This window comes from Stenella coeruleoalba (assembly GCF_951394435.1).
Source record: "Stenella coeruleoalba genome assembly, chromosome: X".
Taxonomy (NCBI): Eukaryota; Metazoa; Chordata; class Mammalia; order Artiodactyla; family Delphinidae; genus Stenella; species Stenella coeruleoalba.
In genome coordinates, this window is record NC_137152.1 from 12,014,039 (window position 1) to 12,069,013 (window position 54,975).

At 42.1% G+C, this 54,975-nt stretch overlaps 2 protein-coding genes across 2 annotated transcripts; both read left to right on the forward strand.

The window, feature by feature from the left end:
- Positions 1-278: 278 nt before the first annotated feature.
- On the forward strand, positions 279-20,761 carry CA5B (carbonic anhydrase 5B; the record flags this gene model as incomplete). Its single annotated transcript, XM_079910326.1, is given in 7 exon segments — positions 279-435; positions 8,251-8,448; positions 11,643-11,707; positions 11,709-11,750; positions 14,184-14,243; positions 15,306-15,461; positions 20,567-20,761. Coding segments are annotated over 7 exon segments (858 nt in total). The 5' UTR covers positions 279-293.
- A 6,971-nt stretch (positions 20,762-27,732) lies between these two features.
- On the forward strand, positions 27,733-54,534 carry ZRSR2 (zinc finger CCCH-type, RNA binding motif and serine/arginine rich 2). Its single transcript, XM_079910890.1, has 11 exons — positions 27,733-27,787; positions 28,189-28,268; positions 31,708-31,798; positions 35,842-35,950; positions 36,144-36,230; positions 39,053-39,091; positions 39,699-39,817; positions 46,156-46,369; positions 50,073-50,128; positions 50,906-51,015; positions 53,094-54,534. The coding sequence occupies exons 1-11, from the start codon at positions 27,747-27,749 to the stop codon at positions 53,540-53,542; spliced, it is 1,395 nt and encodes a 464-aa protein (XP_079767016.1). The 5' UTR covers positions 27,733-27,746; the 3' UTR covers positions 53,543-54,534.
- The last annotated feature ends 441 nt before the right edge of the window (positions 54,535-54,975 follow it).

A 54,975-nucleotide genomic window follows, 5' to 3' on the forward strand; every position in this document is an offset into this window, starting at 1 on the left:
AATGCCGAAGCTGAGAAACCCTGAGTTAGAGAAAGAGCCTTTACAATGGCCTACATGTCTCCTTGATATGGCATCCACTACCTCTGGACCTCACCTCCTACCACCCTCTGCCTGGTTCACTCCACTCCTGCTGTATTTACCTCCCCCTCCCGCATACTAATAATCTGAATGATGTTTTCCACGTGATCGGCCACCTCTGTTGTTTGCGACTTTTCTTCCTCTGTCCTCCTTTTGCTCTGGGTTATTAGGTTCCTTCAAGTTACTTGGGAGCTGATCAAGACTTCAAGCTAAAGATGGTGATGATGAGTCGCCTGAGGGTCATTCTTCAAGCCTCTCCATGCAATGCACAGTGGAGAAGGTTCCAGATTCCGAGGTCCATGCTAGCAAGGCCCTGCAGCCTCTACACCTGTACTTACAAAACCCGGAACCAAGCCTGTGAGTACATGGCTGCCTGGAGAGAGCAGAAGCCTGGTTGTTCCCTAACAGTCACATGTGTTGAGTGTCTGCAGCTCTGATGTCAGTAGCATTCCAGACTGGGATTAGATGCCTTGAGAACTGAGAGTCAGAACCCATTATTTCTCTGTTTGTTCAAATATGGAAAGCCTTTTTCTCCCCTAGCTTTATTGAGATATAACTGACCTAAGTCTAAGGTATACATCATGATGATTTGATACACGTACATACTGTGAAATGATTACCCCGGTGCCGTGTGGAAAGGTGTTTTCTTCACCAATTTTAACTTGTTAAAATGATGTCATGCAGAAATAGGTCAAAGAAGTCCTAAGTTTCAAATACTTTGAACCTGTTCTTTATTGTTTTTTGTTAGCAACCGTCTTTTTACTAAAATTGATCCACGGACTGCGAATTATTTCTGTGAGTCTGAACATTCTGGAATTTGCATATTCATGTTTGCAAGCAGTTCAGTAGCTTCATACTCTGGAATATTCCGTCCCTCGTTACAAATTGCAGAAGAGGTGCTTCTAGGTGACCAGCTCGCCAGTGTGAGCTCCGCTGTGAACCCAGCAGATCAAGTGAGGCAGCAGATGGTCCTCCCTGACACCACGGCGCTACTGCCATGGGCGTGGGTCGTCCTGTGCTGTCGGGGTGGACTGCACTGCAGATGCTGCATGGCATCCCTAAGTGTCCCCTGGGGGGCCAAGTAACCCTGGTACAGAACCCCTGAGATGATCGGAGAGGATAATGTGTGTGTTAGTGGAGACATAAGTTTAATGAAATGGTTAAGCATATATGCTAAGTAGTTACATATTCTCCACCATTCACAGTGAATTCACACAGAGTTTTCCAGTGTTGGTTTGCTTCCAGATTCTAGCTTTCTCAACTTTTCCTCCTTGGGTTTACTCTCTTTGACCCTGTTTTGCACATTACAAAAGGGATTTATTAGTAATGCTAATCTAGCTAAATCTATTGCCTTGAAACTGCTTCATAAATATATTTTTACTGTAAGTTTGTTTCCTCCCATGTTGACTGTGTTCTCATTAAACTGAGCTGGTCTGAGTCATAATAAATTTCTGGTTGCTGGGTGCGGCTTCCTACCATCAGGCCCCCATCCTACACGGACTGGCTTATTCTCAACACTGGCACTTTGCGGTCTAAGGCTTAAAATGGAAAAAAGTAGTCATATTTATCTAGTTACTAAATTTTGTGTGAGTGCTTTCCTTATTTTCTTGTTTGTTTATATATACAGAAAGTATTTGTTTTTATTTACAGAAAGATGGAAGTAAATCCAATATGCTCGTGTCTTTAGGATAGTTTGCTCCTTTTAGTGCTGACAGAACCCAGAAAGTATTGGCTTAGGGAGGTAGGGGCTTCTCTTGATTAATTTCCCACATCAGATGAAATGTTCTTGTTTGTAACTTACTAGAAGAAACAGGTCACAGTCACCGTTTGATTTTGGTTTTCGAATATTACTCTGTCCCTCCTTGTTTCCCCCAGGAGAATATTTGGTCTTTGCTGCCCTGGGCCACTGCGCATGTCCTATTTGTATATCCTGGTCCCTCATCTGTGTAGTTGTAAAGACGATACTCATTGATTCTGGAAGCTCAGTACCCCAGCGGAAGGCCCAATACACTTGTGACCCAGAGTGACGCAAGACCACTGAGGGTTAGTTAATGTGGAAAGTCCTTAGCTAGCGCCTGCCACACACTGAGAACTCGGCCTTGGCAGCGACCTCTAGTACCACAGTCGTTATCATCATCACCACCTTCATCACTGTCATATGCTCAGCACCTCCCTCAGATGTCTGACCATTGTTAGGATCCGGGAGCCGAGTAGGGAGTGACTGAAGGAGGAGGCTGCGGCGAATTTAGAAACAGCATTTCACTGGGGCCTGTGCCCTGTGCTCTGCCTTCACTCCGCACCATCCCTCTTCCCGAGGAATCACTGGCATCAACTCAAACTGCTGTTGGCTGTGATCTCAAGTGGCAGACAGTAAATGTTGACAGCCCTAACCCTGCAGACTGGTGATATGATAAAATAAAGATGAAAGCCTGCATCTATTACCCACGATGAAAATAAAATCACTTTCATTTCTTGTATCATCTAGTGAAATTTAGCCTAAATTTCTGTCACATAAAAAAGATTTAGGGTTTCCGGGCGGCGGGGACGGAGGTGGGCTTGGCGGGCCGCACGGCCTCGGGGCCGGAGCTCGGGTCCCCCGCCCGCCCGAGCGCCCGCCGCAGGCCGAGCCCCGCGCCCCGCGCCTCCATCCTGGGTCGCGGTGGTCGGAGGTGCGCCCGGGTCCGCGGGACAAGCGGGCGCAGAGGTCGTTTGTGTTTGAGGGGGCGGGGCTGCGGCGAGGTTCCGGCGCCTCCGCGGAGCACCTCGGGTCTGGGGCTGGGGGCGCCCGCGGCTTGCTATGCTCTCCGCACCCTCCCGGCTCTGCAGCCTCGAGAACACGGCTAGGCAGCAGTAGTTTAATGGGGAGTTGGCCTGCTGGGAACTAGGGGCCTGCTGGGGTCTCAGTTCTTGGCTGGCCCCGGAACACGAGGTTGCCAGGCGTGTGACGGCAACAGGTAGCAGTGAGCCGCTGGTGCGGTGATGAGCAGGAAAGGAAGGACACTGGCTCTTGGCCTGTGAACCTAGGCAAGAACGACCAGCCAACACAATCCAGACCAAGGTCCGTGGGCCCAGCTCGGTCCTGTGCGGCTGGTCAGTGGAACAGACCTGCAGGTGTGGCTCTTGTCACTCTAGGACTGGCTTCGGGACAGATCCTGCTGATGAGCCCAGGGCACCGCCCTCAGCTCTCCAAGAGAGTGCGCCTGAGTGGAGCCAGGGCGGTGTGCACCACTCAGCACGGCCGCCCTGCGTGTCCAGTCTGCTGGCAAGGGCAGTGGGGAGCCGGGGGAAGTCATGGCCTTGCGAATGTCCTCTGATGAAAAAGAACCTGCAGGCTTATAGAATAACTTTTGTGTGGAACGTTGGTGTGCTGAAAAGCAGTTCTGTGTGCCTTTCCCCCTTGGTGTGGATCAGCAGTGCTGAGGCAGCAGGCGTGATGCAGAAGTGTGAGCAGAGACCGTCTAGAATCCCCAAACTCCAGGGAAACTAGAGGTGACAGCCAGCCTAGTGAAGAGGCAGGAGGCGGGGGCGGGGGCGGCAGCCCAGCAGGCGCCCCTCGTCTCAGGGCCCTAATCCTGGCTCCAGCCGGGTGGTCAGGGGAGCTGCAAGGTCTTCTGGACGAGCAGAGCCCACAGTCCTGAGCTGTTCTTCTCTGTGTTTGGGTCATCTCCCCCCATCCAAGGGGAGAAATCTAGATGAGGTTTAAGAACTAGTGCTTTAAGAATGTGGATCTCATAGTTGAAACCTCAGAACACATGTCTTCAGCACAAGGTGTTAAAGTGAACGGAAGGATTCAACGCCTTTTTGAGGAGGGTGTCTCCATGTGGGCAGAACTAGAGAATAAATGGGTCTTGAATAAAAAAAAAACAACAAAAAAAGATTTAGGCATGAGATCTTAGACCATAGGGAAATAAGTTTAATAATATTAATTTTTAATTTAATGAAATATAAAGAATGTCATCTAGAATGGAAATGGTACAGATTTGTTATTATTCTATTGATTCTTAACGTTCATGATCTCCCTAGTTTTAGAAGTAAGAGGAACATTTATTTTTAGGACAAATCTCAGTAGAATAGCACTGTATAAAATGTAGCTACTAGCCCCATGTGTGTATTTACATGTAAATATATTCAAATTGTATGGCCACCTGTGGCTACCACTTACTATATTAGAAATTTCCATCATCAGAGAAACTTCTATTTGACAGGACAAGTCTATATTATAACTTAACTGTGTTAGAAAACTGTTCTATTATTTCTCCAATTCATTTTGAAGGACACTAATAAAGCCTGGAGAACGAGAGTATTCAAAAGCTTGTTTTGCAACGTCTTCACAGAGAATTCCGTTAATCCCCAGATAATATAGGCTGGGATACCCAGACTGTGTTGTCTTCCATTAATTTTCAAATAATCTTGAGAAACAGTGGACCTATTAGCCCTGTGGAATTACAGTAACGGCCTCAGGGGTATCTGCAGCTACAGTGAACTAACAGCCCTGAACTGACCACCAGGAAATGTGGGCCTTAGTCTCCTGCACTGGTAACTGCATGTGATGCTGTGGTTACCTGGGCTCAGCATGAAAGTGCCTTTTACAACCCTGATGCTCTAACAAGGCACTCTGTGATTATCCCCAACAAAGTCACATGGAGGGTCCCTGTGTATCCCATCACTGCAATAAGCCCTAGGCCTGCTAGGATGGTGTTCAATTTGACGAGGAAATAGCCCATCTCAAGAAAAAGGACAGTACAGGGCAAGGCACTGGAGAGAAAGCTAGTGATGGTATAGAGCAATAATGTCCAAAAGATACATAATGTGAGCCACATAGACACTCCTAAATTTTCTAACAGTCACACTAAGAAAGGGATAAAGAAACAGGTGAAATTAAGTTTAGTTATATACTTTAACTCACTATATCCAAAATATTATCACTGTAACATGTAATCAATATAAAGATTATTAGTGAGGTAGTTTACAGGATTTTCTCCTAAGTCTTCAAAGCCCAGTGAGGTATCCTACAGTTTCAGCACATCTCACTGACTGACCAAGGGGAGTAGCCTGGCAAGGTTCTGGAATAGCGTGGCAAGAGCAGAGCTTGGGAAGAATGAGGAGAAATAAAATTAGATGGGCGAGATGGGTTCCTACTAGGAAAACCTCGATGCTTGGATGCAGAAGCTTGGACTTCACATAGTCTTTAACATGGGAACAACATGATGAAGGTGGTAATTTAGGAAAACTGATGGATGGCAAAACACAGTAGAGGGGAGTAAGAGAGGAGGAAAAGTGAGCAAGAGGACCTTTCCTTGAGGAAAAGTCTGTGGTACAGGGGCCTGAATGAGGCTGGTGGTCATGGGCTGGACAAAGAAGAGATAAACCTCAAAGATCCTTAAGGAGAAAACAATGTGGCGCTCAGTAGAGTAAAAGGAAATAAAGATAAAACGGGAATGACCCCTTCCCAGTAATGCTCTTTATCTTATACATTCAATCCACAAGCAGGGACTGAAAGCCAGCTCAGTTCTTCATGGGGCTTGCAGAGCCGTGAGGGTGCAGAAAACTAAGCATATATGCATATACTTATCATCATACCCATGTAATAAACGATTTGAAGGAAAAGATCAGAATGCTATGATTAATAAAAAACAAGAGGGGATCGCATAAGAGGATAGGGAGGTACGGAGGCGACACTTTTGCTGAAGACGTGACAAGCCAAGAAGAGGAGCCAGCCCTGAGCTGAATGAGGGGAGATTGATTTCTGAGAAGGAGCAGGAACTGAGGGGCTGAGACAGGAATGATCCCGAAAGACGGACACCCCCGAGGCTGGAGCTGAAGGTGGTACAAGCACAAAGTAAATCGAAGACAGGACCAGTCATGTAAACAGGAACTAAAGCTGAGCACATCCTCACTGTGGAATCTAAAGGGATTGTGTTGCTCTCAGTGTTACATTAGTGACACCTTCCTAACGACAGTGTGACGTCGTGCCCTTAAACCATGGCTGACAGAATCACTCTCTCTGTTTATTTCATTCTCCCCACATGAGAAGAAGCTGGAAACGCAGGCTCCGTTAGTCAGAACACGTAATCACCTTCCGACTTTGAGGGGAAGTCTGAGTAACCACCAAGAAATCATTTTAATCTGTATTTTGTTAAAATGCAGGAAGAGGAAGGGAGGAGAGAACAAAAATGTGAATTTATCATTAGCAAAATGAGCCCTGGGCAAAAGCTGGCTTCACGAAGGGGACAGTGACCAAGGGCTCCCTGGTGGGGGGATACTCTGGGTTCCTAAAGGAGGAGGTGGGGGGGGGAAAGAAAACCTGGAAGCTGAACTTGTGAATAGAGGGGCATACAAATTGACGGGAGCGTTATGACCATACAAGAGCAGCTGAAGGAACAGGCCCAGTTTCCTTGGGCTGGTGTTTGTGTGGGTGAGAGAGTAGACTCTAGGCCATTTCCTGAATGAAGTGGGGGACGATTTGGGTGGAAGAGGGCATCGTCTTAGGGATCTGCTCTGTATTCCCTTCTCCCCTAGTCTCCTTACGAGACCCACACGAGCTGGTTTTGAAGGGCGTGAATGCTCAAACCCTCAGCCTCAGTCTGAGCATCTCAGAGCGGACAGTGTTGTCAGGTTTCTTTGTGCCGGCGGGCAGCTTTAAGACTGAATCATGGCTGTTCTCGGGGTTTCTGGAAGTTTTAAAATATCAAATTAAAAATTAATCAGTATGGCTGATTCATTTTGTTGTGCAGTGGAGGCTAACACAACATTGTAAAGCAACCATACGCCAATAAAAATTAATAAAAAAACAATTAAAAAATTAATCAAATACAGCTTTTTATCCCAACAATAGCATTTGGATAATCAATACTCAAAGGGCATATACCCAGTAGGGCGCTACAGGGCACGGAAAAAAGGGAGGGAGGTATGGCTCCTCCCTGCAAGGAACTTGCATTCTAATCTGATACCAATATGACTATTGTACCAATTCATATGCATTTTTCATTTTAGATTTCTGAAACAGAAAGTCCTCCTTCTCTAAAGTAAGTTCTTGTTGTTCAGAAGTTATTTTACACTAAGGGAGAAAACCCAAAACGTTGGGTTCAGACCTCTCTAGAGACGAGATTACCGCATTATATGAAAAAATTGAGCGGGGGGTGGGGAAAGGGAATGCCCTGAGTTTGCCTATTGCTTTCTGCTCTAGACCAAGATTTCTCAACCTTGGCATTAATGATATTTGGGGCCACGTAATTCTTTCCTGTGAAAGCCCAGCCTATATACGTAGGATGTTTAGCTGCATCCCCAGCCTCTACCCACTAGATGTCAGTAGCACCCTCCTCCAGTTTTGACCACCGATAGAGTGTCTCCAGACATTGTCCAATGTCCCCCGGGGTCAGAATCGCTCCCTCCTTTGAGAACCACTGGTCCAGAAACTGCCTTGGAGCGCTCTGTGTCTATGCCGCTGGGGCACTTGTACCAAAAAATCGAAGGTTAAGATCCTGCTTTGGGCAGCTATCTCAGGAAGAGAACCGTCTCCTCTGTAAGAGGAAACCAGAGGCAAGCTTGTTTTTTACAAGTGGAGTGCCAGTGACCCTGCCATGCACAGGGGGGTTTGACTGGGCAGCAGCTGCCTTGTCACTTTCACCAATCCTCAGACTCATTCTCATTGGTGGGGTGAGGTGCAGAGGGTCGTTGGTAATGATTTATCTTGATTCGTATTTTGTCCAGCTTTCCTGTTGGTCTCGGTTCTGCCCATCCGTGCTGATTCTAAAGGGCAGAGAGCTGGACCACCCGAATTATACATGTGGGTTCTATCCATCATGTGTGGATAGCTCTTTCTTTGTTGTAAGAAGTTTCCTGAGATTTATCAGGGACTTGCCACAAAGACCTGGCGCTCGACTCTTTGGTAGAAAAATCACCGTCAGTGATGTCATCAGCACCCGTGTGGGACAGAGTGTGCGTGTACACCTTAATATATACAGTGTCACAGCTATTCATGTGGCAGGACTCCAGGGACCTTAGCAATGCTAACATTCTATCCAGGCTTTGCAGGATGGCTGCCTAATCCTCACAGCTGGCTCACATAAGAGCTGAACCCAGCATACACGCTTACATGGGACCATATCATCCCCCCAGTGGGATTCCAGCTAGTGTCATCTCGAGGACAGCCCCCGATGTGCTTTCTCCTAGTGCACCCTCTCTGGGAGAGCGTGGACCTGGTCCCGGGGGGTGAGCGCCAGTCGCCCATCAACGTCCGGTGGAGGGACAGTGTCTACGATCCTGGCTTAGAACTGCTCACCATCTCTTACGACCCGACCACCTGCCTCCGCGTCTGGAATAACGGGTACTTTTTCCTCGTGGAACTTGAAGACTCTGCAGATAACTCAGGTGAGAGCCAGACCTGTCTGTGGTCTCATCTGGAGTTAAAGGGACAGTTTCATGTCAGCACAGGCCACATCGCAAGGCCTCCATGGGAGCGGGGACCTCTTTTGTTAGCAGTGGCACGGGACCCACCGGACTCTTTTTTTCGTTGTGTGATACACATAACATGAAATGTACTCTCTAAGCCTTTTTTTAAGTATATGGTTCAGTAGTATTAACTACATTCACACTGTTGTGCAACTGTCACCACCATCCATCCTCAGAACTCTGTACCCATTAAATAATAACTCCTTATTTTTCCCCACCCTCCAGCCCCTGGCAATGAACATTTTCCTTTTGTTTCTATGAATTTGACTTTTGGGTGCCTCACTTAAGTGGAATTATACAGTATTTGTCTTTTTATGACTGGATGATTTCACTGAGCATAATGTTTCCGGGTTCATCCGTATTGTAACATGTGTCAGAATTTCCTTCTTTTTGAAGGCAGAATAATATTCCATTGTATGTACAGTTAATCCGTAGACAACACAGAGGTCAGGGGCACCAACCCTCCACAAAGTTGAGAATCTGAGTATACCTCATAGCCAGCCCTCCATATCTGCATTCCTCCATATTCTCGGATTCATCCAGCTGGGGATCATGTAGTACTGGAATATTTACTTTAGAAAAAAATCCACGTATTAGTGGACCCACGCAGTTCAAACCCGTGTCGTTCAAGGGTCAGCTGTATATACCACATTTTGTTTATCCCTTCATCTGTTCGTGGACACTCGAGTGGCAGCCGCCGTTTGGCTATTGTGAATAATGCTGCTGTGAACATGGGTGTACGAATATCTTTTCAAGATGCTGTTTTCAATTCTTTTGGGTATATACCCAGAAGTGGGATTGCTGGATCCTCCTTGGACTTTTTTGAGTGTATGAAAAATGTCTCTTTTCATTTTTATGCACATTTCCATCTACTAGTATAAACAGTATTTCCTGTTAATACATATATCTCTGTGTATAGATTCTATAACTGATGTAGAAGATAGGGCGTGAAGTTAAAACTTTGCTAGAAATTTATTTTCTGTGTGTGTTGAATATGTGGTAATGTTCCTCTACTTGCTGACTTTACAAATAACTTTTATATTAAATAGCAATATTTAGTCAGATTTTAAATGATAAAATTGCAATACAGTTGAGCCTTGAACAACACAGGTTTGAACTGTTTAGGTCTATTTATACATGGGTTTTTAAAAAATAACTACATACTACAGTACTACACCATCCGCTGTTGCTCGAATCTACAGATGCGGAACCGAGGATAAGGAGAGCCAACTGTAAAGTTAAATATGCTGATTTTCAACTGCGAGGTGGTTGGCACCCCTAGCCCCTGCGTTGTTCAAGGGTCAACTGTACTGGGCAAAAGGCTAGTCGGGCAAGAAAAAGGCCTTTTATATTTGTGGTTACCCAATAACATGTATGTATTTTGTCATTCATTGATTTACTTATTCATTCAACATTTACTAAGTGCCAACCATGTGTCAGACATTGCACTGAGTGCTAGGAATAACAACTCGATTCTTGACCTCCCAGAGTTCAAAGTCTAGTGACAGAAGCACACATTAAATTAAAATGATAAAGCAAGTGTGATTTGAAGAAGGGTTTCTAAAAGTGCTGTGGGACCACAGAGGAGGGTGTGATGTAGACTGCTCAGAGGAGTCTACGATGATTCCACTAAGGAGGGGACATTTGTGTTGGGTATTGAAAGATGAAAAGGAGTTTGCCAAGAGGATTAGAAGGGCATCCAGACTGAAGGAAAACCATGTGCAGAAGCAGATGTTCAGAAAGTGGTCAAAACCCAAAGTGGCCAGAATGAGAATGTGTGTTGTGGGAAGAAGCGGGAAGATTGGTGATCATTGAAGATTAAGAGGGTAGGTGGAGGGCTTCCCTGGTGGCGCAGTGGTTAAGAATCCACCTGCCATTGCAGGGGACACGGGTTCGAGCCCTGGTCCGGGAAGATCCCACGTGCCATGAAGCAACTAAGCCTGTGCACCACAACTACGGAGCCTGTGCTCTAGAGCCGGTGAGCCACAACTACTGAGCCTGTGTGCCACAACTACTGAAGCCCACGCGCCTAGAGCCTGTGCTCCTCAACAAGAGAAGCCACCGCAGTGAGAAGCCCGCGCGCCACAATGAAGAGTGGCCCCCACTCACCTCAACTTGAGAAAGCCCGCGCGCAGCAACGAAGACCCAACACAGCCAAAAATAAATAAATAAAATAAAATTTAAAAAAATATATAGTTTTTAAAAAAGAGGGTAGGTGGAAGGCAGGCTTATGAGACACTGGTTATTTTTAAACAGAGTGGCATAGCATGATATCATCTAAATAATTGGTCAATTGCTTTATTTTTTGAGATTGACCCAGGCAACCGTGCAGGACAGCTTAATGCACATGGGAGACGGTGGGAGCCTAAATGAAGGCTGTGGCAGTCGAAAGAGAGAGAGCAAGTTTTAACAAGCATTTTTAAAATAAAATCAACAGAACTGGGAGACGAGAAGGCTTCAAAGTGAGGAGAAGGCAAAGTTAACCATGACCTTGAGGTGTCTCACTTGGGAGGCTCTGGGGATGGCAATGCCAGAAAGTTCATGAATGATGGACAAGGATAATTTGTAGGGAAGCATAGGGAGCATATAAGGAAATAAAATTTCTTCTTACAACTTTTCCCCTAATTTAATTTTAAATGTTACGTTACAAATAGAAAGAAACACATTTTAAGTGGTTACCCCTCAAAAAAGAAATGTGTCTTCAACTCCTGTCCAATTCCCATAAGGAGAATCTATTTCTCTCAAGATAAGCATCTTCTCTCCTTTTGATGCAAATGGGTTTTGGATTTTAGTATCTCCTGCAAATCAAGATGGGAATGAACAAATGTTGATCCCTCACTGAAATGTTACTCACTTTACTATATAATTAAAAAAATTTTTCTCCCCAAATAAATCCCTTTATTCCAAAGTAATATTAATCCACATGGAATTAATTGCTGCTCCTGCATAAGTTTCTTCCTGTTCTTTATTTCTATCTCATTTTGCATCAGATTGTCATGTCTTTCCCAGTGGCTTTATTTTAGGTAGGGAAACATGTTTAAATAGTGTATGCTGAATAAGGCTGCTGAATTATTTTGGAGCAATCCTATATGGTCAGGCAGTACTTCTTTTAGTGGTGTTTCAACTGTACTTGGTACATCAGAATGCAATCCAATTTGAAAGCTTTGAGGATGCAGCAACTGGAGGAAGATGGTTTGGCTATGGTAGGAATATTTTTTAAACTATTTTTAAAAACCTTACCAAGTTTAAATGATGTGTTGTATTCTAGAATGAAAAGATAGAACATTAGAATATTGTTATTTACTTTAAGAATATGGGGATCAATACATTGGTAAGATAAACAATGCTTAAAATACAGGACTGTTAAGAATATATTTCAAATGGTATGAAACTGGGCTGTCCAATATGGTAGCCACAAGTCATGTGTGGCTGTTGAGCACCTGAAATGTGGCTACTGTACGTGAGGAAACGAATTTCAAATTTTGCTTCAGTTGATTGTCATTTAAATTTAGGAACTGACAATTCAGTTACTGGAAAACTTAAAAATGTTTGGGACAGCTTGGGTATGTTATCTACATTTTCAAGTGTAAAATATACAAATCAAGTATTTCTGATGAAAAGTTAGCATCCAAATTGATATGTGCTGTATGTATTAAATACACAACGTATTTTCAAGACTTAGTAACTTTTCACATTGATTATATGTTGAAATGACAATATTTTGAATATATTTGGTAAAATAAAATGTTTTCAAAATTAAGTTCACCTGTGTGTTTTTTGTTTTTTAACTTCTTCAATGGAGCTCCTAGAAGCTTTAAAATTACCTCTGTGGTTTGCATTACATTTCTGTTTTTAGGCACTGGTATAAAAGGATAAAAGCAAATAATACTAAATATCAGTTAAAATGTGAGATTTGATAAGAATGTATTTTAAATGGAGTAAAAAGATAAAGGCAAACAACTAAGGGAAATTCAGGAAAGGAACTAAACATTTAAGAGTGTGATGTGACTATACATTTGCTGAGTGCTTCATTTATCTCCCATAGAAGTCTCTGTGGTGGACCCTCATCTCCGTTTTTAGATGGAGAAAGTAAAGGTCAGTGAGGTTAAGTGCTTTCCTGCCAGGTCACTCAGCTAGCACCTGGAGAACTGGACTGGAGATCTGTGGACCATACTCTGCACAGCACCTCTGAGCTCCTGCAGGTTCCATAGGTACAGGCCTCCTGCAGGCTCCCTGCCTTAGTCCACTCTGGATGCTGAGTGTTTTAAGGATACCCAGGTTTTAGTCTAGTCAAGTATGGTAGGACACACAGACGTGGAAATGGCTATCATGAAGGAAGAATTTTATTATACTCACAAATACCTAAAAAGAGGAGACATGGCATGCCATGCATGGCCACATGGGGAAGTACCAGGGGTGGTCAGGAGGCAGAGAGGGCAGGGGAAGACATGGACAGAACCTTTGTTGTGGTTTCCATGGGAAGGAATGGGTGAGACAACATAAGCAGGCTTAGGATTGGCCACTTTGGATAATTTCAGCAGGCTCTGGGCATAGAGGCTTCCCCCAGTTGTCTGGTACGTGGCCCTGGGGTGACTAGGGCAGAGGAATAGTAGCTCAGAGTATCAAGAATCCCAAAAAGGAAGTCGTTGGGGTCTGAGCTCTGGATTGGTTGGTTTGTACATGAAAGGCATGCTCCCTGTTGTTTGTTCTCTCTAGCAATTGACTAACCTCGGGAGAGGTGATCCCTCTAGCATCAGCAAGGCCTCAGATATCAAAGCATCAAATATAGAAACTGGAAAACATAGCTATTGCACTGAAGCTCCTCAGGACTCAGGGGCCTGAACTGAAAGCTGGGCCTTACTACGCGCTGGCTTGCCCTGACAGCTTCAGCCTCCAGAGCCTCTGTGCGCCAAGCACCAGTGAGACCCAGAGGGGGAAGCTGATGGAGTAAGGGACACCTTTTCCTGCAGACTGTGGGTTCCAGCCTATCAGCAAACAGCCTGCTCATTTGTTTTGTATCTACTTTCACTCAGTGATGTTTATAACATTCTAAATTGTCAATTTAAGTGCAGTTCCAGTACTGTGGACTGTTTTTAGGTAATCACCAGGTATCTGACTTTATCTTATTTTTTAATAATATGTTTTATTTATTTATTTTCTAATTCATTTTTGGCTGAGTTGGGTCTTCGTCGCTGCGCGCAGGCTTTCTCTAGTTGCGGCGAGCGGGGGCTACTCTTCCTTGCAGTGCATGGGCTTCTCATTGCGGTGGCTTCGCTTGTTGCGGAGCACGGGCTCTAGGCGCGCAGGCTTCAGTAGTTGTGACACGTGGGCCCTAGAGCGTGTGGACTTCAATAGTTGTGGGGCATGGGCTCAGTAGTTGCATGTGGGCTCTAGGGCGCGTGGGCTTCAATAGTTGTGGCTCACGGGCTCTAGCGTGCAGGCTCAGTAGTCATGGCGCATGGGCTTAGTTGCTTCATGGCAGGTGGGATCTTCCCGGACCAGGGATCGAACCCATGTCCCCTGCATTGGCAGGCGGATTCCTAACCACTGCACCACCAGGGAAGTCCAGGTGTCTGATTTTAATTCACGTTCTATTACAATTCTAGAGTGAGATGTCAATTGTTTTTAATATTTTCTCATCTATTGTTCTTTAGCTAGGCAAATATCATAAAGAGCAACAGAAACTGGTGGATACTACGGCTTCAATTACGCATTAGGTAATTTTTCCCCCTAAATCACTTGAAATATATTTTATGTTTTAATCTCAGAGTGGAGACGCTAACATGGCACTTTGAAAGGGAAAATGTTAATTCACCTCAGTGTAATTCAGGCTCTCTTTGAAAGCTGCCCCTTAAGACAACTTGCCATTTATGATGCTTGTGTTGAGAGAGCCCCTGGCCCTGGGACACTTTGCAGAGGAGAGACATGATTCTGTTGGTGGGCACAGACGGCGGCTCTGGTTTGGCTGCCATGCCAATGAGCACTCAGAAACTCAGGAACATGAGTCCCCTCCTCTGCTCCCGACTGCTGCTCCTTCACAGTCCTGTGCAAACACTCAGGGAAGCCTTCTGGGCTCTAGCTACCCTCCCATAGGCAGGGGGCACAGAAAAGTCTGACAGAAACTTGGCTTGTCCAGCTTTACAGAACAATTACCCACATCCTTCAGGGTGGATACCTCTGTCCAGCCGTCAAGGTTAATTGTTCAATATTCAGAATCCCAGAGGGGCTGCTCTCTGCAAGTCTGTCTTCCCTCCCCTCCCTGCCTCTGTCTCCACCCTGCCCTCCCTCTCCATCTCCCTCCTTTTCCTCCTCCCTCCCCCACCCCCACTCCACCCCCATCTACTTTCCTCTCTCTCCCTCCCTGTTCCCCTCTGTCCCTCTCTCTGTCCAGTATCCTGTCTCCTCGTAATTTGCACTGCATTTTAGAAAGGTGAATTCTATTAATCTCTCTTGAAAAGGAAAAGCCTCCTTGTTTATGCACCAGCTACCACCTAATGCCTCCCAAAGAGTTCAGAGGACAGCACCTGCTACAAGCTCACTAGAACGAAGGGAGAAAATGGTTTTTGCTGTGTTCCCACTGAGGACTATCAGAAATACATGGTTAATTGCAGGAACAAAGCATGGGTATGATTCTGTCCTAAGGTGCCCAGAGGTACCTGGAGCTCATCTGGACCACTGCTGGTCCTCAGACTCCCCTAGAATCATCACCACATCATCTGATTCCTGAGTGGTTTTCAGCATAAAATGATAACTCGATGACCCCTTCTCTTGGCCAGGACATGCTTGTGGAATTTGGGTCATTCGACCCTTCCTGTCTGATGCCTACCTGCCCAGATTACTGGACCTACTCAGGGTCCCTGACTATCCCGCCACTCTCTGAGTCTGTCACTTGGATCATTAAGAAGCAGCCCATAGAGGTTGATCGTGATCAGGTACGTTCTTTCCACATTTCTATGTAAGGAAATTCTAGTCTGCCCCTTTAAAACAAGGCTGGGCTCAAACTTTGGCATCAGTTTTTAACATCTTGTAATGCTCATACATTTTTATTAAAATGCGCTAACATCTTGTGTTAATTTGGATATGAATTAGGAAATGCTTCAAATTAACTAGAGAGAAGAGGTAAAACTTAGGAAACATAAGCTTTTTACTTCCATATTTGACAATGACATATGTTTTATGCATTGTATATTTTATATATAAATACGAATCTCTGCATAAACAAGACCCTTTTAAAAGGAAGAATGAAGGCTGAAAATGGATGTGCTCAAATCCTGTAAAATCTTTAAGGGAATTTTGCTATGGAACCTCAGGATAAAAGCAGAACCCAACAATGTCTGTCCAGAAATTTTAAGTCAGTTGTTTTGACCCTGGAGTCTATTTTTTCCTTAGCAACTAAGTGGTGATTACTATGTTAATACACATATTCTATTTAATTCATAACATAACTGAACTGCAATAATATTTGCTTATGCTTGCTTTATGGGATTTTAATTAATCACAAAGCATTTTCACAAGAACAAAAGGTTCCAGAACCTTTTTTATGAAGCCAGGATAACTGACACCAACACCCACCAAAGATCAGACCAAAAAAAAAAAAAAAATGTACAGACTGGTATGTCTGAAGGATATGTTTTTTAAAAAGCTAAAAAGCTAAAATAGGGACTTCCCTGGCCGTCCAGTGGTTAAGACTCCACGCTCCCAATGCAGGGGCCATGGATTCGAGCCCTGGTTGGGGATCTAAGATCCCGAATGCTGCATGGCATGGCCAAAAAAAAAAGCTAAAATAATATTTTATAAACAGAAGCCAGCAGTACCTTAAAAGAAATATATACTTTGTGAGAACCTATTGTATAGCATAGGGAACTCTACTTAGTGCTCTGTGGTGACCTAACTGGGAAGGAAATCCAAAAAAGAGGGGATATATGTACACATATGGCTGATTCACGTTGCTGTAAAGCAGAAACTGACACAGCAGTGTAAGGCAACTATACTCCAATTAAAAAAAAAAAAAAAAGGGACTTCCCTGGTGGTCCAGTGGTAAGAATCCACACTCCTAATGCAGGGGGCCCGGGTTCAATCCCTGGTCAGGGAACTAGATTCTGCATGCATGTGTTAACTAAGAGTTCAGATGCTACAACTAAGAGTCCACATTCCGCAACTGAAAAAAATGATCCCGCATGCCACAACTAAGACCCAGCACAGCCAAAAATAAATAATAAATTAAAAAAAAAAGAAATATATATTTTGTCCAAGTAGTAGTTATTCCAGTAATGCAAGGATGGTTCAATATTACGAATGATATTAATTCATCATATCAGTGAATCTAAATATATTTTAAAAATAATCATTTCCATAGATTCTTAAGAAGCAGTAGCAAAATTCAACATTCAGTTTTTTAAAAAATTTTCAATAAAATAGGAATGTATGGAGACTTCCCTAACTTGATAAAAGAGATTGATCTCAGTTCTAAAGTATATAGTATGCTTAATACGGAAAAGAGAATTACTATGTTAAATTTTAACTGAGTTATATTTTGGAAGTAGTCAATATAATTGGACCAGAAAAGAAAAAATAAATTAGAAAAACAACAAAAAGAACTACTGCAAAGATAACTGAGTAATTAGTGGAGTACAATATTAATTTCTAGAAATCAGTACACTGGACATGTATACATCACAATCAGTTAAAAGATATAATGGAGGGCTTCCCTGGTGGCTCAGTGGTTAAGAATCCGCCTGCTAATGCAGGGGACACGGGTTCAAGCCCTGGTCCGGGAAGATCCCACATGCCGCGGAGCAACTAAGCCCGAGCGCCACAACTACTGAGCCTGCGCTCTAGAGCCTGCGAGCCACAGCTACTGAAGACCGCACACCTAGAGCCCGTGCTCCACAACAAGAGAAGCCACTGCAATGAGAAGTCTGCGCACTGCAACAAGGAGTAGCCCCCGCTCGCCGCAGCCACAGAAAGCCCACGCGCAGCAACAAAGACCCAATGCAGCCAAAAATAATAAGTAAATAAAATAAATGAATTTTTAAAAAAGATATAATGGAAGAAAGAATGCTATTTATAATGGAAAAAAATACAAAATACCTTGGAATCAGCTTAACAAGAAAACTTAAAACATTTCTAAAGGACACAAAAGACTTGAGTTGATAAAATTCATTCCATGTTATTGAATAGGAAGACATCATAGACACCTTTGATGTCAATTCTCCTTAAGTTGTTATTGGCCATGAATTGTTTATTCTTCATAAATTTGATGTAATCCCGATAAATATACCAATAGGATTTTTTAATATAAATTTATTAAAAAAATTTTTTTTTTATTTTTGGCTACATTGGGTCTTCGTTGCTGCGCGCAGGCTTTCTCTAGTTGTGGCGAGCGGTGGCTACTCCTTGTTGCAGTGCGCAGGCTTCTCATTGCAGTGGCTTCTCTTGTTGCAGAGCATGGGCTCTAGGTACGTTGGCTTCAATAGTTGTGCCACGCGGGCTCAGTAGTTGTGGCTTGTGGGCTCTAGAGCACAGGCTCAGTAGTTGTGGCACACGGGCTTAGTTGCTCCGTGGCATGTGGGATCTTCCCAGACCAGGGCTTGAACCTGTGTCCCCTGCATTGGCAGGTGGATTCTAAACCACTGCACCACCAGGGAAGCCCATACGAATAGGATTTTAAAATAGGTATGCTACTTCTAACCTCATGTGGAAAAAGAAAAGTATAAATAAAGAGCCAGGGAAAATTGTGAAAGAGAAAATGAAAGATGATTAAATCAACCAAGTTATAAAGCCTCAATAGTTAAATAGTGCTGTACTGGTACACACATAAAGAGATCAATCATAGGATGAAAACTGTAGATTCAGAAATATGTCCAAGTACATATGAGAATTTAGTTTATGATAAAGGTTGCATCTCAGCCCAGTGAAAGGGAAAGATGAGATTATTCAGTAAGAGCGATGGGGACAATCGAGCAGACATTTGGGGGTGAAAAGTTGGATTGACCATTCAAACCTTACACAAGAATATATTCCAGACATATTAAATGTTAAAAATACTGCCATAAAAGTACTAGGATAGGCATAGGAAAATCTTTTCGTACATCCAAATGGAGGAGGCTTTTCTAACCATATATCAAAACCAGAAGTCACAGAGATAGCAACTGGTAAGATAGACTACATAATTTAAAAAAAAAAATTCTGTGTCAGGCTTCCCTGGTGGCGCAGTGGTTGAGAGTCCGCCTGCCAGTGCAGGGGACACGGGTTCGTGCCCCAGTCCGGGAAGATCCCACGTGCCGTGGAGCGGCTGGGCCCGTGAGCCATGGCCGCTGAGCCTGCGCGTCCGGAGCCTGTGCTCCGCAGCGGGAGAGGCCACAGCACTGAGAGGCCCGAGTACCGCAAAAAAAAAAAAAAAAAAAAAAAAAATCTGTGTCATGAAAACCACCATAAACAAATGACAGAATACAGAGTTTGCTCATAAGCCTGGGCTTGGTGGCCTATACATTTATTCCACTACTATCCTTCATATTTAAAAATTGACATAACACTGAAAAATAAATAAATTAAATAAATAAATCAGAGGGTCAGTGGCCCATGTGAGGACTTTTCAAATGAAATTTCAACATAGAAAATTCAGTAAGAAAAAAATGTTAGCTGTCATCAATAATCCTAGTTGCCTACAATCTTACCACTAAGTGTTAATCATTGTTTGGATAAATCCTTCTGGTCTTTTACTTATACAGATACACATAAATCCTTCTGTTCTTTCATCTATATAAATATATACAATTTTTTGAACAAAATGGAATCATTCTGTACATGCCATTTTGTTGCTCTTTTCACTCGATGATGTGTGGAACATTTTATAGATAATAAACATTACCTTCAATATCATTTTTAATGGCTATATACTAGCCCATTTTATAGCTCTAATGAAATATATTATTGATACTTGGGCTATTTCTAATCTTTTGCAATTAGCCAAATAAAAATAAACCTGAACTACTCAGACACGTTCCTAATTAATGAGGGTATATGTGTGATTTGCAAGTACCGTCACTGTGTTGGGTGCTTGTCCCTGGCCTACTTGGCCTGAAGTCTTTAATCCAGACAAATCTTCCCATGCTTGCCTGCTGTGCCCTAGGCTGTCCTCTCTGTAGCTACAGTGTGCCTGATTGAGTGAGGAAAAATGCTACAAAGAGCTTTTCCAGCTGGCTTGAAGTCAAGTGTTCTATAACATGGTTGCTCAGAAAGCCAAGGGGCTACTGATTGATGCTACTGCCACACTGGAAAACAAGCCTTTGATTTGGGATCACTCCTTTTATACTGAGCTGCACTGTTCAGTACCTTAGCCACAAGACACGTGTGGGCATTTAAATTTAAGTATAAATACATTTAAATTGAAACTAAATCAAAAATTTAGTTCTTGGTCACAATGGCCACATTTCAAGTGCTCAGCAGCCAGCCATTTGTGGCCTGTGGCTGCTGTAATTAGGACCTTTCCTTCACCACGGAGAGTTCTATTGGACAGTGCTGGCAGGAGGCACCCTACTGCCTGTTAAGACCTCCACCTGCATAAGACCTCCATCGCAATGCCCAGGTGCGGTAAGCAATCAAGACTACGTTATGTTAAGGATTCAGTTAAATTTTGAAAAAACAAAACATTTTTGGCACTGTTACTATATGCATCAAGCCTTTTATTTATTATCCTGTAGCCTGGCTATTTTTGCCCATTTAAAGATGAGGTTTCTGAGAACCAAAGATGAAGTAACTTGGACTTGGCACATGGCTAATACGTGGGGGACAGGGCCTTTGATCGCCAGTCTTTGAATCCCAAGTGCCCCACTGGCTTCACCACGTCCTGCTACTCTCCTCACACAACATTTTATTCCCTGTCCAGCAGTGAAGGGATTCCTGCCCAGAAGTAAATTCTCCTTCTGTATCCAATTTTAGACAAATGTTTCAGGGTAGTAAAAATGAAAGTAATTTATTCATGAAGTAAAGCTGTTTTTCTATTGAAATTATTTATGCTTCCTGTTTCTGTTTCTAGCTTGAGCAATTTCGGACCCTGCTCTTCACTTCTGAGGGGGAGAAAGAGAAAAGAATGGTGGACAACTTCCGCCCCCTTCAGCCCCTAATGAACTGCACTGTCCGCTCATCCTTCCCTCACGACTATGTGCTGAACATACAAGCAAAACCCAAGTCGTCTACCAGCCAAGTGACCCCCTTAGACGCCATTATCTAGGTGGTATCTTGCTTAAATATATACTAGTTCTTTAAAAATTGCTAACTAGACTCTTCTAAATGCCTGCATTTAATAATTATGGATGTGCCTTTCTTGGTATGGCAGCGCTCCTTAGTCTTTGAGGGAAGCTCTTTGGTAAACAAATTCTTACTTTTATTGATAATGATGTTTATCATTAAGTACCAGCAAGAGACACAGATTTCTCTTATAGCAACCTGCTGGTAATTGTAATGTCTTTTTATGTGTGACATTTTTGAGCTGTCTTTTTACTGATATGTTTATCAATTGGTGGTTCTACAGAGTTATAAGTAGGGATGATAATCAAAATATTTAACAACTGGTAAGGCACAGACACTGAGCATCCAGAATGCAGGCTTTTCAGAAACAGCCACAGGACCCAGATTGGTACTTCTTGGCTGAACATTGGCTATGGTTTTAGGTATATTTTATTTTAAAACATGAATGAGTATTCTTTTATAAGGCCTTCTCAATGGGTATATTTGCCTCGATTTTCACTTGTCATTACTAGTACAGGACATGATTACTTACTATCAATTTATAATATAGAAAAAATATTTTGTGAGCTTCCTTGGCGGCGGAGTGGTTAAGAATCTACCTGCCAAGTCAGGGGACACGGGTTCGAGCCCTGGTCTGGGAAGATCCCACATGCTGAGGAGCAACAAAGCCCATGCGCCACAACTACTGAGCCTGCGCTCTAGAGCCCGTGAGCCACAGCTACCGAGCCCGCATGCCACAACTACTGAAGCCCGCCCGCCTAGAACCCGTGCTCCGCAACAAGAGAAGACACCGCAATAAGAAGCCCGTGCACCGCAACGAAGAGTGGCCCCCGCTTGCCACAACTAGAGAAAACCCGTGCGCAGCAACAAAGACCCAACGCAGCCAAAACTAAATAAAAATAAAATAAATTTATTTAAAAAAAAAGAAAAAATATTTTGTAATCCTAAAAACACAAGGGTTTACTTATATCTGGAAATCCTTTTGCATTTCTGAAAGTCAGATGTTTTACTTAAAGGCTTGATCATATAGAAAGCATATGCAGAATATTTTAAAGAAAAAGCTTTAAGTGCCTAGAACTTAAAATTCTTTCATGATCCATTTACAGAAATACTTTTCAAAAGGCTAGTAATATAATAGTCTATGGTTTATAATATTATTTTGAATTGTTTGTACATTGTTTCATAGAATACAATATTTTCCACAATGACAGAACTATCTTGACTTCCCTTTAAAACTATCTGAACTTTATTTCATTAGTTGAGGTTCTGTGCAAGGCAGGTGATCAACATAAATCTCCTAATTTATACAGTGGTTTAGAAGACTTTTGCAGGGACTTCCCTCGTGGCCCAGTGGGTAAGACTCCACGCTCCCAATGCAGGGCACCCGGGTTTGATCCCTGCTCAGGGAACTAGAACCCACATGCATGCCGCAACTAAGAGTTCGCGTGCCGCAACTAAGAAGCTGCATGCCACAACTAAGACCTGGTGCAGCCAAAATAAAATAAATAAATAATAAAATAAATAAACATTTAGAAGAGTTTTGCTATAATAATAGGGAAAGAAACCTGTCAAATAGGCTAAAACCTAGATAATTCTACATATTCTGAGGAATCCATGCCACTGTTGCCCTTGCTTGTAAATATGTGGAATGTTTTTAATTGCCTATGCCTGTGTTCAAATTCAATACTGCATTTACTAGTATATTTCTTTCATTAGTATGCTAGTCATCCGATCTGCAAGATAAGGTTGGATGAATATACTTAACACTACTGAACTATACACTGAAAAAGGTTAAGATGGCAAATTTTATTTTAATGTGTATTTTACCACCATTAAAAATAACTAATAAATTCAGTAGGGAAAAAAATAGGGTTGGAGTTGTATGTGTAAGTTTGGGGGCATATCTCTGCTCTCAAAAAAGGAAGGGGGTAAAGGCATTGCTTCTAGAGTTCATGCCTTCTCTGGAAAAGGGAAGCATATATGCTCTAGGAAATGAATAAAATCCTTTAAAAGATTAATATGGGGGAAAAGTTATGTTAACTTTATATATTTTTTCTGTTTTAAACCATAGTTATTTTTAAAAGGTAAACACACAAGATATGCATTTTTCAGGGCACACAGGCTTCCCTCCTAGGTCTCTTGCAAATTCTTAATGCAAAATTCAATTGCAGTGAGTCTTCCAAATTGACTCACAGAATGCCTGACTTGCCCTTCTATCTCAGAGATACAAAGGACGTATTCATAGGGTGTGTCCCTGCTGGCCACCCCTGATCAACTTACATCTGGTGTTCTGGTATAGTTATTAACAGCACCCTCTTTCACTCTCAACCATGTCCTGCTTTGCATGACAAATTCTTGGTCACCTTCTCTGCAGAGGTTATGGAAACTGCCTTGGGGATGTGGTTTCTTCCATGCATTAGTCAGATGACCCCCAAGGGGGTGATGTAAATTCCCTGGCTACTGATACACCCTCAGGGGAAACTTTTCAAGTCTTTTCTGCCTCCAAAAAGTGTTTTACTTGTGCCTTCCTAGACATGAAGGGGGAAAGTGGGCTTGAGGGCTGTCAAAGGGCTTGAGAAAGAATTCTGTACTAAAATTGCTGCTTATCTTCATTAAATAATATAATAAAACCCTTTCTTTACACTACTAATATTTGTTTAATGACTTTTTCTTCCTATTAGTTTTTTTGAGCATGTAAGGTATCTATACAATTAGCGAGACAACGTGAGATCAGAGAGTGACTGGAAAACTCATGAGGGATTTACTAGAGAGGCAGGAATGGAAAGATCCACCCGCTGCTCCTCAGCTCACTATGGAACCAGTGCACAATCTGCTGACATCAGGGCAAGCTTCTAGCCCCTTTCTCCTTTCCCAGGGCTACATGGGTTAGGGTGAGGTTGGCTATTCTAAAACCAGGCATCCACCTCAAAAAAGTTTAGGAAGATGTCTTTCCCTTGCTCACTTTGGGGACACATTCTTTTGGCACAGTATTAGCAAAACTACAGTATTGTAATCACTTTAGGTATTTTTCTGTTCACTAGAAGACTCAACTTTTGATACCTATTCTACTTAATGTTTTATTGTGTTTTTAATTCAACTTTAAGTTCTTTCATGCAAAATTTTATTGATCAAAATGGTTACAGTTCAATTAAGCAAATAAGCTCAATTTGACCATGTAATTAGTACATATTAACAATACTGGCTACTTTGCATGTAAATAGTAATGCATTCTTGTTGTTAGGAACTGAATGTTTGTATCCCCTCAAAGTTCCTGTATTGAAATGTAACCCCCAATGTGATGCTAGTAGAAGGTGGGGCCTTTGGGAGGTGACTAGGTCATGAGGTTGGAGCCCTCATGATGGGGTTAGTGCCTTTATAAAAGAGACCACCCAGAGCTCTCTCAGCCCTTCCACCATGTGAGGATACAGAGAGATGGGCATCTATGAATCAGTAAGGAAGTACTCACCAGACACTGAATCTGCCATCTGCCAGCACCTTGATCGTGGACTTCCCAGCCTCTAGAACTGTGAGAAATAAATTCCTGTTATTTATAAGCCATCCAGTCTTTGGTATATTGTTATGGCAGCCCGAACAGACTAAGACACTTGTCCCTGTGTACATTTTGATCCCTGCTTATCAAATTCAATCTACTCTTCGAAAATGGTACTTTGGTTTCAGTTCTAGGTGGGGATATCAACTCTGCCACCATTCCAGGAGTTGTGTTGCTTTGAGCTTATCACTGGACAAAAGAATCAATAAGAATATTAACTGAATGAAGAATAACTTTATTCACTAATAACTGAATAAGAATTGATTGAATAAAGAATAACTACCACTGGATAGTTCCCTGCTCCAAAGAAAACTTTTAATCAGTTGCACAAATATAGATTTGCATGCATTTTCATATTAATATGCATTTATAAGTATCTTATCTTGCTATTTTAAGTGATAACTGTAATCTAGAAAATATATAAAGCCTTTGGCATAGCAATGAGTGTCGGATAGGACTTGAGACCCCACTGTATGTCCTTGAATAAATCTGGTGATTAATACTGAAATTAATGGTAGGTGAGAAATGAAATGTTCTTTCCTGAGAATTTCTGCATTGACCTTTCAGTGAGTCCTAGTACCATTGTCCTACTAGAGCAAGAAAAAAAACAAATTAATTTAAAGAGTTCCAACCTGGCATTCAGAAAGTAGACATTTCTTGCTCTCCCTTTATGCTTGCAATAAATGAAAAATACATTTATGGATCATTCTTTGGTCACTTTATAATAACTAAGACTCATATTTAGGGACTTCCCTGGTGGTCCAGTGGTTAAGACTCCGCACTCCCACTGCAGGGGACACGGGTTTGATCCCTGGTCCGAGAAAAAAACAAAACAAAACCCTCATATTTAGTAATAGCAGTATCTATTACATCATTTATATGAGTAAAATATTTTCTTTAACTTTTTAAGAACAATCAGCTATTTTCTACTGACAAAATAAGACAAAAGTTTAGGCCTTTTCCCATAGAGAGGGGATAAACCAAAACATATATATTTGAGAATAAGTAGATGTTGTATTTCAGGCACCAAGAAAAATAGAAAATACATGTTACATTGCAGAACAAAGATAAATTTGTTCTATTTATCAGAATATCATAGTAGAATGTATCTTTGCATTACATTTTTACATACCTTATTTTATCTTATGATTTATCGAATTCAAATGATGGTAACTGTAGTTTGGAAATGGAATTGGCTTTTAGAGTAACTTCTGTAATGAAATTAACTTGAGCAATTTAAGCTTATTCATGAAAATGAACGCAGCCGTTAACTGTTGAAGATAAACCTCTAACTTCTATAAAAGGAGATTTGCATTCATTTCTAAATCATAATAGAATAAAATCGAAATCTGTATCCCTTTTTAATTAGAAGTATCTTCCTAGAAGACATTCTTAGTTATTCTGACATGAAAGTCTGGTCTGATTCATAAGAAATGTTACAGCAACCCAAACACTGATGCTTTCAGAATGGCAGCAATTCTCAGCATAAGCCCTGGTCACAGGAACCAGCAAAACTGGAGATTTGCACAGCTATATTTTGTGCCACCCAGGGCATTCTCTAGTTAGAGGCCGTAACTGCCAAGTCTTCACCTTCAAGAAGTTTAAGATTTAGTGCCAGATGCAGTCTTATGAAGGCAACAAAGTACAGTATAGTGTGATAGGTGTTATAAAAGGTGAAATACTTGTGCTGAGAGCACGCGCAGGACAAGTACCTAACCCACTCTTGAGGGGGTTGGGAAGTTTTCACGCTGCCGCTGCCGTTAATAACAGATAAAGTTTTGGGGACACTAACTATTGCCAGGCACTATGCCAACATATAGCATTCCCTTGATTTTTACTGATGAGAAAACTGAAGACTAAACATTAGGAACTGGGAGTTCCCTGGCAGTCCAGTGGTTAGGACGGCCAGAAAAAAAAAAATTAGGAATTTACTCAAGATCAGAGAGCCAAGCCTTGAGTTTCCCAGTCCATCCAACTCCAAAGTCTATGTCCCTAATTACCGATGCACTGAGCTGGACAAGCTCCACTTGGAGGCTTGTTACTGCAAGTGTCTTTCTAAGAGGGAGTAGGGCAGTTTATGAAGAGTTTGGGCTTCTGCTGAATGATTTCAAGGAGGGACTAGGGAAACAGGCAGCTTAGTAATTGGGTATCTCAGTAATTTTGATTTGGAGGAGAGAGGGAAAAAGGTAAGCCAGGGAAGTTATCCAATTATCAAAAGATGGGGGTTGTTAATCCTTTTGCAGTCGCAACCTGTCCTTGGGAGAAACACTTTTTTTTGGTCTTGTCCCTGGCCTTGTATGTGTAAATCACGGTCTAATTATTAGCAGGGTTTATTTTGTTTTCTCAGTCCCTTACCCAATTGCCCCAGTTTAATTCCTTGTCACCTCTCACCTAGATTGCGTTATTCCGGCTGTACCCTTTATATTGCAAACCAGAGTAATTTACCTAAAACACAAATATGATCACAACAAGCCTCAACTTAAAATCTTGCAATGGTTCTCTGTTCCCTACAGAGCATAATTAAGGCTTCTTGGAATGGCCCTCCTCCACAACCTAGCCGCAGCGGTATTCAAGGAATACCGCTGTATTCCTTGAAACTTTCAAATTACCCTTTATATTCGATGGCCAAAATTCTCGCGGTTCTGGCAGATCCCACCTTGCTTCACCTCTTAGTGCCTTTGCTTATGCTGGTTTACCTGCAATTCCATTACCACCCTCTCCACCTGAGTAAAGGTCGTCTGCCTTCAAAGCAACTCAGGCATCAGAAAGCTCTCCCTGAATCTCCAGGCGGACTATGTTAAGTAATCTTAGCTGCCTGTACCATATTATCTAATCTATGAATTGGTCCTTCTCTGCCTCTAGATTGTAAATTCCTTGGGAGTAGAAGTTGCACCTTTGCAGCCTCGGTAGTTAATTTCGCCTATAGAGCCGGCAGGTGTGAATGGAAGGGGGCGGCGTAATGAGCTTTGTCTAAGGCGTTGATAGGTCGAACTATGGAAGGAGCCAGAGCCTCGGACTGGAAAGCAAGGCGAGCAGCGTGAGAGATGAGGCTTTGTGAATGGACGAGAAAGAGGGAGGTGTGGCTTTAACTTCTTGGCCACAAGACACCTCACAATGAGGTGGGGAGAGGGAGTGATAACGCACTGGGGACGCGCTACGAGGGAAAAAGTACTTACAAGACGGGTTAGGAGCCCAGAGGATTTTTCGAGAAGGAGACATTTACTTGTGCAGGATTTTGGAAGACGAGCTACCTACCTCCCGTCGTCCGTCTTTGGTCAGCCAAGGGGGAGACAGGCTACCGCCCCTCTAGTCCGAGAGGCCGCGCAGCGACCGCGACTCCGCGACTGCGCGCGACCGCGGACGCCTTCAAGCCTGCCCCTTCCGGCCGACCGTTGCGGGGCGTGGCGGTGCTGGCAAGATGGCGGCGTCCGAGAAAATGATGTTTCCGGAGAAGCTGAGGTGAGCTGGGTTGGGGGAGGTGAGCTGACAAGAAAAGGGGACGGAGCGGACCGAGGCTGGGTTGAAGGATTTGCAGGCAGAAAGGGAGCTGGGCCAAGCAGATAAGCCACCGCGGCAGCTCGATCCCTTCCCTCGGCGCGCCCCGGACTGTCCGCGGGCGTCTGTGGGCTCAGGGAGGCGAGGAGGGGTACAGGTGGTGGGATGGAGAAGACCTGCCGTCTGCGCATGGGATGGCGAGGCGATGGTAAAAGCATGCTCTGTAATTAAAACACGGGAAGCAAGGTTTCACTTTCGAGCGCCCAAACGAGTTCCTGTCATTGGGCGCGGAGGAGAGGGGAGCTCAGGCACCGTTGCAGGTGCGGCCACTGACGCTGGAGTGTGTTTGTGTCTTGTTTTTCCAGCCACAAAAAGTACAGGGCCGCCCTGAAGAAGGAGAAACGAAAGAAACGTCGGCAGGAACTCGCTCGACTGAGAGACTCAGGTAATGGATTCATCCTGTTTTCTGTGTACGCAACTGCTCCCCCGACTCCCGTCCTGAGGCCCCAGTGTCAGAAGGAAAGCAAGTACCGTATCCGAAAAAGAATTGCTGTGGCCACGGCCTCTCAAAAAGTTGTGTTAGACCCATGACAGAAACAATGTTAACGTACTCAAGGGGTGGGGGGGAAGTCACGGTGAATCATCACCCACTGATTACGTGTTAGGTATTTATGAAGTATCTAATATTACAGGTGCAGGCATTACGAATTACAGTAGCTGGCCCAGCCTTTGCACGTAGTAAGTATTCGGTGAATAGTTTTCTTTGTAAAACCAGCAGGAGTCGACCGTTTTAGACACTTTGCAAGTTTTTCTTAAATTTCACTAACATGAGAGACCCCGTGTTGACATTATTTAAACATATATGCATAAAATTAGTTGTGAAACTTACTTGACTTATAAAGCGATATACTTACAAATCACAAAACCAAGTGAAATTATACAATTATACATCCAGTCCCCTGCAGTGGAAGCTCAGAGTCTTAACCACTGGACCGCCAGGGAAGTCCCCATATCTACATTAATGTAGTGTTAGGGATGATGGGAAATAGATGCTCACAACGTGAATATGGTACTGAGTGGAGTTTGGAATGCCACTACTACTGTTGCCCTGTGGTTATTTATCACTTTTTTTTCCTATTAAAATACTGTGGAACCTTCATCTGTACTGATGGTGGTGTCATTTGGCCTTCATGGCAGAATCTAACATTTGTATATTAAACCTACCTGTTTAATGAACTTAGTTGTAAAGTTGTATAGTGTAGTTATAAATGCAGACGAAAGCACTGAAATCACGCAGGAGTACTGAGTTATAATGGTTACCATACACATTAGCCAGAATATGCCTGTTAAATTATCCTAGACAATTCTTGAAGTCCACAGACTCAAGGAACCAGGATTCTCCAGCCTTGAGAAAATAGCCATGGAGGTTTTACTTACCATTGGAGTTACCTTGTAACTGTTTCAGTAGCATTACTTGGGATACTTAGAATGGAAGGGGCAGTGCGTTGCCCTGCAGCCTGTATTAGCATCTCTGTTTTATTCGTTCAAAACTGGCCCACTAGAGGCAGGATAAAGCATCAGGGATAAAAGGAAAAACAGGTTAGGTTGACGTTATTGATGCCCTTAGTGATTTCCCAGGCTCCTTGAAGTTTTCAGCTTCCTTACTTTGTTAACCTGTTTTCTTGTAACATGCCCCCACTTTTAAAAACTCTTCTTTTTCTTTACATATTTTAAATCCAACATATTCCATTGATTTTTTATTCCCCTTTAACTTTGTAAAGTGCATTTGGAGTGAGCCTCTGTGAATAGGCAGGTGGATGTGTCCTTTGGCAGTTTAGTCAATTGAAGGATGCAGCTCACTGGTCTGCTCGTGATTATATATGGCTAATGGCAGATCCAAGACTAAGAGCTTGTCTCTGGATGGCTGCTCCTGCTTTGGCCTACTCCAACTCACAATTCTTTACTTAGTGGTGCTTCATGAATAGTGTGGTCTACCAAATGCTGCTGTGGGTTGTAGCACACGTTGCATGGGCAAACATTACAGAAGGCTAGAATATAGAAGTATTCTGTAAGGATTGCTATAAGAGTGAATTGGCAAGTGATTAGTAGAAATTTCTGGAGTATCAACCTCTCTATTACAGGTAGCCTCTTTAGCCCCCAGTTCTACTTTAAATAATCTGAAACGAGCTGCATTATCAGAAATTAAGGTAACATGAAGGATAAAAAGCAAGTTGTAAAATTGTAGCATGATTCCATATACAGTTACATGTATAATACAATTAGATATACATTTGACCCTTAAACAACATGGGTTTTGAACTGCTCACGTCCACTTATATGTGGATTTTTTTCAATAGTAAACACTGTTGTACTACATGGTCTGCAGTTGGTTGAATCCAAGGATGCAGAACCACAGATACAGAGGAATCATGGATGTGGAGAGCCGACTCTAAGTTATACATGGATTTTCAACTGCGTGGAGGGCCAGTGCCCATTAACCACTGCATTGTTCAAGGGTCAGCTGTATGGTGATTATCTAGGACTGGGTGAGTCTTTGGTTAGACCTATACTTAATATATGTATTTCCTTAAGATCACTTCAGTTTTCCTCCTTTTTTTCCCTCACATTTAAATTCTGAGTAGAAGAGGATATAAATTTTTATTATATTAAAACTTATTTTCCCATGTTTTCATTTTATTTTTATTTTTTTGCGGTACGCGGGCCTCTCACTCTTGTGGTCTCTCCTGTTGCGGAGCACAGGCTCCGGACATGCAGGCTCAGCGGCCACAGCTCACGGGCCCAGCCGCTCCGCGGCATGTGGGATCTTCCCGGATCGGGGCACGAACCCGTGTCCCCTGCATCAGCAGGCGGACTCTCAACCACTGCGCCACCAGGGAAGCCCCCATGTTTTTATTTTGAAAATGTTCCAATGTACAGAAAGTTGAAAAAATGGTTCAATAAACATCCATGAACCCTTCGTCTAGATTTGTCAATTGTTAACATTTTGCTTTACTTTCTCTCTATATATAGATAGATCCATATGTACAAATTTTTTCTGAACCTTTGCATATCAGTTGCATATCCATACCCCTTACCCCTAAATACTTCAGCCTGCATCTCTTAAGAATAAGTACCATAATACTAAACAAAGGAACATTAATTCAGTAATATATATACAGGCCATATTTAAACTTTCCCAATTCAAGTTTGATTATTTTGAAAAGCTCAAGCCAGTTGTCTTGTGGAATGCTCTGCATTCTAGATTAGTCTGTCTTCTGATTGGCTTCAGGTTACACTCTGTAGCAAAATACTACAAAGCTGATGCTGTATAGCTCTCATTGCATACATCAGGGGGCCTCTCATGTCAAGTTGTTCCACTCCTAATGATGCAAGTGTGGTCTAAGTGTTGCCAATCAGATGGCTCCATTGAAAAAGATGTTCCTGCCTTTGTAATTAGTACTCGTCCGAGGGCTGATATTTTGAGATAGTGTAAATAAATATTCTCTTCCCAAATAAATATCCTCTTCCTACAGTGGGGTGCAGAAGTGAGGACTTTTCTACTTAAGTCTTTCTACATTTTTTAGTTGCCATTCTTCTATACAGGTGGATGTTCCCTCTCACACCTCACCATCTTTTGGGGTATCACTATGGAACCATCAATAAATTTTTTAAGTTTAATGTGTTATCTACTACCATTATTGTTCTTTTCAGTGTTCACATTGTTCCAATTTGGGCGATTGGGGCCCTTTATTATTAGAAAGTTTTAAAAACAGGTTTGTACCATAATTGTAAAGATGAAAAATTGTATGTAAGTTTTTCCCTGAATTATTGACCAAGGTTTTGTAATATACAGATAGTGTACTAAAACACTGACATTCCTTTAGGACTCTCACAGAAGGAGGAGGAGGAGACAGCGGCGGATGCCTTTATTGAAGAACAACGACGAGAAGAAGAGAGGCTGCTGGAGAGAGAGAGGTCAGCACTGATTGAAGCGCTTCCTGCGAACCCAGTTATTTTACTTGAATATCCTAAATCTTCGCTAACTAGGGCGGGTCTTCTTTATACAATCTTATACAAAATAGGTCTTATAAAATACCCTGGATAAACTGTTTAAACCGCTAGCTGATGGGCTGAAAAAAGATATTGTCTTTAAAAAAAAAGTATTATTCACTCTTTTTGCTCATTGGTAAATGTTTTTGAAAAAAAATCCAAATAATTAAGAAGTGTAAACAGTGAAAGGGCTTCAGTAAACTCAACACACCAAAGATAGCCCCAATAAGAAGGTAAGAAAGAAACTGTAGATGTAGTATATATGTATATTTCTATTGTGGGATGATATTTATACCTATTTTTCTATAAATTGCTTTTTTCGCTATATAGGACATTTATTTCGGTGTTGGTGCAAAGATCTAATTCAACCATTTCAATAGCAACACAGTATCCATTGTATGACTGGCATAATTTATTTTCTATTCATAATTTATAGTTCTCTACTGATGGACATTCAGGTTATTTACTATTAAATAACATTCACTTACCATGTACTATTAATTTACTCTTATTTACTATTAATTTATTATTATTTTACATTCAGGCTTTTTACTATTATAAAAAAGTTGCAGTGAGTATCCATGATTATAAATCCATGGTAATTGTCCTATTATTTCCTTAGGAAAATGCCTAGAGGAGAAGTACACGTAAAAGGTAGATGGGCAGGTAGAAAGGGCATCCAGATTGCAGTTTGCAGCCTTTCCAAGAGTGAAGCAAGGTGCCCATCTCTCCACACCTTCACTCACACTAGGCATTATCAGTTCTTAAAACTCCTTTAGTGAAAAGTCATATTTCATTGTTTCAAATGTACATTTAAAAAAATTTTTTTATTAGAGTATAGTTGATTTACAATGTTGTGTTAGTTTCTGCTGTATAGCAAAGTGTATCAGTTATACATATACATATATTCACTCTTTTTTAGATTATTTTTCCATATAGGCCATTACAGAGTATTGAGAAGAGTTCAAATGTACACTTCTTAATTAGTAGGGTTGAGTATCTTTTTATACATTATCTATTTGTAGCTTGCTTAGTTCTTGCACCTTTCTCTTTTGGGATTCATTTTTTTTAAGTTTGTTGTGCAAGCAATGTTATTACTTGATTAAGGATATTAATCCTTTATCTGTCCTGTGTGTGACGTATATTTTTCTCATTTGTCATCAGTCCTAACTTGGCTTATCGTGTTACTCACATAATTTGATCTCCATGTCGTCAATTTCATCATGATATCTAGCCTTGATGTCTGATTTCAAAAGGCCGCCCCCATCCCAAGTTGACAAAAATATTCTGCTCTTTTTCTCTTTTGGTATTTTTCAGGGGGTAGTTTGTTTTTTATTCCCCAAGTGGTACACAATAATATGAATCTGCTTAATGCTACTCGACTGTACACTTAAATGGTTAAAATGGTAAATTTTATGGTATGTATACTTTGCCACAATAAAAAATAAATAAATAATTTTTTAAAGGAGAAAAAACTTTATAGGTCCTGTCTAGCTATTTAGTGTGTTCACTGGAAATGTTGCTTCTTTTCTTGTAATTAGTTCCTGTTACCCAAATAAGCACATAAATAGGTGGAAATATGAAAATGCTGAAAAAATAAAAAAAAAGTAGTAATGATTGGGAACAGGGAGTTGGATTCAGCCAGATCTGCATTGCAGTCCTGGCCCTGCTACTTACTAGCTGTGTTCAAGTTGCTTAATCTCTCTAAGCTTCAATTTCCTCACCTTAAATATGGACATAAACAGGGACTTTCCTGGTGGTCTAGTGGTTAGGACTCCACGCTTCCACTGCAGGGGGCACGGGTTCGATCCCTGGTTGGAGAACTAAGATCTCACATGATGCAGCCAAAAAAAAAAAACCAGCAATCATAGTACCTACAGCATAGAATTGGGGAGATTAAATGAGATTAATCAGGTGGTAAGTGTATAGCACTTAACGTAGTGTGAGCAGATAGGAGGTGCTGTAATATCTCTGGTTGTTCTTACTACTAGAGATTTCTGTAATGATAAAGATGATATGTATAGCATGAAATAGGGAAGTCATTTTTCTTGCTTTCCCATTTACTTAGATGCTTCTTTTAAATCACATACACATGTCTTTGTGTTCCCTTGATTTTTGTTTATTCCTATACGAGTTGCATAATACTTTATTGTTGAAAAGCAGGAAACTTATTTGAAAATACTGAATGGCTTTATGTACTACTTAAAAGGAGGTGTATAGTGTCAAAGGTAAACAGAGCCGGACATTAAAGTGCAGGAACAGACTTTATTCAGTAACTCCCGACAGTAGGGGAAGACCTGAGCTCCATTCTGGTTTGTGTAGAGGCGATTTGGGCATTTAAAAGGGAGAATGAGGAAAGTGAACAGTACCAGGAGTTGATCCCTGTGAAGGTGACCAGGAAGCTGTGTTCGTTAGTGGGCAGTTAGGGAAGTTAGGGCTTTATCCTCCCACAGAGACTGGGAGCCAGAGGCCTCATCCTTCTTAATGACTGCATTTCCCAGGAATGGCTCTCAGGCCCTTGAGAGAGACCCTTATGAGCTGTAAGAGACACATATTCATAATTACGAGCCCTTTTGAGTAATGCTCTAGGAGAGGGAAGGCAGAGGCCTATTATCAGGTGTTGGCCAGAGCAAACAGTCCATTTTCTAGGCAGCATTGAGTTTTCTCAGGCAGGCATTTTAATGTCTTGGGGGGTGGGAGGTGATGGGGTCATCCTAGGGACACAGCCTTATGCTGCTAAAAGGCATGCTAGAGTTTGCTCAAGTCTCTTAGTGCAGGGGGTTGACAGAGTTATGTGCCCAGAGTTCTAGAGTTCTCAGTATTATATCCAAGTTACTAAGTTTTAAAGTTTGTAATATTTTACTCTTTTGTGGTCTTAAATATATATACACTTTGGTTCAGTTTATTTACAATGAATATCTTCCTCAAAAGGTTCATGAATCAGAGTTCTGCACACTGAAACATTTACATATACTCTATGATATACACAGGAACGTTGACACATGCAACATGCCAGTGTCTACTATGGCTAAAAGATGGGTTCCTGGAATCTGTAGTTGGAAATGGAATACTTTTTCCCATCAAGTATTTGAAATTGTGGTTGGGTCCCCAGACTAGACATAAAACCTTATTTAACTGCTAATGTCCCTGAAGTAATATAGAACAGTTTCTCATATTTCATTTTCCTTTTACAAATTCAGTGGGAAAATGCAGTCTAGGTTTTAAACACTTAATCGGCTAATAAACTTTTGAAATATAACCCATCTTTAAGTTGGAAACTTGTGGTATTGGATATCTGAGACACCATTTTAAGATAAGATCACTCTTTATAATTGGTCATTTCTAAAAATAAACTAGACACCCACTAATCTGTTTTTGTAACTCTTTGTCATCTTTTCTTACAACCTGTATCTTTCTTTATTTTAAAGACACGATCACGATGTAGTTCTATTTTTCTTCTCTCAGCAGTTAGGTGCTTGGGGCAAACCACAGGAGTCTCTCAGCTGTAAAGAGTAGCAGTCCAAGGGTTTACAGCAGGAGATGTCAGGTTTTTATCATGCTGCAATCCTGCGACGGGCACTTTCAAAATGCATAGAACAGGAAGGGTAATACTTCCTGAATGTGAAAAGCTGGATGTTACTCACTTTATTGGCACCTACACATCACTGTGGTCAACCTAAAGGGAAAGCTAGAGTGTCATTGTTTTGTGTAAAGATATTACAGATAGGAAATGTAGAAGTAGTGATTTTATGCTGTCACCCTCTAGGAGGATATGCTAAAATGTAGTGCTTTTCCAATATCACTACTCATCTCTTGATCCTCTTACCTCCACTTAACTGCTTTCTAGAAAATATCTTTCATGATACTTTCGTCATTCCCAAAATCCCATTTGCTATCATATATGTGTGTGGATGTATTTGTAGATTAGTGCCCATTTCTTTTATCTGATCACATCGTTACATCAATAGGCAAAAATTACATGAGGAGTGGTTGCTGCGGGAACAGAAGGCGCAAGAAGAATTCAGAATAAAGAAGGAAAAGGAAGAGGCAGCTAGAAAACGGCAGGAAGAGCAAGAGGTATGGTATTAATCAGATAACCAGTTAACCAAAACGACTCTCATTGAGTTACATACCTTGAACTTTAAAAATCGGATATTATCCATTTTACCAGTGTTAAAGTTTTTCATTTATTTGCCCCATATGTGAAATGTTGTAAAAAAGTGAGTCTGAAAAATAATTACCTTTCTTCTTTCTTTTTTCCTCTGTAAAGAGAAAGTTAAAGGAAGAATGGGAAGAACAGCAGAGAAAAGAGAGAGAAGAAGAGCAGCAGAAGCTACAGGAGAAGAAGGAAAGAGAGGTGATTCCAGTCACAGGAGGATAGATGCACTGCGTATCCTCTTAGTGAGCGGATGGGGCGGGTGATAGGCTTGAAGGATAAGCTATAGGCATGTCAGGTTTGGACTTGATTTTTTCTTTAGAGTCATGTTTTTAGTTTGGATATACACTAGCGTTTCCTTATGATGCTCTTCTTTGGGTGGGTGCTGTGGCAGATGCCTTAAATGAAAGTTTTTCTTCATCTCTGCCGATCTTACTCTCTATACCAGGGATTGGCCAACTTTTTCTGTAAAGAGCCAGAGTAAACATTTTAGGCTTTATGATCTGTATGGTCTTTGTTGAAAATGTCCAACTCTGCCAGTGTCCCGTGAAAGCAGCCATAGGTAACACGAAAATGAAGGGTGTTGACATGTTCTAATAAAACCTTATTGTTGTATTGATTAAAAACCGGCAGCTGGCCCCTGCCTTACACTTTGTACCACTCTAGAGCAAATGGTGTTCTTCGGAGGTTTTGCTGTATATGGGTTGACTTACTTAGAGAATACTATTTTATATAGTTTCCACCTTTGTTTGATTCATAAGAGACTTCACTGCTTTGGACGTGTCAGCAAGAACTAATAGATTGAAAGAAATCAGACTCAAATATTGAGGGATGAGGAAATATTTTTTGTTATTAAATCTTGACTTCCTTTCTAACTTGTGCTATAAAGGCAATTGTAGCTAACCTATAGTTGCTCACACACAAAAAAAGAATCTATAAGGTATATGTATATATCCTCTATATCTTCCAGGATTGTTTTTAAAGATTGCTTTGGTCTATTTTGCTGCTGTTCCTTAACAGTGTATTTATTTCAAAGATATCACAGCTCATCTTTCCTTGACTGATTCATCAGGATGTATCTTTTCTGTGATAATGCTATGTATGAATAGCACATAAAATTGGGTAATCACCAGATTACGGGGGAAAATGCATTTGTTTACATCCTGGTCATGATGGGGTAGAAGCAACCTTTGTTTCTTTTGTCTCAGGCCATCAGTTAATTCCAGTGCAAATTTTAAACACCCTTATTTGAGTACTGCTTTCCAGATGAGGCGAGATCATGCTAAGTTTTTAGGGGGCAGGAAAGTTGTTTGGAGCTTGTTATTTTTTTAGTAGAGTGTAATAAATTCCCATTTTAACAGTGGAATGTTCTTCAACTGAGGTCTTTCTGGCACCAGATAAAAGCTAACGCTTTTGTTTCAAAGGAAGTCTGGTGAGACATTAAGGAGAAGTGGGTAAAATGAAGTCGATTCTAAGCATATATAAAGGGATCTGCATTCTTTGTTTCTCCTGTAAACTAGATGCTTCTCTAGGGGTTGGAGATAGGGCAGCGAAAAAGATCTGTACTCATTGAGTTCGGTTTCTAGATGGCGGAACTGAATATAAGCAAGCAAAAAAGGTCATTTGAAGTGCTCTGAGGTAATGTTAAGCGGTATAAAGGAATAAAGCATTAGGAAAAAAAAGAAATAAGGCAGAATGTCATGTGACAGAGTGATTGGGGTAGGAAAGTACTTCTTTCGATTGCCTGTCAAGGAAGACTTCTCCAAGGAGAAGCCGACCTGTGAGCTGACGCCTGAATGCAGAGATCTCAGAGAGAAGGGCTCCAGGCAGAGGGGGGACGCCCTGAGCGTGGAGCTGAAAGGAGGTCAGGGTGCCTGAATCCTAGAGACCAAAGGAAAGAGCAGCAGGGGTGGGGAGAAAGTCAGGAGGGTAGGCAGGGTCATTCATGTAAGGCCTCCTGGGTGGGAAGGACGAGTTTGGATTTTACCTAAAGTGTCATGGGAAGCCATTAAAGGGTTTTTAATCAGGGATTGACTTCATCTAATTTATCGTTACTTTTAACAGATCATTCTGACTTTTGTATAAAGAATGGGGGATGGGGGTGGGGAGTGGTGACCAAGGAGGCAAGAGTGGATATATGGTGACCAGTTAGAAGGCTGCTGTTCCAGACAGGACATGATGGTGGTTTGGATGACAGTAGTGCTTAATACAGAGAAGTACAGAGATTTGGGGTGAGTCGTGGCACAGTCAACGGAACTCTAGCTGGTAGGCTGAATGGACCGGGAAGGGAATTCAAGTCATACTTTTAGCTTTTTAGTTTGAGCAGGTGGTCAGATGGCAACACCGTTTACTGAGATGGGCATTTAGATGGACGAGGGGTAGGCAAGAGTGAGGTTCGTTTTGAGCACGTTAAGTTACTGAGGACCCTTACATGGCCAGGCAGAGTTAATCAAGTAAGCAGCTAGACATATGAGTCTTCTATGTAATGCTTTAAGGAGCTAGGGAAGAGAAGTCTGTCGAACATAATTTAAAACTTATTTAAATGCCAAGGAGGTCAAAATTTACTGGCATATTTCAGGACTGACTTTGCCTTATCGGAAAGTTTCAGATTTTTTATCAATCCCAGTTGCTGCTGTTCATGTCATAATGTAGCGTCTGTTAAATGTCTGTGATGTTTCAGCTAGCATTGTCTTTTATGATATTCACTAATACTTCATCTTAAAAACTAGAATGTGGAATATATGTTCAAATCTACTAAATACTACTCTTACTGAAATTATTAGAAGACTGTGTTTTGCAATGTGTGCTGTTAAATGTCCTAGTTGAATGAAGATTCTCAGCTATATGTCTTTTGAAAGCTTTTCAGAAGATCTGTGCTGTAGAAAGCAAATTAGAACCTGAAGCCTTTTGTGTGCATAAGTTTTTTTTAAAATTGTGACACATGAGATTCTTAACCAGAGAAACCAGATGTGACTTACCTGACTTTGAGGTTTTCATTAGTCCTATGTTTGCACCATTTGTAGGAAGCTGTGCAGAAGATGCTGGAGCAGGCTGAAAATGAGGTATTTTCAAAACCTTTCATTAAGAACTTGAGACCGATGAACATTTCTTTAAAAACAATATTTCCAATAATGTTAATTTCGTGGTAAGCTACTTAGATCCTGTCTGAATGTGGGAATCACCTGCGTGGCTCTGTGCTTTGTACCGCAGCAACAACAAAATTGAACTGATGAACAAAAGCAAAGATCACCCTGGTGGACTGGACTTGTTTATAGTCCTTAAAGTGTGTGTAACCAGCATCACACACACTTACGCCCAGATGGATGGTTTAACTTGATTCACAGTAACTTAGATTGGTCTCAGGGGGTGGTTCCCTAAGAAGTCCTTCAACCCTTTTAGGAATAGATGGACCGAAGGGAAACTTTGGTGACTGCTCCTGGTAGCCATATCGATGCCTGATGATGGGCAGTGACTGGGAGCCAGGAGAGACATATAGACCCTGTCTCACGACAGTTGTTTGTAGAGTCTAGATTGTGTGATACAACTTGAATGTGTATATTCTTACATGAATCTGTTTTTATTTTTGACCCAAATATTTCGAATACCTTTTAAACATTTACTTCTTCATGGATTTTTAACGCCAAGTAAAGTCATGGTTATTTTTAACAGTTGGAAAATGGCACCACATGGCAAAACCCAGAACCACCCATGGAATTGAGGATAATGGAAAAAGATCGAGCTAATTGTCCATTCTACAGTAAAACAGGAGCTTGCAGATTCGGAGATAGGTAACCAATTTTGCTTTATTGTGTCAGAGTTAAGTGACTCAAAATGTTGAGGTTTTTGAGTTGGCACGGGCTGGAGTTTGAAATGTTCATAGGCATCTGCTGCATTCTTGCTGCTGCTCCGGTTCCCCCAGCTGAGCATCCCCTGCTTCCTCCACACCCCCATACCTCTTCTCTGGGTGGGCTTCGTCCAGTTCTCTGGCAGGGCTTCCTTTGCGTTCCTCCCACAGCTATCTGAAGACCTTTTGCTTTTATTTCCTTTCTGCACTTGTATTAGTCCACATGGGACACCTGGGATGGGGAAATAATCTGTTTCAAAAGACTGGAGCAGTCTGGCTTTACTTTTTTTTTTTTTTTTTTTTTTTGTGTTACGTGGGCCTCTCACTGTTGTGGCCTCTCCCGTTGCGGAGCACGGGCTCCGGACGCGCAGGCTCAGCGGCCATGGCTCACGGACCCAGCCGCTCCGTGGCATGTGGGATCTTCCCGGACCGGGGTACGAACCCGTATCCCCTGCATCAGCAGGTGGACTATCAACCACTGCGCCACCAGGGAAGCCCTGGCTTTACTTTTTGAATGGCAAACACTGTACACAAAAGAGGCTTTAAAAACTGGCATGCCGGGCTTCCCTGGTGGTGCAGTGGTTAAGAATCTGCCTGCCAATGCAGGGGGCGCGGGTTCGTGCCCCAGTCCGGGAAGATCCCACATGCTGCGGAGCTGCTGGGCCCGTGAGCCATGGCCGCTGGGCCTGCGCGTCCAGAGCCTGTGCTCCGCAACGGGAGAGGCCACAACAGCGAGAGGCCCACGTACCGCAAAAAAAAAAAAAAAAAAAAACTGGCATGCCCAAAGGGATATCTGTGAAAGACAGGATCCGAGTTGAGTAGAGGAAAATTCTAATATGTGTTCTCAGTCTGCTCTGAGTCAGGAACAGACACCAGGTTCAACATCTGGCTTTAGCGGCTGTCAAGGTGGGAAAGTTACTTAAGCCCTCTGTGCCTTAGTTCCCTCACCTGTAAAATGGGGATTAAAAGCAGTACCCCTCGGGCTTCCCTGGTGGCGCAGTGGTTGAGAATCTGCCTGCCAATGCAGGGGGCACGGGTTCGAGCCCTCGTCTGGGAAGATCCCACATGCCACGGAGCAACTAGGCCCGTGAGCCACAAGTACTGAGCCTGCGCGTCTGGAGCTTGTGCTCTGGAACAAGAGAGGCCGCAACAGTGAGAGGCCCGCGCACCACGATGAGGGGTGGCCCCTGCTCTCCGCAACTGGAGAAAGCCCTCACACAGAAACGAAGACCCAACACAGCCAAAAATAACTAAATTAAATAAATAAACAAATAAAATTAAAAAAAAAAAGCAGTACCCCTCTTCTAAGGCAGTTGTGAGTGAATGCAGGGAAAGCAGGGAGAACGTGGCAGGCCCATGGCAAGTTCTGAGTGTTTGCTCGTATTTTCATTTCGTTACTGTTGCCCTTATTCTCTGAGACACTCTGCTTCCCTCCCTCTTTTGGATCAATGATTTTAAAACAAGACATTCATGTGGAAAACTAAGTGTTGATGTTTTCATTCATTTAGCAAATATTTAAATACCAACTGTATGCCAGGCAATGGTGAGTTTTATAATTTGGCTTGTTTATGAATGAACAGCTTAAAGTAGATAAATAATTCATAATGGTGAGTAAATCCATCTGAGGGAAAATCTAATTATTTTCATTCTGCAGAAGAAAAGATCTAATTATATCTTAGTGTCCTATTCATCATAAAAAGGGATATGAATAGGAAAATTCATATGTATTTAATGAGAAACTGTATGTTGTCTCTCATGTTTATTTTATTCATAAAATTATCCATGCTGTTTTATTTCCTTCTTTGAAAATATGAACCTTCTCTAGCTTTCTCTTTCTTTTTTAATTTAAGCCTTCACGTCATTTTACATTTTTTAAGAACAGTGGTTCTCAACCCTGGATGCACACTAGAATCATTTAGAAAGCTTGAAAAAAATTATGTCCTACCTCAAATTGGTTAAATCAGAGTTTCTGAGACTTGGGCACCCTAATTTTTGAAATGTGCTCAGGTGTTTCTGATGGGCCCAGGATTGAGAGTCACTAATGTAGTATTTGTGACTCCTCTTGTATTTTATAGCTGGGATTGTATATGCCCAGAATATCTGTGAAAGGATTCACAGGATCCGGTCAATAGTGAAAGTCTCCTCTTGAGGAACTGGGAACTAAGGAGGGGAGAAAGACTTTACCCCCCTTCGTATCCTTAGAAGTGTTTCCCAAATGTATGTTTAATTTCATCAAAATAGTAATAATTGGGGCTTCCCTGGTGGTGCAGTGGTTGAGAGTCTGCCTGCCAATGCAGGGGACACGGGTTCGTGCCCCGGTCCGGGAAGATCCCACATTCCGCGGAGCGGCTAGGTCCGTGAGCCATGGCCGCTGAGCCTGCGCGTCCGGAGCCTATGCTCCGCGGCGGGAGAGGCCACAACAGTGAGAGGCCCACGTACCGAAAAAAAAAAAAAAAAAGTAATGATTGATGTAAAACATCCCCCACCAAAGAAAAAGTGTACAGTGAATTAGCTTTGAAAGACAGTTGAGACTCAATGTGAGTCACCTTTGCATTGGTGGGGGTGGGGTAGGGGTGGGGGATTGAACCAAATTGTATGTAAGGTTTCCCAGCTGCAGGAGTCCTCAATTATGATATGTTTCTAACATTTCCCTAAATGTGAAGACTTGTGGTCATCGGATTCTGGAGTCTTCTGCTGGGCATAAGTGAGAGAAGGGGAGATGTCCTAAGTGGTTTCAGGAAATCAGTTGACAGTACTTATTTGTGAAAAGGGGAATGGACTGTCAGGCTCTCAAAACCCATCCCTGAGGGCCGTTTCAAGGAAATATTGACGGTGGTCAGCTTAGTTTGTGAACCTTTCTTAATATATTCACAGGCATGTGAAATTTCACCATCACAACTATCAGAAAAAAGTATGAGAGCGATTTGGGTATTTGCATGATTCAAGTGATCAGTTGTGAAATAAGATTCCATGAAACCAGCAATTACAAAATCCAGCACCATCCCTTCAAACAAAGATACTGCCCCCCTTTCACAGAGAGCCCCAGTGACTTGCTCCAGATCATACAACTGTTCTTTTCTGTTAAGGTCTGTCACAACATCAAGCACTCCCGTAAGCTAAGCATTTCTTTGGTTGCTTTGTTTTTGTAATTAGTACGAGTTTGATTCTAGAACCTTTTTGCACTTGGAGTCACAGCTTTGAGGGGAGTTCAATTTTTATTTATTTTTTGGTCCTTAAAGAACATAATCACTGATGAAAAGTAAAATTTATTAATCAGAGTAGTTATTTATACCTCACTTGTTTCCAGAAGTGATTTAAAGAAGGCTCACAGGGCTTCCCTGGTGGCACAGTGGTTAAGAATCCGCCTGCCAATGCAGGGGACACGGGTTCGATCCCTGGCCTGGGAGGGTCCCACATTCCGCGGAGCAACTAAGCCCGTGTGCCACAACTACTGAGCCTGAGCTCTAGAACCCACAAGCCACAACTACTGAGCCCACGTGCCACAACTACTGAAGCCTGTGCGCCTAGAGCCCGTGGTCCGCAACAAAAGAAGCCACCGCAATGAGAAGCCAGCGCACCGCAACAAAGACCCAGCACAGCCATAAATAAATAAATAAATTTATGAAAAATAAAATAAAGAAGGCTCACAATCTACTACACTAAGTTTAATAAAATAAAAGAAATTGAAAGCAAGGAAAGGAGAAGAAAGTGAGTTATTGTGAACGTACAATACATTTGGCTTTGGAGTTGTATCCATCCCAGGCAGAAATGAGCTATGTTGTTCTTACCAAAAAGGAAATGAGTGGGATCTCTGGAAAGACAAAGATTTTCCAGGCATCAGAGTCTAAATATTTCTCCCGTGGAATACTGTATAAAGACATTGAGTAGGAAGGTGGACAGTAACTTTGATAGGTGTTTTATTAACAGTTGCATATGTAATTTTCATGAGAATATTTCTCACAAAGACCTTCAGTAAATAATCACAGCCTACCTTTAGCATGTAGCTTGATTCTATAAAGGACAAAGGTAGTGGGTGCCTGGAGTGCTCCCCTGAAAAAAGAAAAAGAGGCATAGTCAGTTAGCTCTACCTGAGGGGGTTGGAGACCCATGCCATTTATTGGCTGTCCTTTGGACAAAGGACAGCCAATAAATGGCATGTCCAGCTACATGATTTTGTGGCAGTCTTACTTGATTCAAGGATCTGAGTAAATAGCATGGCCTAAACCAGGAGTCCCCAAACATGGCTAACCTTCAGGACCAGGTGGGGAGTTACTCTGAAAACATGGGTTCCCCACTCTTGGAGGTCTGAACAGATGGTCTAGGGCAGGACCTGAGAAATCTCAGTTCTTCCCAGGTGATTCTGAGAATCACATGGGTTTGATACCACAACTTTAGACTGCCTTCCCAAATATCTCTTGTCTTAGCTGACTTTTCAGTAGAACCTATAGGGCTGGCCTTAAATACACTCAGATTATATGGACTATCTCTAGGCCAAGTGGGATTTTTCCCTAGATGGGGACTTTGGCGCTGTTCCAAAACTCACAAATGTTCATTTGACATCCTGGGTACTATAGAGCCAAGTTCATTCAGTTATGATAATCCCATGAGAATTTTAACCTTGTTAAATTGGTTTCTCATTTAATTCTGTATGTGCTCCATACTTGTAAAATTCTGGTTCTGCTAACGCTGCCAACCAGGTTGAATCCTCGTTCTTTTTTCTGTGGGTATTTGTCCTTGGGAAGATGGATCTCATTACAAGGTCTCTGATTGAATAATCTAGGAGGGTCCTTTGAAAAATAGAAAATTTCACTTTAATGAACACAGATTGCCCATTTCTGAGCTGGGCATGGTGTATGCGGGGCATTCTGTGTGCATTGTCTCACTAGGTGTACAGAGATGTATGTTACAGACACTGGAAAGTAAGCATGAGTTAAACATTTATTCATTTCAGGGCCATTTTTTTTTTCTAACACCTGCCTTGTTTTTCAACTTTTTTTCTTCCAAAGTTCTGGGGATTTTTTTTCTAAAGTTCTTGTTTTAACTAATTTTTAAACTAGAAATTTAATCAGGAAAATTTTGATGATTTGGAATCCTAAACTGCATTTTTTTCCTTCATTTTACTTGAGGAGAAGGAAGTAAATAAGAAAGTAAACTCATATAAAAGATTTTTTTTAAAAATTACTCAGTTACAACCCGGTCCAGTTTAAGCTATGAAAAGAAAATTGTTCTTCACAATGGTTAACCTTCATTAAAGAGAAATTCCTTACATTTAGCACATCATATAACACACAGGCAGTAGACTGTCGATAAGCTCGGATCTCTGGGATCTTCTCTCCCCAGCCATGTGACCTGGGTACGTGTGCTTCTCTAGGCCTCACTTTCTTTCTTTCAAAGTGGAGAAAATACTAGCCCTGGCTGTCCTAACAGTTTGCAAGGATCAGAAAAAGAATATAAAAATGCCATGAAAACTATGAAATGCGATCCATTTAGCTGAAGCTCTCAGAATACCCTTTTCTCTAAGTGTCGGGTTTGTTGGCGATTGTATGGAACCAGGATTGCACTGTTCTCACCTTGTCCGGAGTCCCATGCTCGGTGTCTGTGTGCCTTTCATCACGCTCCGTCATGCCCATGCATCTCTTTCCTGGTGCTTCCACATGTGTAAGGCTTCCTGAACTTCAGTAAAAGGCAGCTGAATGGCATCTGAACTTGGAAATAATTCCCAACCTTACATTTTAATGAGACCCAATATATTGGTCAGTTTTAGAACAGTTTTTTTTTTTTAATGCTGGATACTATTTTTTTAAATAAATTTATTTATTTTTGGCTGCATTGGGTCTTTGTTGCTGCGCGCGGGCCTTCTCTAGTAGCGGCGAGCGGGGGCTACTCTTCGTTGCGGTGCACGGGCTTCTCATTGTGGTGGCTTCTCTTGTTGCAGAACTCGGGCTCTTGACGTGCGAGCTTCAGTAGTTGTGGCTCGTGGGCTCTAGAGCGCAGGCTCAGTAGTTGTGGTGCACGGGCTCAGTTGCTCCACGGCATGTGGGATCTTCCCGGACCAGGGCACGAACCCGTGTCCCCTGCATCGGCAGGCGGACTCTCAACCACTGTGCCACCAGGGAAGCCCTAGAACAGTTTTAAGTGTTGAAATTTAAAGTCTGAATGGGGTTTATCATCTTACAGTTCAGTTGAAACAGCTAAGTTGCTTGAGTATCTCACAGTTTAAAGCAAGCCTTTTATGTGTAATTTCTCACCATTGGAATGCTGAAGTTTTTCCTTCATACGCAGGTGTTCACGTAAACACAATTTCCCGGCATCAAGTCCCACCCTTCTTATTAAAAGCATGTTTACGACATTTGGGATGGAGCAGTGCAGAAGGGACGACTATGACCCCGACGCAAGTCTGGAGTACAGCGAAGAGGAAACCTACCAGCAGTTCCTGGACTTCTATGACGACGTGCTCCCCGAGTTCAAGAACGTGGGGAAAGTGATACAGTTCAAGGTGGGCACATGCAGTGCGCGTGGAGGACGGGACTGGTTCGCCTCCTTCTGAAGCACCAGATGGCATGGGAAAGCGAGGGCACAGGCTCTCTGCCTGGGTGGGACGTGCGCTATGGTGGAGGGCCTGGCGCCATGTTGGAAGGAAATGTTAATTCTTTCTCTCTCTCTCTCCATCCACCTCATTGCCAGTACGGTTGAGGTACTACTTGAAATCTTAAACAGGTACTAGCATGACATTTCCTGGGTTCTGAGGTTTTGATGGGAAAAGATATTTCATCCATTCAGTACCTTTATGGTCCCATTCTTTTGCAGCCTGTGAATTCTCTGCATAAGGTCCTCTGCAAATAGGTATCCAAGCGTTCGCTTAGGGGCTGCATATGATGCGGAATGCCCTCCCTCCCGTGGTCGGTCTCCCCTAGAGCCGAGGAGAGCAGAGTGTGACAATCGTCTACTTACTCCACCTACCGAGGTGGTTGATTTGTTGTTACTGTATTGTGTTGATGGTGCCTGCCTGCAGCTTCCACCCAAGTTGCATGTTCTTTCTTTTGGAGCTCCCTAAGAACATAAACCTTGATTCCTTTTCCTTTTTTATTTTTACTTTGTTTTTATTCACTGAATACTCTCAATACTGAAAATAGTGTTCCCAGAGTCATGGTTTGTGATGCAGCATAGGGGGTAAAAGAAGTGTTCAGATTACAGAGTTATTTTAAAACATTCCTTAAAGCAAGCGTGAAGTCAGGTGTAATGGCTGCTGCTCCTGGGCCCAGTGGTCAAATCCTAGCACAGTGAAGTCTCCTGCTGTCTGCAATTTGATCAGATCCGAACCTGAATGATTTTGTTATGTTAGGATGGGGGAAATGGCCCATAATTTGGAAAGAGATAGGAATAAAGCTGTGAATTTTTTCTGCTAGTTGGAAATGACAGTGGAAATTTGGAACAGCTAAGAAACAGAGCAACTGCGGCCCTCGTGAAATTCAAGGCTATCCTTCTTACTACTGATTTCAAGATTTTAAAAAATTCTTTCAAAATTTCTCTTTCCCCTTTACCTTTTCTTTCTGTTGCATGCACTTTCCCGTCTTCACAGTACTTCTAAGTGCCTGGCCACACACGACTCGGTGCCACGTGAGAAGCACCGCTGAGGAGCTGCTGTGCTGACTAGCCGTGGGCTCTTTGCCTCTTTGTGCCTTTTCCTCATCCCTGAAGGGCGAGGACTGGACTACATCAGTGTTTTCCCGCATGGGGTCCCTACATCATACCGCTTCTGGGAAGTTAGTGCTGGAGCTTTCAACACCTCAGGCTGCTTAATGGAAATCACCCCCATTATCTGCAACAGGCCGTACCTACTAACCGTGGAGTTTTTTTTTTCTTTTGTTGAGAATTCTGTCAGCCAGGCTCATGCTAATCACGTTGGCAGTTATAAATGGAAAGCTGTTTAATAAACTTTTAGTAGAAAAATTTCCAAAACATCAAATTCATCATGGAAAATTAATAACGGGTCTTTGGGAACCACTGGCTTAAATGATCTCTAAGGGCCCTGGTGCGGCTCACGTGGCCTCCTGGGGCCTTTCAGTCTTCCTTCTCTCTTTCTCTCTCTTTTTTTTTTTTTAAAGATTTCGAGAAGCATGTGGGATCTTAGCTCCCCGACTCCCTGACTAGGGATCAAACCCGCACCCCCTGCATTGGAAGGCGGAAGGTGAAGTCTTAACCACTGGCCCACCAGGAAAGTCCCCAGTCTTCCTTTTTTTTCTTTTTTTTAAATAAATTTATCTATTTATTTATTTTATTTTTGGCTGCATTGGCCTTTGTTGCTGCATACAGGCTTTCTCTAGTTGCAGTGAGCGGGGGCTACTCTTCGTTGCGGCGCGTGGGCTTCTGTTGCAGTGCCTTCTCTTGTTGTGGAGCACGGGCTCTAGGTGCGCGGGCTCAGTAGTTGTGGCTCATGGGCTCTAGAGCTCAGGCTCAGTAGTTGTGGCGCACGGGCTTAGTTGCTCCACGGCATGTGGGGTCTTCCTGGACCAGGGCTCGAACCCGTGTCCCCTGCCTTGGCAGGCGGATTCTTAACCACTGCGCCACTAGGTAAACCCCCCCAGTCTTTCTTCTAAGGATGGTGTCAGTCAGTAGTGTCAGTCAGTACGCATCCTGCCTCTCTTGGGATGCTCTAATAAAAATACTCTGCAACTAAGTTGTAAAATTATATCGATAGATTCATTTTGAAAAGAAATGCTAAACATTAGTATGAGTATTTGAGGACTTTTTTTTTTTTTTTTGCGGTACGCGGGCCTCTCACTGTTGTGGCTTCTCCCGTTGCAGAGCACAGGCTCCGACGCGCAGGCTCAGCGGCCATGGCTCACAGGCCCAGCCGCTCCACGGCATGTGGGATCTTCCCGGACCGGGGCACGAGCCCGTGTCCCCTGCATCGGCAGGCGGACTCTCAACCACTGCGCCACCAGGGAAGCCCTAAGGACCTTTTTATACCGTTATGTAAAACGAAATCAGATTTGTCATTTTTTAAGACAAATGGTCAATGTTCACCCTCACAAGTAATGGGAACAGTGCATATTAAAATGAGATGTTATTCATACCCATCGGGAAAAAAATTATGAATTCTAATATCAAGCATGGGCGACGTTGTGTAAATTAGTAAAACCACTTTAGAGAGCAGTTTGTCAGTACCTAGTGAGGTTGAAAGTACATGGAACCTACAAATCAGCATACTACTTCCGGTCATGCACACTAGACAAAGTCCTACCGCCCAGAGAGGCGTTCAGGCATGCTGACTGCATCGCTGTTTGTTGATGAAAAATTGGAAGCACCTTGGATATGCATCATTAGAGGAGTGGATAAATATATTTGATAATTTGATATAGCCAGTATTTAGTAGTTTAAAATGAGTCATTAAGTTTACATGATTACATCTTGAAAAAAGGATGTGAAATAAATATTATTTATATAAAATTTTAAAATGTACAAAGCCATACTGTATATTGTTTATCAATATATATATGTGCTTCTTAGCATATACGTACATAAATATGTGTATACCCATACGTACATAACAGACACACACTTTGTATGTCTGTACATAATATATGTATATATTTTATGGCACACATATGATATATGTGTATATGCCTGTCTGTGTGTATGTATGGCTGTGGGTGTTGTGTCTGTGTAGATAGGGGTGTGTGTGTGTGTGTGTTTGGAATGTGAAGGTTATACCCAACCTCAGGATAGTGTTCCACCTATGTGATGGAGGAGGGAGAAGAATAGGATGAAAGGGCTTCAACTGGGTCTTTCACGTTTTATGTATTTAAACATTCTCAGTCAAAAATGGAAAATGTTAGTGTTAAATCTGGGTGGTGTATATAGGGGCTGATTTCTAGTCTCTGTATTTTTTTTCTTTTTTTAAAATAGTCTCTGTATTTTTATGCATGTGTGAAGCATTTCATATCTTTGGACAAAAAAGAATCAGGATCAACAGGGATCAGGTAATTGGGGCCTGCAACACTACCGTCTGCTGAAGTATGCCTTAAATAGACGTAAGAGTGGGGTAGTATCTTAATTTTGGAATCTTTGATTGATAACAACTTTTGGTAATGTTGGCCTGGACAAAAAATGCGTTTGATGACTGGAGGGCTTCTTTTCCTTAGGTTTTTGCCTTTTTTGTTTGTTTTCTAATGATGGAATTCTTCATTGCTCCTTAGGTCAGCTGCAACTTGGAACCTCATCTGAGGGGCAATGTGTATGTTCAATATCAATCGTAAGTATTCTAAACATAAACATCTTCACATTTGTCACAATATAGTGTTGTGATTACATTGACATCTGGGATTTTTCCACTGAATATATACCTTTCATATGCATGGTATTTTTAAAAATGTAAATATTAAGAGCTGACCTAGAAATATGGAAAGGATTAGAAAACTATATATTTGTATTTCATTTTTCGTATACTTAGAGAGTTTTTAATTTTTTGCATTATAGTTAATTTTTTACTTATATAATTTTAAAATTAAAACACAAACTGAAAAGGGATAACTAGAATAGAGAACCCCAAATAAAAGCCCCAAATAATTTCAGTGTGCATTTGGCCCGCTAAGAGAGCAAGCAGTTAGTGTGTTGTTTCTGCTCGTCTTGCTGTTTGCCTGTGCTGCCATGGCTAATGGGATAAATTAACCATTGTATTGAATAATAGGAAGGACAGCGATCTGAGCTGAGAAGGAACAGGCAGTGACAATGGAAAACACTTCTGCATTTTTAATGGTCCAATCTTTTGGTTTAAGAAGCTTTGACTCAAGTAGATTTCCTTGCATCAAAACCTCTGGGAGGGTTAGTAAAAAAAACTAAAAAACAAAACGGTTCCTGAATAAAGTGAGCTTCAGGACCTTGAATGCTGTAATAAGGACTCCCTAGGTAGCACAAAGGCAGTGAACTAGGTGGTCCTACAGTAAACAAATACAAGGGTTAATTAACAGTAGGGTTAATCTGCATATTAGAAAGTTACTCTAAAGTGCATCCTTTAATTTGTGGTTTCAAGGGAAGAAGAATGCCAAGCAGCCTTTTCTCTGTTTAATGGACGGTGGTACGCGGGAAGACAGCTTCAGTGCGAATTCTGCCCAGTGACCCGATGGAAAATGGCAATTTGTGGTAAAATACAACGTGACTTTTTTCCCCACTGTTCCACTGTCATATAAAGAATAGTTTTAGGAAAAAAACCAACCTTTTAAAGGTGTGAAGCATAGCTTTTGCCTCACCTGGTAGATGAGCAGAGATCATTATGTAAAGTACATCACAGTTTAGACCTGTAACCGACCTTGTGGGTCACTTTATGGATGAGGTGACTGGGGTCACAATGTATAGGTGACAGAGTCGGTGCTCGAAGTCCTGGGCTCTGCAGGAAGCCTGAGAAGTTGTGTCTATCAGGGACGCCGTCTCCTGATTGCAGTCTCAGAAGTGTTTTCTATTCATTGGCTCCTCACTTGAGCTGGGTTTTTTCCCATCTTTATCCCTAATGAACCTTCTGTCATCTTTGCCACCTAAAACATTACCTATGACACTTCCTGCCTTATTGAAATACAAGCTTTTGTGTCATAAAGATTGATTATAGCTGTAGAACCTGGTCAGGGCACATTCAGTCAGGCTGACTCATCAGACAGTGGCTGCCAAGTCAGGAAATGAGTCAGTCCTTTGAGTAGCTGGCAATTTTGAAGGGCTCATTCTGTTTTGATTTCTATCAGATGGGCTTCGCCGAACCATTTCTTGTTGAAGTGCTCTGGGAGCTACGAGAGGAGCTGCCCATACCTTACGGGACCGCTTCCCTTACCCTTTGCGTTGCTTTGCTTTATACTCGCCTGCTTAAAACCTCTTGTTTCAAAATCTATAATTTATAAAGTCTGAATCTTTGGCAACCCGGTCTTAATGGATGCTCTCACTTAAGAACCATTTATCTGAAGGGAGAAAAAAAAGGAATTTAGAATTCCTTGCTTTGGCAAACCAGAAGAACCATTATGCCTGATTTAAAGACTGGGGTGCTGAAAGAGATGGGTCTGTTTTCTCCATTTCAGTGAGGTGCTTCTGAGTGTGACTTTGACTCCCCCAAAGCAGGAAACTATTTATTTCACTTGTTATTTTTTAAATAACAGCTTTATTTTTTCCTAGTAACTAATGAGCATTTTGTCGTGTCCTTATTATTGGATTATTGGCCACTGTATATCATCTTTGGACAGATGTCTGTTCAGATGCTTTGCCCATTTTTCATTAGGTTATATGTCTTATTGAGTTGTAAGAGTTCTTGATATATTCTACAGACAGGTCCCTTATCGCAGATATGATTTCCAACTATTTTCTCCCATCATGTGGGTTGTCTTTTCACGCTGATGTTGTCCTCTGAAGCACAAAAATTTTTAATTTTGAGGAAGTCCAATTTTTCTATTTTTTTTCTTTTTTTGCTTGTGCTTTTGGTGTCATATCTAAGAATCCATTGCTTAGCCCGTGTCACGAAGATTTACTTGTATGTTTTCCTCAAAGAGTTTTATAGTTTCATAGCTTACGTTTAGGACTCTGATCCATTTTGACTGACTTTTTGTATATAGTGTGTGGTATGGAGGTATTTCACTTTTAACTCTTTTACATATTTAGGGAATTCACCGCTTTTAAAAAGGTTTGAAAATCCCCAAAAGATCTCTAAATTGTTCAAGTAGATTTCACCTTTGACAAAAATCTTCCATGTTAAAAGCACCTGGTAAATTTAAAGCATTAGGCCAGTGTTTATCATCTTCTTGAAGTATAAGAAAATACAGGATCTTCTACTTACGGTAGGCTCTTTCTTTTGGTCAGTGGTTTGGTCCTCCCACCACCGTGCCCTCAAAGCATGTTGCCAGGGGGACTCCCAGGGCTGGTTCTTCACTGTTAATTAGGGATCTACATTGTCAGCAGGATGGTAAAAGCCTAGAAAAAATAATGTGGTCGCCATTGGTTCGGTTGCACTCCACACCATAATCCAGTAGGGGAACAGGGCATTCTGGTTAATTAAAAGTTCTTATCTGTTACTTTTCACAGTGCCCTTTGTTAGAGCATTGAATATTTTTGAAATTCGGGGAACCAAACTATGACATCAATGTACGTAAGGAGAAAATAGTCCTATCACAAGCGAACATCAGAAATGTACCTTCTGAAAAGGATGAAGTGCGAGCAGTAAATGCCGTTTCTTCACTGTGCCCCTCCAGGTTTATTTGAAATACAGCAGTGTCCAAGAGGGAAACACTGCAACTTTCTTCACGTGTTCAGAAATCCCAACAATGAATTTTGGGAAGCGAATCGAGACATGTACCTGTCTCCGGATCGGACTGGCTCCTGCTTCAGTAAGAACTCAGAGAGGAGAGAGCGGCCGGGCCGCCACGACGACTACTACAGTAGGCCGCGGAGGAGGAGGAGCCCCGGGCCGGCCCACTCCTACAAGAGGAACGGGATGGCCGAGAGAAGGAGGAGGAGGAGCCACGGGGGCAAGAAATCCCACAAGCACGCGTCCAAAAGCCGGGAGAGGCACAGTTCCCGAAGCAGAGGAAGAAAAAGGGGCCGCAGCCGTGGCCGGGGCAGCCGCAGCCGCCGCAGCCACAGCCGGAGCTCCTCCAGGTCCAGGAGCCGCGGCAGGAGGACGTCGGGGAGCCGAGACTGAACTCTGCACAGGCCCAAATCCAAATAAACTTACCATGTCCTTCAGTGATTGTACACCCTTTATTATGGCGGCTGCGTAGTTGGATAGAGGGCTCTCAGCTCACGTGGGTTAGCAAGTCTGGCAAAAGCCTATGTAGCCTGGAACCCTATTTTAAAATACTTCTATTCTCCGGTAATCTGTGTGCTTACTATAGAAAACCTAGAAAACATAAAATGTATACAACACAAAAATTATTTATACTCCTGACCCGTAAATATAACCGGTTGGGCTTTCCTGGTGGCGCAGTGGTTGAGAGCCCGCCTGCCGATGCAGGGGACGCGGGTTCGTGCCCCGGTCCGGGAAGATCCCACATGCCGTGGAGCGGCTGGGCCCGTGAGCCATGGCCGCTGAGCCTGCGCGTCGGAGCCTGTGCTCCGCAACGGGAGAGGCCACAGCAGTGAGAGGCCCGCGTACCGCAAAAAAAACAAAACAAAACATAAAACCAATTAACACTGGAGCATTGCTTTAAGTCTTTTTTTTCTCTTATGGGTGTATGGGTGTGTACACATTTTTTTTACACAAAGATAACATATATGTCTGCAGTTGAATATGCTTTTTTTCACACCAAACATTGTCCTATTTCATCAAGCCCTAGTGTTACTGTTATTTTCACTCGCTGCATAGTTTGGATCTAACAATTTAACAGTATCCCTATTGTTGGATTTTTAAGTTATTTTAAGTTTTGAACTATTAAAGAATCCTGTGCTATAAACAATCCTGTGGTGGATTTCCTTAAATACTTTCATACATTACTGGTCATTTCCCTAGGATAAATTACATCAAGAAATATGAATACAGAAGTCTTTCCAGATTGCCCTCCATAAAGACTACAAAACACTTTACCGTCAACAGTAAATTTTGCTGTTCCTGCACCAAATTACTGTAACCTTTGCCGGTTTGGTAAATTTTATGTGTTTATTCATCTCTGCACATATTGGCTAAGCCAAACACATTTTTCCGTATTTAATGGGTATTAAGTTTGGTTGTTTGCCCCAAATTATTAATAATTGTTAGATTTTTTACATGTTAATAGCCGAATAGCTTTTTTACTTTAAAATTCACTTTCTTAAAGTACTAAAGGGTGGAGTCAATTTTTTCCCCTCCCTCCTACCCCATAGTTTTCCATTAGGATGGTCGTCTTTTTTACAGTGTTACAGAGTTCGTTGCTACTGAATATGCCTGGTGTTAAAGCAATTCTGGTAAAAAAGCGTGGTCAGAGAAACTTGCTTGAAAAAAAAATTAGGGACTTCCCTGGTGGTCCAGTGCTTAGGACTCCACGCTCTCACTGCCAGGGGCCTAGGTCCGATCCCTGGTTGGAGAATTAAGATACCCTGCATGGCCAAAAAAATAAATAAAAAGCTTAAGACAAAATATCATTCTTAGGTTTCAGATCA

Coding starts and splice junctions, on each gene's coding strand:
- ZRSR2 (XM_079910890.1), top strand. CDS start 27,747: ATGGCGGCGTCCGAGAAAATGATGTTTCCGGAGAAGCTGAG. Junction 31,799..35,841: donor AGGCTGCTGGAGAGAGAGAG/GTCAGCACTGAT, acceptor TTACATCAATAG/GCAAAAATTACATGAGGAGT. Junction 39,092..39,698: donor TGGAGCAGGCTGAAAATGAG/GTATTTTCAAAA, acceptor TATTTTTAACAG/TTGGAAAATGGCACCACATG.